This window comes from Castanea sativa, chromosome 4 (genome assembly GCF_040712315.1).
Source record: "Castanea sativa cultivar Marrone di Chiusa Pesio chromosome 4, ASM4071231v1".
Taxonomy (NCBI): Eukaryota; Viridiplantae; Streptophyta; class Magnoliopsida; order Fagales; family Fagaceae; genus Castanea; species Castanea sativa.
The window spans coordinates 6405502-6477590 of record NC_134016.1 but is presented as its reverse complement, the minus strand read 5'-3'; the positions used below and the strand labels follow the sequence as shown (position 1 = coordinate 6477590).

Sequence of the window (72089 nt, the reverse complement as noted above, 5' to 3'; positions counted from 1 at the left end):
GAATAGCTCTCTATCAAATTTCCCCTTGTCCCCATATTGCGTTTCCCTTTCTATTCTGCATTTATTTACTCTACGAATATTATTTGAGTAATATCTTAAACCAAGGCCAACTATACTTGGACTAATTAACACTAGGCTTAAAATTGGTTTGTGGGTTTGATTAAACCTTTTTTCTTTATATACAAGATAGAATTTCTACTCTAGCCTAATTTAAGTGTATATTGTGTGAAATTCCTTTCTGTAGACTTGAACTCCGGCCCTTACCCCCCACACTCCACAAGCATTTATACCTGTGGAGTGACTATCGCACCAAGAGTGTGCGGTTGCTCTAAGGGTATTTGCTAATAAACCATTTTATGAAAGTTTTGATACCACTTTGATAAAAAAATATAAAAAATTGTCAAAAAAAAAATTTCCATAAAAAATTTCTAAGAATATTTTCTAAATTAATGTTCTTAAGACATCTGTTAACTTTTCCCTTGATTTATTAGTAAAACCGGGATGAACTTAGTCTAAATAAATTAACATAGGTAACAAAATAAGAATGAAAACAACCAACACGAGAAGCAACAAAGGCAAGAAGTCATAGCACTCTACGCAGTTGCACCAATGTAGAGTTAGCTTCCTTCCACATTTATAGCAAAACATAGTACCGCATCTGCATCCAGAATCATAGAAACTACATTATGAAAAATAATTCTATATGTCTAACTGTGAAGAAAATATTGATCGAGTAAAGAGGAAAGAAAACAGGAACATAAACATGGTACTGTAAAAGTAAAATGAAATCTTTTGCGTAGATTATATCAAGTAAAATGCTTTATAGCCGAAGTGATAGAAAAGAAATCTAGTCTTTTAAATTTCTTTTTTCTAACAGGGTATGTCACGCGTCTCATTATACATTGAAATGTTTTATTTTTTTGGGAAACATACATTGAAATGTAAAAAGGAAAAAGAAAAGGAAAGATACTATATAAAAGATTGGCAAAAGTTTTTAGATTGGGTTTGCTATCAATGCATGTCGTACAAAAATACAATTCTCTTTCTTTTCTTTTTCTTCCCATTTTTGGTCTGGCCCAACCCATATTATAAATCTGTTAAAAGTAATTTCCATGCATCTTTCACAATTATCAAACAATTGGCCATAGGCCGAATGGAAATTGCTCTCTAATGGTAAAGTTGAAATTAATTTGGGGAATGTTTGTCTTTTTTTTTCTCTCTCTTTTTTTATTTTTTATTTTTTTATTATTATTTAAGTGAAATGAAAAGAATAGGGGTATTTGCGTCAGCCAGTTCATGCTAAATTAGATATGAAAGAGCCATGCTGTGGAATCAATAAGAATATGTTGGCACTTTTGAGGAAAAAAAAAAAAAAAAACTAAGAACGTTTCAGGAGAATCCCACGGAAATCTACAATGGAATGGGTTAAATTATTTGTTGGATTTTAACCAAAAACTTTAAATTAAATCATAAAAAATTCAATTGCAGCCAAAAATAAAATGGGCTGAATCAAAGATCAAAATTTAAAGGCTGCCAAAAACAGTTGTTTTCTTCTTGAAATTGAGGCAGGTCCTCTAATATATTTAAGATTTGAAAATCATATAGCCTTCCCCCCCCCCCCCCCCCCCAAAAAAAAGAAAAAAGAAAATCATATAATAAGGAATCGAAAATACAAGGTAAAAAAAATCCTGAAATTTTTAATTAGTCTGTGTTTTCAATTTTCAATCAAATGCTTTCGTAGTGTTGAGATTTAGAACTCACTAATCAGGTCACTTTTAAGATGAATTTCCTAAATGATTTTTTTTTTTTTTTTTGATAAACACTAAATGATTTGTTAATATGACAAAACTACACATAAAAAATATTTGTTAATATATAAGGGCAATGGGGGGAAACAAGAAAAAGCAATAGAAACTTTTAAACTTCGGAGTTTCTTGAAGATCATAGTTAAAAATGTCAAAATAAAACAAAAATATAAAAGTTGATCAAACCTGCATGACATATGTCTGCAGCCACTAATACGCTCCACATGATAGTCACAGGTGGGGCATTTGACCCATTTCTTTGACACTGCGAGCTCCTTAAAAATTTGATCATTTTCTTCTATTCTTTCGCAGTTGTTGCACTCTGGCCACTGCAAATTACATTGAAAACAATACAGCTGCTTGCATTTGGGACACTCTGATCTCTTAACAATTCCTCCACATTCATTAATCACCAACTCCAAACACTTCTTATTAGGACAATAACTTTTTTTATTGGGTTGAATAGCCAAATTGCAAAGAACATCACACCATTTCACAAAAAGAGATTTGGGTATGATTTGCTGGCAGGTGTGAGGGTCTAAAATCTGCTTACAAGTGAACCAATAAGGGCATCTTATCTCGGCAACATTGTCTTGAACCCTTGCAATGATGTGCTTGACAATACAATCTGTGCATATAGAATGAGCACACCTGTTCACGAACATCTCTTCTGATGACTTGAACTCTATGCATATCTCACATCTTTTCAGGTTGCTAGACTTCGACTCCATCCTCCACCAATCAGCAATTTAATCAATCACACTTAAAATTTCAAAGAGTAACTTTCTCTTGAACAAAACTCTCTTTGCTACCTAATTTTCTATCTTAATTTTTCTTTATTGTTCTCTTCTTTCGCATCTCAAATCCATGAAATCATTCTAATCTATTTTAAGGTCAAGGTTAAATTTGTAAAACAATAGGTCTAGTTTGTTAGCTAGAATTCTACCGAATGCTGATAGCCCTAAAGTTGATGCAAACTTCAAGCCTAACTATCTAACAGAGTTTTAAAATCTTTAATTTTCCTTTGAATAATTCTATTACCACACACTTTTAAACAAATTTTTCGACAATTGTCCTACACACTTTTTCATAACTGTCTTACGAATACAGACTGTAATTGACTATCTATCACTATGACATATAGGGTCTGTTCAATGTATTTTGGAGTCTAAGATGAAAATTTTAAAAAAATCTTTTCTTATTTTTAAATATTAATTAAATAATATTCATTAGCTTTTTATATCATTTTATTTCAAATCTATTTTTAATATGGGAGAGAGGTATATTATACACACTTAAATTGTAGGTAGAGTGTTCAATATTCAAAGAGTGTGTAATTTTTTTTTAAAGTAACTTTTATTAAATAAATTTTATTGGAACAGTACATTCCAGGGGCCTTAATTTATTTTATGGAAACAAAAAAGAAACCCTAATTATATTTTATTGGGTAATAGAGGGGGTCTTAGGCCATTATCTTAGTGACCTATAGTGTTACCTTGATAACATGAATGCGTTATTTTTTTTCACCACTTGCAATCTGCTGTGTAGATATACTCTTAAAAATATTTGTTAATATGGGGAAAGCAAGAAATAGAAAACATACATTTAGAGTTCTTTAAGATTTGTAAATATCTTTTAAATCCGTTTTGAGCTATTTTAAGTTGTGGTGGTGGGTCTTGATATCCTATCTTATTATCTTATGATTCTTATTTACTTTTATTTTAATCTATAGTGGGCTGATATGTCAACTGTATGAAAATATATATTGTTTTGGTCCGTAAAACAACTCACAACTTTTTAAGAATCTCCTTACACAGACGGGAGCCAGACAGGCTCGTTACTTGTTAGTAATATTAATCAATGGAGGTCTAAGCTCTTATCTTAATGAGGCAATTTCATTAATATAGTACTGCACAAAAATGAGAGGCAAAACATGTGCAAGAGTGTTAATTGAAAGCCTTCAAAAGGTTGGGCAAAATATGTGCAAGAGTGTTAATTGAAAGCCTTCAAAAGCTCCTTAACGTGTTGCCATAGCTGTGGGGTTTAAGGGTTATTCGCATATACATGGTACAATCGGAGAACAGACAAAGATAACATTTGAGAAAAGATTGGATAGATCCTTGGCAATTGAAGAGTTGGAAGATATGAATAAAAGCGCTTCCTTAACTCGAATAGTAGCCATAAGTTACCATAATATCAAAGCAGATCTCTGATTCCATTTCATCTATGATAAAAATAAAAATAAAAATTAGAGTTAAAATTCATTTAACATGAAAAAGGGATGCTAATTATGATGTTAATTTTGCCCAAAGTTTTATCGTTTTTATTTTGTGTGGTTTGGAATTGGCTCAGTAAAGAGAATTTGACAAACAGTAATAACAAGATAAGAAAAACAAGTAAAGAATTTCACATGAAAAGTGATATATCCATAATATTTTTATAACACTCACAACAAGTAGATAGTAAATTGTTACTGGTTTTAATTTGAATCCACCTCTTAAATTATTTTTTTGACCATCTGTAACGATACATAATAACTTACCACTTAAAATTTATTGTGAAAATATTATGAAAATATTGTGATTCTCAATTTACATTAAAGGTAAGTATTGGAAACAAAGAGGAAATGTTAAATTGGTCTTGTACTCTAGTGAAATAAAGTGTATATATGGAAGAGTTTTCAACCTTGTCTTCTTAGTATTTATATGTTGCTTCTGATGTTTTATTCCTTTAGAACATGTCACAATGTGAATGCATCAAGCATCAATACTTTGGTTTTATCCAGAAACTAAAAGACTCATTCTGTCATTCACCGTCAAACCAATGATAGTGCACCAATGGTGGCAGCACTTTACAGTTTTTTTTTTTTTTTTTTTTTTAAATTTTATTAAAGCTCTTACACGTGTCAATCTTATAATCTTGCTGACATGGAAATTTTAATTTTAGTGTAAATAGGTCATGCCCAATAATGCTAATATCCATTATATCATATATGGCTGAAACAAATATGCTCTTTATTTGCAAAAATTCATTTTATATTTAAGATTTTATTTTCTGGATTCAACCGTCCGACTAATGTCTTTAATCACATGACAATCTTTACACCTCAAATGGAGAGATGAATCATTTTCTAATTTTGCTAACTCTCCTTTTCTAATTAAACCCGTTTTTCTTTTTCACCATAACTTGTACAAGCATGAATGATCGATGAATGTAATATTTGAATTTCACACTTATCAAAACAAAACAAAAAAAAGTTAAGGAATTTCACCACTTGTGGCTGCAGTTTGCCGATCAACATGGTCAACGTTGCTTCAACTGATGCCAAGTCAAGATAGTTTCTATGATATGTAGATGGAGACGCACCTTATCCAATATATATATTAAAGAGTTAGATTTCTTCAAAATGGGCCGCTTACCCTTAAAAAAATTCTAAAATTTTGAGTTTTGTTTAGCATATATTTCTGTATTAGCCTTAAGATGAAGAAGTTCTTACTTCGTAGAGCTTTTACTTTAATGGTTCGTTTGGAATGAGGGAGAGGGAAGGGAGTAGAGTATCGTAGAGTAAATTTAGCACAAAATTAACTTATTTTTAGTCAATTTTACTCTACTCTCCTCCACTCCCTCTCCTTCCCCTTTCATTCAAACAGGCCATAAGATTGTTTTGTTTTGTTTATACACATTTGTGGATCCCACATCTTTGTAACAAGTTTTTCCCTTTCAAAAATCATCCGGCCTGATTTTATTATTATTATTTTTTGAATCTTTACAGGGTCTTCTGTTTGGGCTTAAAACAAAAACAAAAACTAATAGCCTAATGGAGGCTAGAGTTTCAAAACTAGATTATATATATGCTAAACCGTTTTGAAGAAATATTTTTTTAAAGTACCAGGTATTACATTTAGTGCGATTGAACTATAAGACCTGGATAACTTGAACCTTTAGATCACTTGACCAATATATAAATGCCTCAGAGTTCACAAAGGAGGACAAAGTCCACTTACACACTTGCGCTTCAATCATTTCAATATGCTATCATATTCATGGTACGTAAGGTTTAATTAGTATTTGATCTTTTCAAAAAAAAAAAAAAAGAAACTAAAAATGCACATGATAATTGGTCAAAGAAACGTTAATTGCCCTGAACAATGACAATGAACTGCTCCAATATAATTGGTTTTTTAAGATGGGCCGGCAGTAGTGGTTAAGGAATGGTTCTCGCATAATTATAGTACAAAATAGACATGTCCACTTGCGAGGAAATACTTAGGCTTATTCAGTGACTCCACTCTATAAATAGACATGTTCTGATATGCAATATTATTCACACCTCAACTAAGCATTCAGCAAAAACAACCAAGCACACAGCCTCAAATATGACGAAACTTTTTACTTGCCTTCTAACTGTGGCCCTATTGGCTTTGGCATCCTCTCTTGCCTCTGCTCATGACCCTAGTTCTTTGCAGGACTTTTGTGTTGCTGTCAACAATTCCAACTCTGCTGGTATGTACCTAGTCTATTATGGTTTTCTTGGAGACGTTCAAGCTATTTGGATTTAGTTTTCTCGGTTATGATTTCACATATTAATGAAAATTTCATGATATTGGGAATCTACATATTAATGGAATTATTCTTGGAGGTGATATTATATACATGGGATTTTTTTTTAAAACGTACATGCATGACATGTTTCAACAATTATTATTGAAGCCTCACATTCGTGGTATTAATAATCTTTTGTTTTGCAGTATTTGTGAATGGAAAGTTTTGCAAGGACCCGAAGCTTACTACGGCCGATGACTTTTTCTTACCCGGGCTTGACGTTCCCAGAAGCACCTCAAATCAAGTTGGGTCAAATGTAACTCTTATAAATGTGGACAAATTTCCTGGCCTCAACACTTTAGGGATAGCCTTGGCTCGTGTTGACTATGCACCGTATGGCCTAAATCCTCCCCACATTCACCCTCGTGCAACTGAGATTCAAACAGTCATAGAGGGTACTCTTTTAGTTGGCTTTGTTACATCCAATCCAGATAATCGTTTTATTACCAAAGTTCTAAACAAGGGTGATGTCTTTGTATTTCCAATGGGTCTCATTCACTTCCAGTTCAATATAGGAGAGACCAATGCCCTTGCATTTTCTAGTCTCAGTAGCCAAAATCCTGGGGTTATCACCATAGCAAATGCAACCTTTGGATCTAATCCTTCTATCAATCCTGATGTTCTTGCTAAGGCATTCCAACTCGACAAAAGCGTGGTTAATTATCTTCAACAAAAATTCTCAGTGCAATGATGAACCATTAGACGGTTCCAATAAAGTTTGGCATTTTCGATTGTTGTAATGTGAAAAGTAACAATTTTTAAATTTTTTTGAATAGAGGTGATATGATTTGAATTTATGATGTCTATTTTATAATTATTATTCTTTATTATCAAGTCAAAATACCAAATAGTGTTTACTGAGTAAATACACAACTAAACCTCAATTAGATCTTCTTGTGACTGTTAGTACTATATCACATATGTAGCATATTTTTCATTTGTTCCACATTGTATGTATTTTACACAAGTTGCATATTGTTCTTCCCGATCGATGGAATATAGGAAAATCAATTACTATTGATGGTTGCTATGGAATAAAGCGATATCTTGAGAAACTTTACATCACAAACTTTCCAATGACATTTTATGCTAACCCATACCTAGCAAGACATCTCCATGATCTGATAGAGAGAGAACTAACAAATCAAAATCTTAGATTATATGATTTTCTAAAACAAATGGAAAGTAAAAATCTCAAAACTTAAATTAGTGGTAAAGCCAGGAATTTATTTTTGGGAGGGTCGAACATAAAATTAGTCGACTAACTTTTCACTATAAAATCTAAAATAGTAATGTGCGTACAATTTAATAATCAATATAGAAGTTAAGTACTTTATAATTCAATACATGCTACAAAAAAAATGTATTCAATTAAAATTAAACAATTATGAGACAAAATTGACAAGAAGATTTAATATCTTTAATCAATTATGAAATGGACAAAGTATAATGACTAAGATAAAAAAAAAAATACTAATAATTTAAAGATTGCTAAGTAAAAGACAAACAATCATTTAAACTTCAATGAATAAAAAACATCTAATAAAATACAAGTACAACCAAATACATGTTTTATTATTTTATGTATAAATTAAATTAAATGATAAATAGTAGTATATTTTAATTAGGTACATTTATAAATTATAATGTTATATGACATATTGATTTTTTTAACAACAAATAAATATATGATAATAAAAGAAAAGAAAAGAAGAGTACCCTTTGTACCTAGAAAAAAGTGGGAATGCTTAAATATGCTTCACAATCAAAGGTCCTAGCAAAATGGTCAAATATCACAATTGGCCAAAATATGTAGCAATCTACTACTGTTTATGAATTATAAAGGGATATACCACTATTTTGGAACTCAAATTCGAGTTTGTCGTGTAACTTGAGTTCCGAAAATTCAAGTTCCATTAAAAATTGCCACCTTGGTAGGGGTGGCAATTCGTGTTCGCGTGTCGGGTTGGGATGTGAGTATTATGTTATATGAGTCAACCCGAACATGACATGTTTAGTAAACGGGTCAGGATTCCTTAACCCTAACACGACCTGTTTATTAAACAGGTAACCCGACACGACACGTTTAACTCGTTTAATTAGTAAGTCAAGTTAAGATCGACACAAATAACCTGTTTGATTATAACCCAAACAACCTGTTTAATTAAACTTAACCCGAATAACCTGCTATCAACTCCCATGTATCTAAATTTATAATTCAACCATAAATCAAGTAATAAAAATTCAAATAATAACAATAGCAAATAATTCTCTAACTCCTTCAAATTAAAATTACTAGTCCAAAAGATTCCAACCCCCATACAATCAAATTCAAATTCAATAATATGTCAATGTTCCATAATAAAAAGCCAAGATTATTACATGGCATCCAAGTGCCATCTCAAAAACTAAAAGACAAACCAAAATAATTACATGGCAGATCAATATTTCCATGATGGCAAAAAAATCCAAGTCCAACCATCCACGTGCCACATCAAAAAGTAAAAGACATCACTAATTAAGAAACTGGATTAGAAGAGATTGAGGGTCCCATTGAAGAGGTGTCTTCTATGTGCTCATCCTTATTGATATTCATGGTTATTATATCTTCAGTGAGCTCTTCCAACTCTGATTGTGCAAGTTCTACATCAAAAAATTTAATGAAACATTAAAAACTCATCAAAGCATTATAAATAAGAAATTTAGAAACTGTGGGTAATTAAGCAATTAAATCAATTAAGTAAATAATAGTAATTCACATAGTAGTAATTAGTAGTAATGAACTTGGATAAATGTGGATAAAAATACAATTGTACCTAGACAAATTTAAGTTTTAAAAAATAATACATATCAACTCTGCATTAAGCAGAACTTAAGCTGTGAGTTTTTAAAGCTAAAAAGAGCTTTACAAGGAAATACTGAAATTTGAAACTTTTAGAAAAGCTCCATAAAATTCAGAGTTCGTATTTTATAAATTAATAGCTATAAAACACTAATTTCACAGGTAAAGTTTTAGTTTCTACCCCAATGTCATAAAGAGAAAAGGAGAAGAAATTTCATGATCCTACATAGATATTGATAGCTAAGTTGGACAATGAAAGATAGGATAACACATCATAGATATTGTCTACTGTACCAAGTCTGCCAAATAACATCTATAAACTATTATATTTTGTCCATAGAGTAACGTTTTTGCCATTTAAAGTTGACATAATATGGGAAATCTGATATATATGAAATCTGACATATATATTATTTTCTTTTTAAAAAATCATCATAAAACTTATAACTCATTCAGCCAATATGTAAATAAAAAATACATTACCTATATCTGCATATAACCAATCTCTGCTACAAACTAATGCCTTCACAACATCAGGTTTAAGTGCACTCCTGAATTGATCAATGTCTCGTCCCCCAACACTAAAAGTGGATTCTGAAGCAACTGTAGAAATAGGAATGCTCAAAACATCACGAGCCATAGCAACAAGTTCTGGACACCGAAATTCATTTCCTTTCCAAAAAGCAAGAATGTCTAATTTTGCATTCCTATCTTCTCTTGGTTCATCCAAGTAGAGCTCCAATTGAGTTTTTTGTGCCTACCTACCCATATCCATACTATGAAAAGAATCAAATTCCTACATATAAAAACAGCATAATAGATATTAATTTAGGTAGAATGTAAATAACATAATATAAATAAACAAATAAGAAAAAAAACATACTTGCATCATAAACAAAGATCCCTCATTAGCATATTGTTCTTTAGTTTCTTGAGTAGCTTGACCAGCCATTTCAGAAGATATTGAAGGTGCAGAAACATTACTCACATATTCCCCAAACAAAGCAAATAATTTTTCACGAACCTTCACATATTGGAGTGAACTAGCATACCCATAAAGTTTCTGATAGCACCAATCAATAAAAGGCAGCTTATACCTAGGGTCCAAGACCACTGCTATGGCCAACACAACACTAAATTCTATCCAATACTTCTCAAATTTCACAAGCATTTGATCTGCCATTTTTCTCATATACTCATCCTCACTATCACTTTCTTTCTTCAAGGTAAAATAAACAATGAAAACTTGTGAAAAATATAAGTTAGCTGTGGGATATTTTGTGCCAGAAAAGACCAATGTTGCATCATGAAAAACAGCCAAAAACTTTTTAATTTTTTCTGCCTTTTCCCACTCACCACCAGTAGGACAGTGCTTAAAATTGTAATCAGTTAACTCTAGGTGTTGAAAAGCATGTCGATAAGAGAGAGCACTTTGAAGCATTAAAAATGTTGAATTCCATCTAGTAGGCACATCTTGCCTTAAACCTTTCTTACCATCCAAATCCATTTGCTTAACAGATTCATAAAAACTTTTTTTCCTCCCTTGTGAGCCTCTTACATACTTAATACTTTCACGAATTTTTTGAACAACAACATCAATTTCTTTCAAACCATCTTGTACAACCAAATTGAGAATATGAGCACAACAACAAAGATGAAAAAATTCACCATTACAAACAAGTGCTTTCTTATTTTTCAATTGAGTTCTAAGCATGTCAACAGAAATATCATTGGAAGAAGCATTGTCCAACGTCACACAAAAAATCTTATTCTCAATGCCCCACATAGATAGCAATTTATAGACTTTTTCAAACAAAGACACACCATTATGTGGCGGTGGCATAAAGCAAAAGTTCAACACTCTTTTCTGTAAGATCCAATTAGCATCAATAAAATGAGCTGTAACACACATATAACCATCAGTTGCTATAGAAGTCCACAAATCAGATGTCAAACAAACTCTACCAGGAATAGATGCCAACACAGATTTCATCCTTTCTTTTTCCCTCTTATACATCTTAACCATATCATTCTTAGTAGTATTTCTAGAGATATTAGGGACATCAACACACAAGTAGGAAAATACTGCCCATATACCAACATACTCAACAAACTTGAAAGGCAATTCATGCATTGTAATTGCAGCACATAACAACTCCCTAAATTTTGCAGGATCAAATTTAGGTGAACTTACAGACATTGCATTTTGGCCAAGTATAAGTTGCCCAACATCCGTTGTGTCTTTTCTTGGACATACCTTCAAATGCCGCTTTAAATTTCCAGTACCATATGCTCTGGAAGCAATATATTCCTTTCCACACTTCTTGCATTTGCATGTAGGCTTTTCTTCATCTTTTGTGGGAAGCATCTGAAAGAAACGCCAAACAGTTGAAGTCCTCCTCCTTTTCTTGTCTTCGTTGTTTGTCTTATTCTTAGACTTTGTCTTAGCCTTCTTTGGTGGAGGAAGTTCAGCCACTTCATCAAGTTCATCTTCCAAGTCAAGGTCTTCTCTTTCATACTCAATGTCAATAGGAATCAGCTCATCACTTTCCATCTAGACCAATTTAAAGAAAAATTCTTGATCAAAAATTTAGTAATTCTAAGATGACAGAAACAAATAAACTTGAAAAGAAATCATAAAGAACAACAAATAAATTTAAAATTAACAAAACAAACAAACAAATCTACTATAACATTATAGTGATTAACACAAAAAACAAATGGATCTTCAATTATTTTATTTTAAGATGATAGAAACAGAAAAAACTTGAAATTAAATCATAGAGCGAGACAAATTATTTTAAATCAACAAAAAATAAACATATCTACTTTTTTTTTATATCAGTAAAAAAGATCTCCTATTATGTACTAAAAATCAACAATATAGTGATTACTAGTATACTAAACAGTGAACAAGAGTGACAAATATTTTTCTGCACAGTGGTGTTTTATGCACATTATTATTTTTCTGCGGTGTAGTTTTTCTGTACATTAGTGTTTTTCTGCACAATGTTATTTTTCTGCAGTGTTTTTCTGCACACTGCACAGTATTATTTTTCTGCTGTGTTTGTTTTCTGCTGTATTTATTTTTCTGCTGTGTTTGTTTTCTACTGTATTTATTTTTCTGCAAAATAAATCTGGTTTTCCCCTATTTTTATGTTACATGTACTGTTTATCATATAGTATCTAATAAAATTTCTATCTTTTATCTCAAAAAAATAACAAAACAACCAACATGGTAGTGATTAACAAAATAAATGAGAGGATCTACAATTATTTTATTTTAAGATGATAGATACAAAGAAACTCGAAAAGAAATCATAGAGCAAGACCTAGTTATTTTAAAATCAACAAAAAATAAACATATCTACTTTTTTTTTTTATATCAGTAAAAAAGATCTCTTATTATGCACTAAAAATCAACAATATAGTGATTACTAGAATACTAAACAGTGAACAAGAGTGACAAATATTTTTCTGCACAGTGGTGTTTTCTGCACATTATTATTTTTCTGCGGTGTAGTTTTTCTGTACATTGGTGTTTTTCTGCACAATGTTATTTTTCTGCAATGTTTTTCTGCACACTGCACAGTATTATTTTTCTGCTGTGTTTGTTTTCTGCTGTATTTATTTTTCTGCTGTGTTTGTTTTCTGCTGTATTTATTTTTCTACAAAATAAATCTGGTTTTCCCCTATTTTTATGTTACATGTACAGTTTATCATATAGTATATAATAAAATTTCTATCTTTTATCTCAAAAAAATAACAAAACAACCAACATGATAGTGATTAACAAAATAAACGAGAGGATCTACGATTATTTTATTTTAAGATGATAGATACAAGGAAACTCGAAAAGAAATCATAGAGCAAGACCTAGTTATTTTAAAATCAACAAAAAGAATACAAACAAGTCTACTATTGGTACTAAACAATCAATCGTATTAAAATCCCTAAATCTAGGAAAAAGAAAAGCTTTTACTTTCATTCAAAAATACACCATTCAATTGTATTAAAATTTAATCTTTTTATGCTTCAAATTTGTTTGAATACCCTAAACAACAAAACTTTCATACAATTTATGCACCCAATTCATCTGAATATAATTCCAAGCATTTAATCATTCAAACACAAACCCAATCAACCCCAAAAACCCAATAATAACTAATCAAATTTAGCAATACCCAATCACTAACCACAAACACTGATAAATTTCATTACTGTTTCATAACCCAATATTTAAAATCCCTAAAAAGCTTGTAATCAATTAAAGCATATGCAAATCGAAGCCCATAAAAGCCCAAAATCAAAACCCTAACAAACACAATACACCTCCAATGAAAACGAAAATCAAAGTGCCACAACGAACACAAAAACGAAATGATTTTCAATCAAAATTGACTTACTTTAATCCAAAGATGTATGCTTCAAAATCGATTTGATCTTAGATCGCTGAACCGATCGGATTCGATTTGCAAAAATTTTCTCCTTTTCCCTAATCAGATTTTGGGAATGGAGTTAATTTTTTAGATTAACACAATAAACAACAAAATCTACAACTGAAAATTTCATAAGTAAGAAAACAAAACAAAGAAAAAATATATAAGATAAATACCTTCCTAGGGATTTGGTGGTTGAAAGCTGAAGCAAAAAAACTGGTGAAGCTGTGAAGTCGTGAAGGAGAATAGAGAGCAGAGAGGGTAACCACGATTTTGAGGGGAAGAGATATTAGAGGGGTTGGCTAAGGATTTGAGGGGAAGAAAGAGTAGAGTGTTGAGAGACATGAGGTGGCTAGGGTTTTGATTTTATAGTAGAGATTGTAAAATCTGTATCTGTAGGAGAGGCTGGAGTTTTGAGGAGAAGAAGGAGAGTCGCAGGAGACAGTAATGAATTTTGATGAAAACGAAGAGACACAAGGTTCAGCAGAGAGGTGTGAGGTCTGGTTTTGTGGAGGAGAAAAAATCATAGTTCATAGCTAAGCTTATATACCTAGGGTTTTAAGGGTAAAATTGTAAAATTACCTTTATAAGCTAATCGGGTCAAATGGGTTAAACGGGTTCAATAGGTTGAACACGAACACGACCCGTTTAATAAACGGGTTAGTCGTGTCAACCCGAATTTAACCCGAACCCGTTTAGCCTCAACCCATGACTTGTTTATAAACAGGTTAACCGTGTCGGGTTCGCGGGTCGTGTCGGATTTTGCCACCCCTACACCTTGGTAGGTTGAGGTGGATTATTATCATTTTAAAATGCTACCCAGAACTCGAGCTCTAGAAGTTCGAGTTCCCTGTTGATACAACTTGAGCTCTTCAAGCTAGCTAGAGTACGTACCATAAAAATAAATTAAAACACAAAAATGTTCGAGCTCTTCAAGCTAGTGATGCGAACCTCAATCGACACGCTTTGAGACCCAACAAAAGATTGGAATATTTAACCCAAGAAAGCTAAAAATCAGATTTATGATAGAAACCCTGACCTAACGTTTATAATCAAAACGTGAACCAAAGGTATAAGTTGACCTTGACCCAATAATTATAAAGAATCACGAACCAAAGGTATAAAGTTTGAACGCCACAAGGAAGAATCCTTGATAAGTTCACAGTTCTTGAAGAACCAAAAGAAGAGCAAAGCCTCACCTTTTCTGATTTTTATTCAATAATATTTTGAAAAACGTTTACAGACTTCAAGGCCTATTTAAAGACTCCACAAAACTTGACAGACAAGAAAATATATTTTAAAATAGCTCCTAATTGATACCTTACCATATCATGAATCAAGTTTGACCTAAAAAGCATTAAATGCACCTAAAAACAAGGAAAATACCTAAAAAACGTACTAAATAATAAAACCCTAAATAAAAGTTGATTTGGTCTGAAATTAGCATATCCAAAATGGGAAAAAATCTGTCTTAACTGATATAGCGCTGGAAAGTCAATCAGCCATTAATTCATGCCATAAATCATTCCCAATTAAGCCAGATCAGCCCTAAATAGCTTGAATTAAATTTATTACACTTTCATCTTCCTTTGGGCCAAGCTTGAAATGTCCTGCGTTAGAATCAGCACAAATCTCTTGAATCAGCCCATTAAGTGCTTCTTGGATCTTCTTGGATCTTGCTCTTGTAATAGGCCCAACTGGAACATGCAATGGATCCTTGAATGCTTGTTGATTCTTATCAGCTAGACAGCTAAATCAAAACACAGAAATGCATCTTTGGGAACAAAATAACATAGTGGAACTCAAAAACAATGACAAACGAAGTAGAAACACCATATCCACCTAACCATAGAATTATGACCAAAACGTTAAAAACAAGAAAAGTAACACAAAAAACAAAGACCCAGTACTACTTATAAAAAATAAAAATAAAATAAAAAAAGGAAGGGAAGGAAAGGAAAGCTGACGTTGTTGAGCAAGAAATTGGAGTTAGACATTTTTAAGCTAAATGTTGAAGAAAATATTGAAAAGGTTGAACAAGATCAACTTTTACAAGAAGTTAATGAATTTTTGTAAACTATTTACACAAGCTTGAATTCCAGGTGGCATTTTAAATTTAAAAAAGTCCAGCTCAACCACCATGGTGGCAATTTTTAATAGAACTCGAGTAACGTGTCAAACTCTTATTTGAGTTTAAGGAACTCGAGTTTCAAAATAGTGACAGATAGCTTAAATAGTTCCAAAACAGTAGTAGATTACTACATATTTTGGCCAATAGTGGTATTTGACCATTTTAGCCCAAAGGGGCTACATGGGTACAACAAACACAATTGCTTTTGTAGAAAAAATTTTAACCATACACGTGGGTGGTTGTCTTATGTCTAGTTTGCTACAATATTTATTCACTGTTCACATTGAATGGAAGTTTTGTTACACTTTACGTTGTAAATGACAGAACATAGAGTAAAGAAAAACAGAAAAAGAAGAAGGCAGAGTTGAGCTGTTGAGAGAACGAGAGTTGAAACGCCATGCCAGAGATAGAAGCAGTCAGACAAGAAAGTGAGAGAGAGACAAAGAGAGTGAGAGCGAGAGGGAGAAAGAGTCACCTGTGTAGAAAAATGTTTGCAATTATGTGGTGATGCAGCGCCTCCAACCTTCGATTTTAATTCTGTTTTGGGGCAAGTAAGCCCTAAAAGTATTAAAATGAAATTAAATTTTTTTCCCCATTTTATTTGTTAGATAATTGTTAAAATAGCTGTGCATCTCAAAATTATGAATGTCTAATTATTGTAATTTATATATATATTTATTTATCACTAATTAGATTCTATCTTAATTAAAGTTTTATGTAATTTTAGGCTTTCTTGTATATTATCCAGGTATGGAGGGCCAAAATGATAATTTTTCTTAAAATTTTCAAATTAGTCACGATAACTCCAAATATATAGCTAGCCCATTGTGGTTTAATGGCATACGTGAAGATCAATAGGATTCCTTGCACCTGGTTTGGCAATGGGTAGATAGATAAGGGAAATATGGATGAGTTTGAACTCTTTTTCACAATTAATAGCTTGGAAAATCTGACTTGCTTGAAAATTGAAACCTTAGGGTTATCATGCGAGACTCCCAACTCCAAAGTGCATTTCATAGATTGGTTTAAGCATAGAAGTTAGAGCTTTGATCTTTTCCTACGAGGTTGACAGTCGTGTAGCCCATTGTGGTTTAATGGCATACGTGAAGATCAATAGGATTCCTTGCACCTGGTTTGGCAATGGGTAGATAGATAAAAGGAAATATGGACGAGTTTGAACTCTTCTTCACAATTAATAGCTTTGAAAATCTGACTTGCTTGAAACTTGAAACCTTAGGGTTATCGTGCGAGACTCCCAACTCCAAAGTGCATTTCATAGATTGGTTTAAGCATAGAAGTTAGAGCTTTGATCTTTTCCTACGAGGTTGACAGTCGTGTAGCCCATTGTGGTTTAATGGCATACGTGAAGATCAATAGGATTCCTTGCACCTGGTTTGGCAATGGGTAGATAGATAAAAGGAAATATGGACGAGTTTGAACTCTTCTTCACAATTAATAGCTTGGAAAATCTGACTTGCTTGAAACTTGAAACCTTAGGGTTATCGTGCGAGACTCCCAACTCCAAAGTGCATTTCATAGATTGGTTTAAGCATAGAAGTTAGAGCTTTGATCTTTTCCTATAAGGTTGACAGTCGTGTCGACATTGATTAGGAGGGAGTTTTGTACGTTTTTTAGACTCCTTAAACACAATTAGATTAACCTAGTTAATTAGCCAAATGAATACTTAGTCAAATTAAACAGATCTAGATTAACACAAATATATCATATCATTGTAAAGTGCGGAAAATAAAGAACACAACAATATGATAACTCAGGAAAACCAAACTGGTAAAAAACCTGGAGATGATTTAATCTGGCTATTTTCAAGGTAAAACAAATCCATTATGAAAGAATTAAAGTTTACACAATAGCAACTTAGACCACTAATATCTTATTACTACCTCGAGTAGGAAATTTACTACTACGACCACGTGATAGCTCCGAGTCCACGAACTACTTCTTTCTTGGATTCCCAGCAAGCACAAACACTCTCACTTGTATATCTTTAAGCTCTTGAATCTGTAATTGAATTGATCACCAAGCTCTTGACATCAATTTAGATCTTGATAACCCTAAGTGTATGTGAAGGCAAACACCTCTAAATCTCACAAAAGATTCACACATACAGCATAAAGAGCAACCTCAAAATGTGGCTAGGGTTTTCCCTTTTATATTTGAGATAAAACATAAAACTTTACATGTCAAACCGAGCTTAGGCTGAGTTGGAAAATTCTGTAGAAAAACAATCTGCATGAGCTTCGATCGATCGAATCTAATTTTCGATCGATCGAGCCAGACAGATTTATACAGTAAATCCTGCAGTACACTTGATTCCAACTTTACACTTAAACATACTTTGAGCAAGTCTAAAACAAGACTAAACGTTTTGATTATGGTTTGCCAACATTACAAATTGAAATTCTAATACATTTAAACCTAAAGTCTTAGAACCCAACAAGTTTCAATCAATGTGATAGCCGCGATACAATCTCACAATGAAGAATTCTCCTTATTAGCTAGTAGCTAGGCAACATGATTCAAGATAGGGTCTCATTGGGGCATATGATAATAGATCATTTTAATAAAATATTGATATCACTTTTATGAGAAATATGAAAAACTATCAAATTTTTCAATTACTTTTTTCTCATAAAAAAATTATAAAAATATTTTCTAAACTAATTCTCTTAAAATATCCGTTAACTCTTCCATTCAAGATATTCAACATTTCTTGCATAAATTTTGCACCTGGGAAGTAAGGCCACATCCTTTCTAATTAAACATGCTCAAAATGTTGTATCATTTAGTAGCTAGGTAGAGGAGAGCCTACTTTGTTTTTACAGCACCGATTATTATTGGATCTATCCCTTATTTCCAATTATTGAAGGTTAAGCTTTCCTTAAATAAATTTAAAAAAAAAAAAAAAAAAAACTTCTTTTCTATATATAGTAAGATATAGAACCTACAAGTGAAAAGCATTAGAGCATTCTTATCAGGTGTGCCAAATGCCAAATATTTGGCATTTGGCACACCAAACACCAAAAAAACCCTCCCATGAGATGTTCCAAATGTTATAATTTTTTACACACATGAACAGTACCATTCCATTTTTGGAACAGTACGGATGAAAATGCTAAAAAAATTTTATTCATTTTCTCTCTTTTCCTTTATGACTGTTTTTTTCTCTATTTCTTTTTCTTCTTTCTTTCTCCGCCACTCCCTTCATCTTTGTCACACTCTCTTCCTTTCTTTCTTCTTCTTTCTTCTCCAGAATCTTCACCTCTCCCTTTTTCTTTTTCTTTTTTCTTTTTTTGTCTCTGTGCCTCTCTATCTCTCTCTCTTTTTTTTCTTTTTTCTTTTTTCTTTTTTCTTGTCACTCTCTCTCTCTTTCTTCTTTTTTCTCCACCTAAACTGTTGCCATTGACATCAGCCATCGCCGTGGAGTTCAGCCTCACCAATGAGGTCGACTGATTGGGTTGATTCATCTCCTCACTGTGCCACCGATCTCTCTCTAGCTAGCAACGGTTGTTCTTTTTCTTTTTTTCTTTTTACTATGATTTGATGGGTGGGTTTGGCAATGCGTGGGTTTAGATGGTGATGTGTGGGTTCAAATGGTGTTGGCTGGGTTCGGTTCCGACAGTGGTGTTCGAATGGGCGGATTGGTGGTGGGTGGATTAGGTTGTGGATTCCAATGGATGGGTGGACAGTGGGTGGGTTTTGGTGGGTTAGCTTGTGAGTTCCGATTGATGGTTGAAAGCTTCATGGCCGAAAACCTCAATGCTTGCACCACCACTGAGGTTCACCATCTCTCTGCTTCTATATTTTGTTTTCTCCTTCTATTTTATTTATTTTTTATTCTTGTCTCTAACCCATGGCCATGGAGGTGGTGGTGGTGGTGGGGCTTTCGATTCGGTGTTGGTGGGCTATAGGTTTGTTTTGAATTGTTTTTTGGGTTGTGGAGGATATCGTGGTTGTGTGGTGGTGGCTATTGGTTATTGGCAGCTATGTGGTGGTTGTGACAGTGATGTAGATTGTGTTTGATGAGTTGTAAATATTATTTTAGTGTATTGTATATATTATTTAATATATAGAATTGAAGAATAGAACATGTGATAAATGGTATATTGTAAAATGATGTGGTAAAATAATAAAGTAGGTTTTTTGATGTGTTAAAATGGCATAATTTTGCAACGCTTGGTGGGAATGCTTTTAGGGTCACATTTCCAATAATTTTAACCCTCCGAACAGTTAAGCAAAAGTTGCAGTAGTCTTAAATCTATGCAAATTTTATACTTGTGGAAATTATCATGAAGAGGCCTAAACTCATAGTAGGCTCATGTATATATGTACTTATATGACAAGCAAACTAATCATAATTTGACTTATAGTACAAGTATTATAACTGTAGGAGTAGTCTAGAATTAGTTACTAAAAGTATAATATATATATATATATATATATATATATATATATATATATATATATATCAACTTTTATTTAATATTTAAACTCGCCAATAAAATCTTTGCACATCATACAGTGGGGGCTTGAAGACTGAGGATGGAGTTTATGAGCCGAAGTATGTGGAAGCTCGAGAATCGAGAATGAAGCTCAAGAGTTGCAATGCAAGGTGACAAGGCCAGGGTCATGGGCCCGAAGAGGAGGGCTACTCAGGGAGCCGTAAAGGTAAGTCCAAAAGCACTATAAGGCCTACAAAAAGGGAACCAAAGGCCAAGAGGGGAATTTTCAAGTCTAGGGTAGCTTGTGGCCTCCACATTTAATTCCCTGCATCTGGCCTCCTGGCAGCATTTAATGGTGGGCAACAGCTTTATCAGCTGTATTGATAAGGAAGTGACCTGAATAGTACAAGTCACAGCTAAGCAAGTTCTTTCCACCACCTTCTTCAAACTATAGACAGTGACAAGTGTCGAGGGAGGAGTCTGGTTAGGTGAGAAATGGATGGTTGAGATGTGAGGAAGGGAGGAGTGTATATGCGAGAAAGAGAGATTGTAGAAGGACCAAGAAAAAATATTAGAAAAGGAGGAGTGAAACGTGAAGAACACTAGGAAAAAAGTGGGGTGAATAGTACCATTGGTGTTCTAGCTTTTCGACCCTCAGATTGGGCCATTTCTTTGTTGTGTTGTTCCTTCTTTACAAATTCTTTGTTTTGGGCCATAGATGAATTGATTCAACCACAGTTCTAAGTGGGTCGTGGGCTTTTAAGATTTTCTTGCCCTTACAATTGGCACCGTTTATAGGAATAACAAAGCCTGGTGGATCTATCCTAAGGGTCCATGGTGATGTGGGTCTGGACAGGGAGGAATTAGTTGGTTCCCAAAGGGAGAACCAATTTGTTAACATGGAGCGAAGGAGAGATAGGAGAGATAGGCAGCGCACCCCAAGTGTTGTGGTGGAGTCTTGCCACACTGAGGGTACAGAGCGAAGCCATTCAAAGACAAGAAGTCAAGTTTCTCATGATTAGGAGACACGCAAGTTGCAATTAGAGATAGATCATTTACACAAGAAGTTGAAACGTAGGGAACGTGATAGAAGACGTCCTTCTCCTTCATCAAGTGATGGCTTCAGGGATAGTGGGGATTTCTCATATCGTCACAGATCTAGAACCCTATCTAGTGAGTTATATTCTGCTTCATCTCGTAAGGATAGGTTGTGGACAAGTGGTAATAAGCATGGGAAGGGGTTTTCTCATCAGGGCATGGGACATGATGCAATGAGTAAAGCCCTACGGCAAATTGCTAAGTAGCCTTTTGTTAGGAGAATCAACAAGGCTAAGCTCCCTCGGCGTTTCTCTCAGCCAACATTCACCATTTATAATGGAAGGACTGACCTCATGGAACACGTTAGCCACTTTAACCAAAAAATGGTAGTTCACTCAGGTAACGAGGCTCTGATGTGTAAAGTTTTTTCCTTCCAGCCTTGGGCCGACAGCTATTCGTTAGTTTGATGCCTTGGAGGAGGGATCAATAGGATCTTTTGAGAAGCTGACGAGGGCATTTGGGGTTAGATTCATAACCTACAACAGAGTCCCTAAGCTAGGAGACTCGTGGCTATCCATAGCGATGAGGGAAAGAGAGACACTTAGGACCTATTCAGATAGGTATTGGAAAACTTATAATGAGATTGATGAGGACTTTAAGGATGTGGCCGTAAGAACCTTTAAGGTAGGGCTCCCTGTTGAGCATGAGTTAAGAAAGTTGTTGACAATGAAAACCACTTCAAACATGCGCCAGCTTATGGATCGCATAGATAAATATAAGCGGGTTGAAGAGGATCAAGTGCAGGGTAAAGGCAAAGCTAAAATGTTTCCATAAAGAAGAGATCCTTAGGGAGAAGGGTATTAGTGTAATCACCCCAGAAGGGATTTCCTTAACCAGATGTCATCCATAGGAGCTCAATTGGTCAACTCTTTGTTTAAAGAGCCGGTGTATCAAATATTGGAGAAAATACAGAATAAGCCCTACTTTAAGTGGCCCAATAAGATGGGTGGAGATGCATCTAAGAGAAATCAGAGCCTCTATTTCCAATACCACCAGAATAAGAGACACACCACGGAGGACTACAAGACCCTGCGTGATTACCTGAACTAGCTGGTTAGGGTTGGAAAACTCAACCAATTCTTACATTAACCTGTGGGACAGTTTGGGCATTTCGGAGCTAAGTTGCATAGTGGCAATGTTCCTCGTCCAGCATTGGGCACCATCAGCGTAATTTTTCCCAAGTCAAGAGGTGATCTTGGGGCATGTTCTAGGGTCATGTTCGTGGGTGGAGGCCTTAATGTAGAGGCAGTAGAGGCTAAAAGTCACGTTGCTAAAAAGGCTAAGGGGATGGCCATCCCTACCCTCAGTTTTTCTAAACAGGATAAAAAGGATACATGTCAGCCACATGACGATGCCTTGGTGGTCACTATCAGGATCGGTGGATATGATGTAAAGAGAGTCCTAGTTGATCAGGAAGTGGAGTAGAGATCATATACCCCGATTTGTATAACGGGTTCAATTTGAAGTCCGAGGACTTAGAAAGGTATGACTCACCATTGGTAGGTTTTGATGGAAAAGTGGTAGTTCCTCAAGGAATGATCAGGTTACCCGTTCGAGTTGGTGATGAAAAGGTGCAAGTCAGCTTTATCGTCGATAACGCTTATTCCCCTTACACAGCTATCCTGGCTAGACCATGGTTGCATGCAATGGGTGCAGTCTCGTCAACTTTACACTTAAAAGTTAAGTATCCTACTCAGGGGAGAGTAGGAGAATTACTCGGCAACCAGGCAATGGCTAGGTAGTGTTTGGTGTTTGCAATTACCTGACCTCCCATTGATCCTGGCTTAGAGGTAAGGGAAGAAACTCCATAGCAACTAAAAGGCCCTATAGAGGGATAAGAGGCAGGGGTAGGTAGTGAGTCTTCCAAGAACTTGGAGAGGGTGATAATAGAGAAGGACAAGGAAAAGTATTTTCAAGTGGGGTCTTAATTGTTAGATCTAGAAAAAGCAGAGTTGGTGAAGTTTCTAGAAGCCAACATTGATGTATTTGCTTGTAGCACTAATGATGTCCCAGGGATTAACCCGGGGTTTATTTGTCATAAGTTGAATGTTAATCCTGAAGCTGTGCCGCGTAAATAGCCTCATCGGCATTCATCTAAGGATCATACCGATGCCATGAGGGTGGAAATGAACAAGTTGAAGCAAGGGAGCTATTAAGGAAATCTTCTACCCCGAATGGTTGGCCAACATTGTGGTAGTTAAGAAGAAGAATGAGAAGTGGCAAGTCTGCGTAGACTTCACTGATCTGAATATCAGATACCCTTATCATTGCCCGATTAGGAGAAGACAGCTTTCCGTGCTCCTAATGGAAATTACCATTACCGAGTGATGCCTTTCGGCCTTGAGAATGCGAGATCCACATATTAGAGAATGGTAACAGGAATGTTTGAGTCACAAATAGGAAGAAATATGGAAGCTAACATTGATGATATGGTAGTAAAAAGCAAGCGTGTGGAGGATCACTTAACAGACTTAAGAGAGATATTCTTAGTTTTAAAGGTGCACAAGTTGTGCCTGAATGCCTCTAAGTGTTCTTTCAGGGTTAGCTCGAAAAAGTTCCTAGGCTATATGATAACGCACTAGGGGATTGAAGTAAATCCTGAGCAGAATTCTCCTCGTAACCCCAAAGAAGTGCAGAAACAAACTGGAATGACTACAACCTTGAATAAGTTCATTTGTCAATCCGCCGACAAGTGTCATCCCTTTTTCCAACTCCTTCATAACTGGAAAGATTTTCGGTGGATCGAGAAGTGCATAACAACCTTTGAGGACCTCAAACAATATTTATCCAACCCTCCCGTACTTTCTATGCCCGAGAAGGAGGAGATGTTGTATGCATACTTGGCAGTCATGAACTATGTTGTTAGTCTCGTCTTAATAAAAAATGAGGATGGAATTCAAAGACCTGTCTACTATGTTAGCAAATCTTTACAAGATGCTTTAATGCGCTATCTACCCTCAAAGATGGCAGTGTTGGCTATAGTGCATGCCATTAGGAAGCTCTGTCATTACTTTCAAGCCCACACTACAGTGGTGCTCACCTAGCTTCCTTTGCAAGCTCTTTTGAGGAAATCAGATTACACCGACAGGATTGCTAAATGGGGAACAAGGCTAGGAGCCTATGATGTCAAATACATGCCTCGAACCACTATAAAGGGGTAGATCCTTGCAGATTTTGTGGTTGACTTTACTGAGAGTAACATCAAGAAAGACGAAGAGGTTGCGGGGGTAATGTTCACTTCGGCCATCATTGTTCCCCCGTGGGAGGTTTACATGGACAGAGCATCCAATTGGAGAGGAGCAGGAGTGAGAATCGTATTGATTACTCCCAAGAAATTGATAGTGGAGAAATAATTGAGGTTAGGTTTCCTAGCCACCAATAATGAGGCCGAGTACGGGGCCCTTCTGGCAAGAGTAGCTATGGTCGGACAGTTAGGAAGAGAAGTAGTTGAGTTATACTCTGAATCTAGACTGGTCGTGGGTCAGGTCAATGGAGATTTTAAAGCTCGAGATGTGAGGATGCAGGGGTACCTCACTAAGTTGTAGTGCACCCGGACCTGGTTCAAGAGTTTTGTATTGAAGAAAATCCCTAGAGGACAAAATGCTCACGCTAATTCATTAGCAATGCTTGCTTCCTCTCTAGGATCAAAACTGCCTTGGATTGTCATAGTTAAGGATATGGTTAGCTCTAGTCTCACAAAGGAACCTGAGGTAAGGACGCATAGTATACAAATGGGGCTAAGCTGGATGGACCCCACAACAACTTTTTTAAAGTAGAGGTTGTTGCCCGAGGATAAGGTTGAAGCGAAAAAAGTGCGTAGAAGTGCTCCCACTATTGGTTGTCTGGAAAGTAGAAGTTGTACAAATGCTCCTATTCAGGACCATATTTACTATGTGTACATCTAGAGGTAGTAGAGCCTCTGTTGGAGGAGCTGCACAAGGGCATATATGGGAGTCATACAAGTGGCAGGTCATTAGCTCACAGGGCCTTAACCTAGGAGTACTAGTGGCCAAGCATGTAGAAAGTTTCCCAGGACTATGCGAAGAAATGTGACTATTGTCAAAGATATGTGCTGAACATCCATTAACCAGGGGGAGTCCTAAATCCACTGTCCAGCCCTTGGCCATTTGCTCAATAGGGCTTGGACATTGTCAGGCCTTTTCCCCGAGCTATTGGTAATCGAAGATGGCTCCTCGTCGGCACAAACTACTTTACTAAATGGGTGGAAGCTAAGCCACTTGCTAACATTAGAGATGTAGATGCTAAAAGATTTATCTGGAGAAATTTTGTCACCAGGTTTGGAGTTCCACATTCATTGATTTCGAATAATAGCCTTCAATTTGACAACAAAGCCTTGAGAAGATATTGCAGGGATCTAGGGATCAGGAATAGGTATTCTACACCTACCTATCCGCAAGGAAATGGTCAAGCCGAGGCCACCAACAAGGTGTTAGTGGCAGGATTGAAGAAAAGATTGGAAGATGCTAAAAGGAAATGGGTGGATGAGCTGCCTCATATGTTATGGACCTATCGTACCACACCACGTAAATCAATAGGGGAGACCCCTTTTTCAATGACTTATGGGGTAGAGGCTGTGATCCCCCTTGAGTTAGGATTCTCAACCTTGAAAACTAATCAATTCAATGTTGAGGAGAATAACCATTTGCTCCTCGATAGTCTAGATGTCACCTAGGAGAGAAGAGAGGTAGCCATAATGAAAATGACCTGTTATTAATAGAGACTTAAACAGGGATATTATAAGGGAGTGAAGTTAAGGCCATTGGCCCCAAGAGACCTGATATTAAGGAAAGTAGTGGGAACAGCAAAGAACCCAGCCTAGGGAAAACTAGGTCCTAACTAGGAAGGACTGTATAGGATCACGTCTATTGCTGGAGTTGAGGCTTATTATCTAGAAGATTTAGATGAAAATGTAATTCCTCGTCCATGGAATGTAAACAATCTACGGCGTTATTATTATTAATAATATAACTTCTTTGGCCACGTAAATTTTGATTACGTTCTATTTCTCTTGTTTATATGTGTATTGAAATAATCAATTCAAGAAAAATTCTAAGTGTTAAACAGAACCTATGTCTTATTTGGCTCCTCGGGCCACAAGCCTAGGGTAAATTAACATTGTGGCGAAAAATTCTGAGTGTTAAACAGAATCTATGTCTTGTTTGGCTCCTCAGACCACAAGCCTAGGGTAAATTAACATTATGGCAAAAAATTCTAAGTATTAAACAGAACCTATGTCTTGTTCGGCTCCTTGAGCCACAAGCCTAGGGCAAATTAACATTGTGGTGAAGAATTTTAAATGTTAAACAAACCTAGGTCTTGTTTGGCTCCTCGGGCCATAAGCTTAAGGTAAATTGATGGTGCGTGGAACATTCAGGGTATTAAGTAGTCTAACCTTGCTTTGAGTTTTCAGTTTTAGTTTATAATGAATATTGAAATTCTTTCTTAAGTTTACAAGTTGATATATTAATTGGGATGTAACTTCTTCCTGGTTAAGTAGATGGGCTACGAACATCCCACGAATGAGTTGTCGATTATTATAGTTGTACCGTTGAAAGAGATGGGTGCACGTGCAGGGTATAAAGAATGATAAGTAAAAAGAAAAACAAGGAAAGAAGAAGGAAATAAATTCTAAGTCCATTTCATTAAACTGACAGAAATTAGGTACAATGTGAAGGGCATCTGATACACTTGGACTTCATTACAAAAAATGGCCTTTCTTTCCTAAAGCTAGGGTGGTGCTAAGCAGAAGTATCTTTTCCCTTCCATCCCTTTTTCTCCTGCTCATTGTCTTTTTTTTCTTTTTGTGCTAAGTCACCTCTGTTACCTCCTGTGCTTCTACCTCCACCACGTCATCTAGAGGAGGTTGCTCTTGTTCTTTGCCTTTGAGGGGGAAACAAAGGGAGTGGATGCAGGTTGGTTCGAGGAGGAAGGGGTAGTAACGTAAGGATCTGTTAGGGGTTGTGGAAAAGAGGGAGCCAAACATAAGGTTAGGGGGTAATAAATCCTGTTAGGAGCACTAAGCTTAGAATCCTCGCTAACCCCAGCAGCACTTAAGGCTTGGCTCTATGCTTCCATGTAGAATGCCCGAGCGACATCCCTAAGCTGGGCTATAAGGCTTTCAAACGCCTTCATCATGCCCCCGTCATAGGCTACCTGCTCGACTTGGGACATCTTCACTTGCTTGGCCTCTAGCTGCTTTTTAGTTTGCTTCAATTCCACCACGGTGAGGGCCATTTTGTTTTTGGTTATTTTCTGAGCCTCCAAGGCATCAAATGCCTGTTTCTTGTAGATTTGGAGGGTGGACTTAACATTCTTATGGGCCTTTTCCACCTCGGTCAGCTGGGCAAGAGTCTCCTTGAACTTCTTGTTGGCTTCTGCGTAAGCCTTCTCAACAACAATTAATTTATTTTCAGCCTTTCTTGCCAAGTCCAAAGAGTGGTCTACCCATTCCTCGGCCATGAAAGTGGCTTGGCCGGACTACAAGAGAAATAATATAATAAGGACCAGTTAGGGTATCTATATTTTCATGTAATAGGCTAAGGGGGGTAGGTTCGTACCTTGTCTAAGTCTTGCTTCAGCGATAGGAAGACCTCACCCTTCCTAAAAGATCTCAGTTCTTCCATATCTTTTGGCAGGCACAGGGCCTTCTCTAGACACTTGGCCACTACCTGAGCTTCCTTTTTGGGGGTCCCTCAGATTGGCATCGTTAAGTACTAGGCTGCCACAACTAAGGGTAAAAACGGGCCTCTAGATAAAAGGCTTTTTTGACTAGTCTCCCCCAAGGTCTTTGGCAGGCCCTAAGGAAAAAGACCTTTCTTTTTTGCTGCCCCCTTCCGGTCCGAGCTTCTTTGGAGGGGGGTTGGCAAAAGGATTTGATGACCTCACCTTCCTTGGCACCTTCCACGCCCTTGCTTCCTTGGGCTCTCTTTCTTTTCTTGTCCATAGCTTCTGTGAACACAGCGTGGGTCATGGTAGGAGTGGGTAGTCGAGGCACCACCGCTATGGCTAGAATGTTACCCCCAGCGTGGGCATTGAGTAGGGCCATATGGTTGGGCTCTCTTTCTTCAAATCCCATACCTTCTGGGATGTTTATGGCCTCCTAATTAGTGCTTACTTAAGCGGTTGGTAGGCGTTCGTGGGAGGTACGAGGAGCTTCTTTGAGATGTTCTAATTAATAGAAAACCTCGAAGTCCCTCTCAGTAACTTCCTGGGGGGTAGGCTTGGGTGTGGGCTCCTTGGCCTTGTCGTCCGAGGGGATAGGGGGCCCGTGTGAGTAAAGAAGTCTGGCCGCTAGAGGAGTGAGGAGTTGAGCATCCTGAGTTCCTTCTAGAGGGGGTTCAGATAGCAAAAATCCAGGGACTGGAACATCAATCAAAGCCAATCGGGTGTACTTGGCTTTAATGATATTCTTTGGGCTCTGAAAAGCGCTTGATGGAGGGCTTGTACCCGAGGATAATGTGGGCGGCTCAAAGTTGACCATCCTTGTGTACAAAGATCTTTGACTTGAGAAGCCAGTTCAAGTCTTTGAAGTTCACTGAGTGCTAGGTTGGAGCGGTATGGTATTCGTCTACCATGCAAAACAATAGGGATCATGAGTAACGAACTATAATAAATAAACAAATAAAAATAAAAGTTTGACTTTTCATTTTAATAAGGTAAGGTAACATCCTACATACGCCTAGGGTCCTCGGAAATTCTACCAGGCTCCCCTTATTGGGTGGGACAGTGCAGTCTATCGTGCTAGTCTCCCGAGACTATTAGGTAGTCCTCGTCCATACCTTTGCTGGAGTCAGGTAGGCAAGAAACCAACCTAACTGAGGGGACTCTACATTTGATATAATATTTTGTTTTCTCCCCTTTTTGACGATTATACACCCAATTTACGTCGTGCCAAGTCAGGTTGGTCCCCACTTCCTATTCAACATGTCTACACACCCGAGAACCCTAAATATGTATGGGGAATATTGGGTGGGAGTTAGCCTATAATTTATTAAGAAATCTCTGGTGACCCTTTCCATGGGAAGTTCCATCCCGCCTTCAATGAAAGTGATCATAAGAATGACCACGGATTCAGGAGGTTTGTTTAAGACCAACCATTCACCGTATTGGCAGTGTCGGAGTTCAACATCATCTAGGATTCTATACTGTGCCCTAAAGACTGCCATAGCCTCGGGGGTATCCATTAACTTAGCATATCTACCCATGGAGTTTTGTGGGTGAAAAAATGACGAGTATACAAAAGCAAAAGTTAGGAAATGAACACACCTATAAGTAAAGAAAAAAGTTCTCCTCGGGAAGTTGCTTTAACTTAAATCGCCAGAATGTGTAAATGAACTTCAGCCAGCCCCAAGCCCTGTTTATATAGGGGTAAAAATGCGTGGTAACTTTCCCGCTCATAAATGAGGGAAAATAAGGACTATACGATCCTGATCAAGCCATCATTACAAACAATGGTCTTTCTTTCTTAAAGCTAATGTGGTGCTAACCAGAAGTATCTTTTCCCTTCCCTCCTTTCTTCTCCTGCTCATTGTCTTTCTTTTTCTTCTTGTGCTGGGTCATCTTTGTTACCTCCTATGCTTCTACCTCCATCGCATCATTTGGAGGAGGTTGCTCCTGTTCTTTGCATTTGGAAGGGGAAATAGAAGGAGTGGATGTAGGTTGGTCCAAGGAGGAAGGGGGAGCAACATTAGGATTTGTTGGGGGCTGTGGAAGAGGGGGAGCCAAACGTAAGGTTGGGGGCTAATAAATCTTGTCAGGAACTCTAAGCTTAGAATCCTCGCTAACCCTAGCAGCACTTATGGCCTAGCTCCATACTTCCATGCAGAAGGCCTGAGTGACATCTTTGAGTTGGGCTGTGAGGCTTTCAAACACCTTTGTCATACTTGCGTCATAGGCTGCCTGCTTGGCTTAGGACATCTTTGCCTCCTTGGCCTCCAGTTGCTTTTTAGTTTGCTTTAATTCCACCACGGTGAGGGCCATTTTGTTTTCGGCTATTTTTTGAGCCTCCAAGGCATCAGATGCCTGTTTCTCGTAGATCTAAAGGGTAGACTCAGCATTCTTGTGGGCCTTCTCCACCTCAGTCAGTTGGACAAGAGTCTCCTTGAACTTCTTGTTGGCTTTTGCGTGGGCCTTCTTAACAATGGCTAATTTATTTTCAACCTTTCTTGACAAGTCCAAAGAATGGTCTACCCATTCTTCGACCATGAAAGTGGCTTGGACGGACTACAAGAGAAATAATATAATAAGGACCAGTTAGGATATCTATATTTTCATGTAATAGGCTAAGGGGTAAGTTTGTACCTCGACTAAGTCTTGCTTCAAGGATAGGAAGACCTCGTGCTTCTTAAAAGACCTCAGTTCTTCCATATCTTTTGGCAGGTACATGGCCATCTCCAGACACTCGGCCGCCAGACCTGAGCTTCCTTTTTGGGGGTCCCTTAGGTTGGCATTGTCAAGTACTAGGCTGCCAGAACTGAGGGTAAAAACAAGCCTCTAGATGGAAGGCTTTTTTGACTGGTCTCCCCCAAGGTCTTTGGCAGGCCCTGAGGAAGAAGACCTCTTTTACTGCCCTTTCTCAGTCAGAGCTTCTTTGGAGGGGGGTTGGCAAGAGGATTCGATGACCTCCCCTTCCTCGGCACCTTTTGCACCCTTACTTCCAAGGGCTTTCTTTCTTTTCTTGTCTGCAGCTTCAGCGGACGAAGTGTGTGTCCTAGTAGGAGTAGGCAGTTGGGCACCACCGGTACGGTTGGAATGTTACCCTCAACGTGGGCATTGAGTAGGGCCATAAGGTTGGGCTCTCTTTCTTCAAATCCCATACCTTTTGGGATGTTTGTGGCCTCCTGATTAGTGCTTACTTGAGCGGTTGGTAGGCGCTAGCGTGAGGAACGAGGAGCTTCTACGAGTTTTTCTAATTGATAGAAGACCTCAAAGTCCTTGTCAGTAACTTCTTAGGGGGTAGGCTTGGGTGTGGGCTCCTTGGCCGCGTCGCTCGAGCGGATAAGGGGCTCGTGTGAGTAAAGAAGTTTGTCCACTAAAGGAGCGGGGAGCTGAGTGTCCTGAGTTCCTTCTAGAAGGCGTTCAGATAGTAGGAACCTAGGGACTGCAACGCTAATCAAAGCTAGTTGGGTGTCCTTGGCTTTAATGACATTCTTCGGGCTCTGAAAGCGCTTGGTGGAGGGCTTGTACCCAAGGATAATGTGGGCAGCTCGAAGTTGACCATCCTTGTGTACGGAGATCTCTGACTTGAGAAGCCGGTTCAAGTCTTTGAAGTTCACCGAGTGCTTGGTTGGAGCGGTATGGTATTCGTCTACCATGCAAAACAATAGGGATCATGAGTAATGAACTATAATAAAAATAAAAGTTTGACTTTTCATTTTAATAAGATAAGGTAACATCCTACATACGCTTAGGGTCCTCAGGAATTCTACCTGGCTCCCCTTCTTGGGTGGGACAATGCAGTCCATCGTGCTAGTCTCCTGAGACGATTAGGTAGTCCTCGTCCATACCTTTGCTGGAGTCAGGTAGGCAGGAAATCAACCTAACTGAGGGGACTCTACATTTGATATAATATTTTGTTTTCTCCCCTTTTTGACGATTATACACCCAGTTTACGTCGTGCCAAGTCAGGTTGGTCCCTATCTTCCTATTCAACATATCTACACACCCGAGAACCCTAAATATGTTTGGGGAATATTATGTGAAAGCTAGCCTATAATTTATTAAGAAATCCCTAGTGACCCTTACCATGGGAAGTTCCATCCTGCCTTCAATGAAAGCGATCATAGGAATGACCACGGATTCAGGAGGTTTGTTTAAGACCAAACATTCACCGTATTCGCAGTGTCGAAGTTCAACACTGTCTAGGATTCTATACTGTGCCCTAAAGACCGCCATAGCCTTGGGGGTATCCATTAACTTAGCGTATCTACCTATGGAGTTTTATGGTGTGAAAAAATGACGAGTACACAAAAGCAAAAGTTAGGAAATGAACACATCTATAAGTAAAGAAAAAAGCTCTCCTCGGGAGGTTGCTTCAACTTAAATCGCCAGAATATGTAAATGAACTTCAGTCAGCCTTAAGCCCTATTTATATAGGGGTAAAAATGCGTAGTAATTTTTCCACTTATAAATGAGGGAAAATAAGGACTGTACGATCCTGATCAAGTTGTCAGATGTGGAGAGACAAGCAGCTGCCTGACACCATAAATGAGGGATCATGGATTCCGAAGCATTAGGAGCGTTCTGGAAGCAAGTGAAAGGACGTTACCATGTGGGAATGCGTATGACACATGTATAGTTGGCTTGTGTAACTAAAACTTTGCTTTTATCTCAAAGTTAATCGCCCAAGTTTTAAGGGGTTGTTGTGGGGGCTTGAGGACCGATGATGGAGTTTATGAGCTGAAGTATGTGGAAGCCCAAGGACTAAGAATGAAGCTCAAGAGTCGCAATGCAGGGTGACAAGGCTAGGGTCATGGGCTTGAAGAGGAGGGTTGCTTTGGGAGCTGTAGAGGTGAGTCCAAAAGCACTCTAAGGCCTATAAAGAAGGAACCAAAGGGCAAGAGGGGAAGTTTCAAGTCTAGGGTAGCTTGTGGCCTCCTCATTTAATGCCTTGCATCTGGCCTCTTAGCCGCATTGAATGGTGGACAACAGCTTTATTAGCTGCATTGATGAAGAATTGACCTAAACAATGCATGTCACAGCTAAATAAGTTCTTTCCACCATCTTCTTCAAATTGTAGGAAGGGACAAGTGTCGAGGGAGGAGTTTGGTTAGGTGAGAAATAGATTGTTGAGATGGGAGGAAGGGAGGAGTATATATACAAGAAAGAGAGATTGCAGAAGGACCAAGAAAAAAAAAAATCAGAAAATGAGGAGTGAAATTGAGCATTGGGAGAAAAGTGGGTTGAGTAGTACCATTGGTGTTCTAGGTTTAACCTCCTCGAGAAATCTTGTAAGGGGAGATTGGTTCATCTAACATACGTTTTTTGCCTTTTTTCTTTCTGGTCCGACCCTCAAACTAGGCCATTTCTTTGTTATGTTGTTCTATCTCTACAAATTCTTTATTTTGGGCCATAAATGAATTGATTCAGCCACTGTTCTAAGTGGGTTGTGGGCTTTTAAGATTTTCTTGCCTTTACACATATTTTCTTTAAATAGGAGAATATGTAGTTCCATACAAAAATACAATTATAATAAATTACTATTAATAACTACCAAAATTATCAAATTTCATAGGTAGACAAGAGGAAAAAAAAGAAGAAGAAGAAATTTTATTACATTAAACTTCCCAATGCATTATACATATACATATGGCTTATTGATTAGTATACCTTATATTGGATTTATTGTAAAAATACAGTTCATATAAGTAATATAATAAAGATATAGTCACTAAAGGTTTTTCATTATAGACATTGCATGTCAAGACAAATCATGTTAATCCTCTTACTTTTGCTTCTCTCTTTTCTGTCTCACTCACATTCTCAACAAAAATTCTAACATGGTGCCAAAGCTAGATTAATTAGAACATTAATATTAAACCCTATCTACATATTGTTATTTCACACATCATGTACATTTTTTTTCTTTGAAGTCAAACCAATAATATCATGACATATAATTAGTTATAATAATTTATTTTGAATTTCAAATTATAATTAATCACTCATAGTCACTTGTGGTTAACCTTCGGTTTCAAGAATGCATATTATCCATTGAAATTTGATGTGGCTTCATATTTAGTGGTCCGATTGTTGCACTAAAAATGTCGTTTCGATTGTTAAGATTATAATTTATTTTTTAAAATTAATCTCTTATTTATCGAAAGGTCAAAATGACGATTTTTCCCTTTATTATGTTTTGCTTTTCTGTTGGGTTAAACTGGCGGTTGCAACAAAGGGGTGTCTACAAGCCCATGCAGTATTGTTCTCGGAACTCAAATTTCTATTGCTACGAGAATGAAGCATGCAAGAACAAGAGCAAGACAACCGCTGATTACTACCACAGTACCACCGAGGGTATTGCTTGACCAAGTCATTGGTAGTTTATGGCAACAACTCGTTCAAGAATCAACAGGTTCAATATTGTGAACAGGATTGTTGAAGGTACTTGGGATCGATAGGAAAAACAAATGGTGGGAAAGAAACAAAGACCTTGAGGATATCTTATTTACACTCAAAAAACCTGAACACGACCGAAGCCAAATGTCAATGGCCAGCTTGTCCTTCACTCTGTCAACCTTCAAGGCTCTATGCATCATTGGTGGACCTCACCATCATGTCTCAGGCAAGGCAAACACCGTGGCTCAGGTTAGAACTCGCAACCCCATTTCTCATTAAGAACCATTGGTTCTGAAACTAAATAACAACAATGAACTCTATCTCTCCTAGAGACCAAGTTATACAAGTGACCAAATAGACTAATGATCTCACCAGTGGCTTACTACTATGCCAAGGCCGTGCTAGACTTAGCCTTCAATCATTTCAAGTTTAAATATAGTAGATATCATTGTACGCAAGGTTTAATTATTAGTATTTGATCTTTTCAATTAATAAAACATGTGTATGATAATTGGTCAAAGAAACATTACCCTGAACAATGACTATGAAGTGCTTCAATTAAATTGGTTTTTTAACATGGGCTAGTAGTGGTGGTTAAGAAATGGTCCACGCATTACATAATAAATATCCTAACCGTTTAAATCTACCTAGTCTTATATGCTATTTGCGAGAAAATATATAGACCAATTCGGTGACTCCTCTCTATAAATAGACATGTTCTGATCTGCAATATCATTCACACCTCAACCAAGCATTCAGCAAAAATAAATCAAGCATACAGCCTCAAATATGACTAAACTTTTTACTTGCCTTCTAATTGTTGTGCTATTGGCTTTGGCATCCTCTCTTGCCTCTGCTCATGACCCTAGTCCATTGCAAGACTTTTGCGTTGCTGTTAACAATCCCAACTCTGCTGGTATGTACCTACTAGATTATGGTTTTCTTGGAGTCGTTTCAAGCTATTTGGATTGATTTTTCTCGTTTAGATTCTACACATTAATGAAAAATTTCTGATATTGGGAATCTAAAAAATTAATGGAATTATTTTTAGAAGCGATATATAATATCTACATAGGATTTAATTTTTTTTGTTTTTTGTTTTTAACGTACATGCACAACATGTTATCATCCTTCATCATTGAAGCCTCACATTTGTGATATTAACAATCTTTTCTTTTGCAGTATTTGTGAATGGAAAGTTTTGCAAGGACCCAAAGCTTACTACAGTTGATGACTTTATCTTCATGGGGCTTGATGCTCCTAGAAACACCCTTAATCAACTGGGGTCAAATGTCACTCTAGTAAACGTGGACATGTTTCCTGGCCTCAACACTCTAGGGATAGCCTTGGCTCGTGTTGACTATGCACCATATGGCCTAAATCCTCCCCATATTCACCCTCGTGCCACCGAGCTTTTGACAGTTATAGAGGGTACACTTCTAGTTGGCTTTGTCACATCCAACCCTGATAATCGGCTCTTCACCAAAGTTTTGAACAAGGGAGACATCTTTGTATTTCCAATGGGTCTCATCCACTTTCAGTTCAATATAGGAGAGACCAATGCCGTTGCATTTTCTAGTCTTGATAGCCAAAATCCTGGGCTTATCACAATCGCAAATGCAACTTTTGGATCTAATCCTCCTATCAATCCTTATGTTCTCGCCAAGGCATTCCAACTCGACAAAAGTGTGATTAATTATCTTCAACAAAAATTCTAGTGTAATGATGAAACATTACACAGTTCCAATAAAGTTTGGCATTTTTAATTGTTGTATTTGAAAGTAACAATTTATTTATTTTTTATATAGGTATTATGCTTTGAACTTGTAATTTTTGTTTTATAGTTATTATTTCCTATTGTCGGACCAAGATATCAATTAATTTTTGGTATAATTATTATCAAATAAAATCGTTGTTTATATGACGTCGGACAACGGAAGAATAAATACACAACTAAGCGTGGATTAGATATTGTTGTGACGTTTAGTATAATCACATATTTAGCATATTTTCCATTTGTACCGCAATTGTATATATTTTACATATGTTTCATATTCTTCTTAAATGGCCAATGGAATAAAGCAATATCAATTCCTATTAATAGTAGCCATATAATGATGGGATATTTTAGAAAATGTACGTCATAAACTTTCCAATAATTTTTTTTTTTAATTAAGTTAATGTTTAGAAGGACAAAAGGTGAGTTCGCAAAAGTAAAAGGAACTGAGCCAAACCCACTTTTTGTATCCAAGACTATATTGAGGATCCACTTTGCACACAAATTCACCACAAACCATGCAAGAGTGATCATAAAAGTCGTTACTTTCATAAAATTGAGTTGTTTATCTAGGTACTACAATAATTGTAGATCAAGATCATCTCTGTATTGTTAGATATCTCATGTGCGAGAATGACAGAAAATCAACTTAATTTGCAAGTTTTCCATGTTGAATTACCATACTTCCCAATTGACTACCTCTCCAACATCACCAAATTGTAAAAACGTTGGGACCTTTCGAAAGTAGAATACAAAAACATTCCCTTCTTCTTGCCATTTTTTTTTTCTTCTCTTATTTTGTTCTTCTCTATTTTGAAGCTTGGAGTAGAGTAATTGTTGTATATTTAATTTTTATTGGTGTCAAATTTTACATCACGTGTTCAATTTATTTTTCTTAACTTTGGTGTCAAGTGATCCATCATAATGCTTATCATTGAACTTGAAACGATCACCTTACTAATTTAAGTAAGACTAGTTCATCATCACTGCTGATGAATGTTTCTAATGATAAAAAATAATCAGTATTGGTTCGACACTATAGATTCAAAGCAGCTTTATTAGTTATTTTGAATATTGTTCTTTTTCTTTTGTGTTAAGGGAGGGTAATTTCCCTGCCATCTTTTGGCCCAATGGATAGTTATGTTCAATTGGACAGAACTGATTACTCTCTATAATCTTCCTAACTTGACGGCTCAGACTTTAGACAAAAAATGGTTATAGATCCTTTCTCCCTTTCTAATCTACTCTCCCTGTATTCTTTTTTTTTTTTTTTTTTTTTGAGAAGCTACTCTCCCTGTATTCAAATACATTGTATTAATTATTATTATTATTATTTTTAAGGGTAATTACATTCTACTATTTTGAGATTTGAAAAAAATGACATTCTACTTCAAACTTGAAGAGAAAAAAACACTTTTCCTTCTTAACATCTAGTTGAAAAAACTTTATTAAACTAATATTAAAAATGATGTGTACTAACATTCTATTTGTTTTATGACAAGAAAGTTCGTAAAATTATCTTATTTCGTAATTAAAAATTATTATTTTAAATTAAAGTGTATTTTAAAATATTAAGTGTGAATTTTGCTTATTATTTTTTCTTCTTTTTTCAACCAGTCATGGGGAGATTTGCTTTGCAAGTGTTTTGGTGGTTGATAAATTTTTCATTTTTTATTCTAAATTTACCAATTATATTTTTACCTAACCATAGTTAAACTTTTATTAAGAAATTCTTATAAAAATTTACGCTCCGTTTGTTTCAGCAATGATATTTTTTAGAAAATGGGTTATTTTCTAAAAAGCATTTTCTATAAAACTATCTCATTTTCTAATGTTTGGTAGCAACTTTAAATGAGTTGAAAAACAACCTCATAACTTCCCTTATTTAGCTTGCTGTGAGATAGAGTTGTTTTCCAAAAAAATTTAATGGAAAACAATCTCCAAAAATAAGTCATACTTTTTATGTTGACCAAAGATAGTTTTCCTTTGACTCATCTTTTTTTATGCTACCAAACACTGGAAAACAAGGAAAACTATCTTTACACAAGGTTTTCCATTTAAACAAACGGAGCGTAAATATTTATAACTTTTAAGGTGGAGTGTCATTCTTCTGAATCTTAAAGAGATAATAGTGTAATTATCTATTATTTTTTTTAAAGGAGTGAGGCTTAGGTCCAGTGCATATAGGGTAATAGACCCGTTAAAATAGTGATATATATTCAAAAGTGGACATGTGTTATTATCTCAACGGGTCCAGTACAACAGGACCCTTCCACTTTTTTTTTTTTTTTTTAACCTTATGCTTGAACTAGATAGATCCGGATTCGACCCGGTATATCCGGGTCTGGAAACACCGAAAACACCAAAAATTCTGAAAGGCACCAATCAGTGGAAGAAAAGTGCGATCCCAATATCTAATCTTTCTTTCTTTCTTTCTTCTGCTTCATCTTCTCCTCTTATCTATCGATTTTATAGAACCACTCTGCTTTGTACTGATTTGACCAAATAAAAATGGCCACGAAACTGCAGATATTTACAGGACTAACCCTGGCCTCAACCCCTGCCTCTACATTGCAGCCCTCTTCTTCTTCTTCTTCTTCTTCTTCTTCAAGCTCTCACAGTCTATGTATGGTCAGGAAGCCACTCACGACCTCGTTTTTTGGCCGTGGAGGTATGTGCCTTTTGCTTCTTCTACTCCATGGATTATTGGGTATCTCTTAAATTTTTCTTATAGGCTTCAAATCCTTGTTTCTTTATCTGGGTTTCAATTTACACTCTGTTTGGTTGCATAGAAAAAGAAAAGAAAAGAAAAGAATATTGAGTTCGTTTAATCCGAATAGTAGTAGTAGACTTCGTAAAGTTGAAATTTTTTTTTTTTTTTTATAATGGGTCTTATTCAAAATTTTATAGTACTACTATCTCAATTCATTTTCTGAGCAATGTGATGCAGTGTCTGGGTTTCAATTTACACTCTGTTAGGTTGCGTAGCAAAGAAAAGAAAAGCGTATTGAACTCGTTTAATCCGAATTGTAGTAGTGGACTTCGTGAAGTTTGAAATTTTGATTTTTCTTTTTCCTTTTTTTAATGGGTCTTATTCAAAATTTTATAGTACTATCTCAATGAATTAGCTGAACTATGTGATGTAGTATCTGGGTTTCAATTTACACTCTGTATGGTTGCTTAGAAACGAAGAGAAATGAATATTGAACTCGTTTAATCCAAATGGTAGCAGTAGAAATGAAGTAGTAAAGTTGAAATTTTGATTTTTCCTTTTTTAATGAGTCTTATTCAAAATCTTATAGTACTATCTCAATTCATTTGCTGTGCAATGTGATACAGTATCTGGGTTTCAAATTACACGCTGTTTTGTTGCTTAGAAAAGAAAAGAAAAGCATATGGAACTTATTTAATCTGAATGGTAGTTGTAGACTTAGTAAAGTTTGAAATTTTCATTTTTCTTTTTCCTTTTTTTAATGGGTCTTATTCAAAACTTTATAGTGCCATCTCAATGCATTTTCTGAGCAACTTGATACAGTATCTGGGTTTCAAATTACACTCTGTTTGGTTGCTTAGAGTAGAATTGATTATTGAACTCGTGTAATCTGAATGGTAGAAGTAGACTTAGTGAAGTTTGAAATTTTGATTTTTGATTTTCTTTTTAGCCCTTTTCATGAGTTGGAAGTTTGTAGTTGGAATAGGATTTCTCATGGTGGATAGTTGGCTGGAGTTTTATTTTTCAAAAATTTTATTTATATGTGTATCATGAATTTGAGGCACTGACATTACACAGTTATGAAATTTACGTAAGCTTAATACTTTGATTGGCTGCCTAGCCAAATAAATTCTAAGGCCTCTCTCTTGCTCTCCCCCCCATATGAAATTTCAAGTTGTATCACCTGTTTAAACTCATATGGGAAATATTCATTTTGCTCACAGTAAAAGTTGTGGGGTTAAGAATTGCTGCTTCCAACCAAGCTCGTTGTAGGCAACGTGGAGGTTCTCTTGGTGCTGGTATGAACCTTTTTGACCGGTTTGCTAGGGTTGTTAAGGTGAGATATCAGCAATTGTTCACATGCATTTATGTAATATTTATTGTGGTCTGCTTACCATGATGGCTCCTAACTGCTATTTGTTGTATAAAACATATAATATAATATAGTTTTTTCTTTTTTGCAGTCTTATGCAAATGCATTAATAAGTTCATTTGAAGATCCAGAGAAAATTTTAGAGCAAACAGTGCTTGAAATGAATGAAGATTTGACAAAGATGCGTCAGGCTACAGCACAAGTAAAGCATCAGTATCTTGCGCATTTCTAAAATCTCCTTTCTGTCAGTTTATTCTCCTGGATCTTCCAAATTTTTTTAATTTGTTTAGTCTGAAGTTTCTTTTTCATTCTTTCACTCTTTTTTGTTTTTCTATTTTATAAGAAGGCAAACTAGATACTGTATTATAATGCTCATTTGGGTGGTATCAAACTCTTGATAGACTTGGATATCTTATAATTCTCTGCTCTCTGCATGGCCAGTGTATAACATTGAGATTTTTATCCCTCTCTCTCATTCTTCATGTGTAAAATTGGTGTGTTTTTTTGGGGTGAAGGTTTTGGCATCTCAAAAGCAGTTAGAAAACAAGTACAAGGCTGCGCAACAAGCTTCTGAAGATTGGTAATTTATTAGTGGAGTTTTTACCTTACTTATAAAATAAAATAAAATATAAAAAGAAGAAAGAAAGAGTGGAGTTATTAACTTGGTTTCCTTAGTATAGTGGTAAATACATTATAATCTGTTGATGTAAATTCAATATAGGTATCATAACTAATAAAGAAAATTAATATAGGTATCGTAGAGCACAATTAGCTCTTCAGAAAGGAGAAGAAGATCTTGCACGCGAAGCTCTAAAGAGGCGTAAATCTTATGCTGTAAGTTTCATCTTTAGAGGTGTTTTTAAGCTAGATGTTCAGATTTGTCATTTTGGATTTATAATGAGCATTCTAACATAATTTTGAAAGAAAAATGCTAGCAAGTGATCAATAATGATCCTTTAATCTTTTCTTTTTGTTAATATTTATGACTTCTCCCAGACCCTGCAAAAGTGGGAGCTTTTTGTATTGGGTACGATCTTTTTATCAATTTTATGATAAATAGTGCAATTTTTTTTTATGCACTGTGCATACATTGATTGCATAGATCAAGCCTACATATTATAAGACCACATCTGCAGGTGAAGCTCCTTGACCTTACAAAAAATGGAAAAAAAAAAAAAAAAACTTTGGGTTTACAATAGAAGATGATAATTTGAATCCCTTTCCTGGAATGTGTGTCATCAAATTAACTTGTATTCGGATGGGTTTGGCAAATTAGAAACCAAGATTTACATATTATAGATCAACAAAATATTAAGATGAATTTGATCTTTTCTTGCTTTTCATGATTCTTACATCTACCTCCATTGCCTGGCAGCAAAGATATCTTAGAAAGGGTTATGAATAGAAGAATTTTGGACAAAATATAGCCACTAGGCTGAGGAACTGGCTATGTAGTTTAGCTTTTATTTATCTACTGCTATCATGTATATCAGGATAAGCTGCTTACACAAAAAAATTAAATATTTTTGAATTGACTGTTTTTTGCTGATGCAAGAGGGTGTGACTAAAAAGGTGGAGATATGTAGGCATGCCTTGGAAGCTGGACCTTAGTAAGGCAACATTTTGAAGGATTTGATGTACACAATGATGATTATTTTTAAATCTTTTTGCAGGATAATGCTAATGCTTTGAAATCTCAACTTGATCAACAGAAAAGTGTTGTTGAGAATCTTGTCTCTAACACACGGGTATGTAGATATATCTTTTCTCATGCTTCATTCACGTCTATTTGTGGTTATTTTGATTGAAACTTATGTTTGAAATACTGTTGTTTATTAGTTGTCTGCATCCCTGCAAAGGAGCCATGTTTTGGTTTGATGTATAAAAATTTGAATTAAAAGGACACATCTTAGTAATATAATTGGCAAAACAGAGCAAGTTGTTATTTAGAATGCTTTTAATCAGTTTTTGTTTGACAAAGTTTGTATTACTCGATCTAGGTATTGTCAGAATTTTATTTATAAAAAGGAAAAAAGAAACCAGCTATTACGAGGGCCACAGAATTGTGGGAGAGAAGTTGTGATTGTCTTGTTATAGATTTCAGTTACATACTTGTATTTTGAACTTTAAATGAAGACAAGAAGCTAGGCAGAAAGCTGAGGCAATGACTTGTTTCTATATTCTATCAAAAACTAACTGAAATGCTAATTATAATGAGATCAATTTTGTTTGGTGTACAGAGACTGACATATTAACTTAGCCATATGCTGGTTGTATTTGCAATCATTTTTTATTTCATAACTAGCAGAATGTTATTGAGTGTTATGAGTATACATCAAGGAATTTGTTAAACTTCATTCTATAATTTCATTGTGTAGCTTTTGGAGAGTAAGATACAGGAAGCTAGATCGAAGAAAGATACTCTGAAAGCACGTGCTCAGTCTGCAAAGTTTGTCTTCCATCACCTTTTCCCATCATTATGTTCCTTGCTGATCTCTTGGTTCCTTAATGTTGTTGGTAATGGCCACTTTGGTGTTCAGGACTTCAAGTAAAGTGAGTGAGATGTTGGGGAATGTCAATACAAGTAATGCTCTTTCAGCTTTCGAAAAGATGGAAGAGAAAGGTGAGACTTTTAGACTGTTAGAATCCTCCTTAAATCCATGTATTAGCCATTTTGAATAAAAAAAAAATTACAATCTTGGTTTTTCTGCATTTGACCTCTCCTCCTCCCCAGGTCACTACTTGGGTCTTATTTTAATTAACTATTTGTCCATTGGGTCTTATTTTAGACCTCTTTAGCAAGTAAGGTCATTTGTATTATCTTTAATTTCCTAGTGTCAAAGTTTTTTTTCTAATCAAATAAATTGGCTTTGGCCTAAGTCAATTAGGGTTTAGTCCTTGTAGTCTATAGAAGTCACTATTGTACTCCATAGGGGAGAAGTTTATGATTGATTTATAAAATTTCTATTAGAATTTTTTCCAATGACTTTGTGGTGGTGTTGATTCTAGGCAACCATAGTTGCGGATTCTTAGGGTGTGTTTGGTCACTGTTTTTTCCCCTTATTTTTTGTTTTCAAAAACAATTTTCTATTTTTGAAACTAAAAAACTTTTTTGGTAACTTAAAATGGATAGAAAACAAAAACTGTTCTTAAAACTCAATTTGTGAAGGAAACTGAAAACATGCAAAAGACTATTTTCAGTTTCTAGCTTTCAAAAGTCAAAGAAAACACACATTTGATTTAATGAATCTGTCTCATTTAATGAGTTAGCAATAAAGTTCAAATCCTAATAATAACATATTTTAGTATTTTCTTTTTCTTCAAAAACTTTTTTTTTTTTTTTAATTTCTACTAACCAAAAATGTTTTTGATTTCAAAAATTCAAGAAAATTGTTTTTCTTTATATTCCCAAAAACAAGTTTTTAAAAATAAAAAATAAAAACTGATACCAAACATAACTTTAGGTTTTCTATCCTGCTTGGTACTTAAACCGAACAACTTGGTGCAGATTTCTGGATTTATTTTATTTTACTTTTGTTTTCCCTCAAATTTCTCTAGAGAATTTCATCTTGCATGAGAGAGAGAGAGAGAGAGCACTTTCCAGTCTTTGAAAGGGGAGAAAATGAAAATTTTTATTTTATTTTTGATTGAATTCAAGTGTACTAAAATAAGCTCACTATGCTATATGTTTGCTCCTGGTGACATTCCATGAGTACATGCTTTGGTTGGCTAAAGTTTTAAACGCAAAGATTCAAAATATATTCATCATTGTGTCCTGTAAAGTCAAATGGAACCCCTTCAGCCACATCTGAAAACACTGGTTACAATAGTACTTGATAATATTGCTTTTTCTGAACTAAAATATGTAGGTCACTATTTGCATAACATCTTATTCTGCAGTCCCTGAAGAATGAATCTGGATGTATCATACTGATTGCATTTTTTTTTCCTATTTAATTTTGTTTGTTGTGTTTAAGTTAATTTAATTTGATTTAATTTATTTTTTTTCATCTTGATAGTGTTGGCAATGGAATCCCAAGCAGAAGCTATTGGTCAATTAACTACTGATGATCTTGAAGGAAAGGTAGTAATCGTTTCCCATTCTTTTTTCTCCCATTCCATATCTTGTGAATTTAGATAGATCCCTGCAACTGTTGTGTCTATTCTGGGATTAAGTTGATGAGCAAAGCTCAGTACACCGGAAATTTGTTTGGATGTATATGCTAAATTTAAGTGGATGTTTGTTATAATCTGAATCTGAAGTTTAAAGTGTTTTTTCAAGTAAATAATACAGATGCTGATCATTTTGGAGTTTTTTTTTTTTTTTGATAAGTAATATAAAAATTTGATTAAAAAAACACAGTCCTGTACATAGAAAATCTACTAAAGGGGCAAAAACATCAAGAAACCAAATTATAATGATTAAGCAAAATAGGAAGGAAATAAATAAATTATTCCCTCAAAACTTCTATTATTCCGTTCCCGCTAGATACACTACATCAAACAGTGTGGCACGCCACAATCCTCCACATAGCTATATTGCGATGTTGCCTGAAATTGCATGACCAAAAATCCAACAAATCCACTACCCTTTGCGGCATCATCTAACAAATACCAAACAAGCAAAAGACCATACTCCACATCTCATATGCTATAGGACAATGAAGGAGGAGATGATCTACAGATTCTCCACACCTTTTGCACATATAATACCACTCAAGAACAACAAAATGTCTCTTCTAAAGATTGTCCGTAGTTAGAATCTTGCCTAAAGTAGCAGTCCAAGAGAAAAAAGCTACCCGAGGAGGAACCTTCGATTGCCACACCATTTTCCACAGGAAAGAAACGACAGTAGAAGGGGATAGAGAATGATAATACCCACTCACCTCGAAACCTTGACCGCTGGCTGGCTTCTAACAAAGTTTGTTAGAACCAACACCCCTCACCTTTGTGGAATAGATCAAAACCATAAACAAATCTAAGATTGTGACTCTTGATCATTCACTGAACGACGAGATTATAAGTCCCAAAATATTCTCTCATTTGTGTAACGCATAACCTTAGAGACCGAAGCATCCCTTGTCCTACTAATATTATATAAATTCGGAAACGCCTCCTTAAGAGGACGATCCCTACACCACACATCATCGCAAAACTTTACTCAAGTACCATTACCCACATCATATTGAAGGAACTTGGAAAAATTCAACCAGCCACATCTAATGAACTTCCACATACAAACACCATATGCCCCAGACACAGATTTTGTACACCAACCACCCCACTCATTCCCATACTTCGCCTCAATGACCCTTCTCCAAAGGGCATCATTCTCCAAACCATAACGCCACAACCATTTGCCTAATAAGGTAGAATTAAACCTTCTCAAACACTGAATGCCTAACCCTCCATTCTTCACTGGCCTACATACCTTAGATTTCCTAGACTCTTGCAATTTTTGTATTTGATTTCTTGACCCCTTGTACACTCTTTGTGTACTAGGGTGTTCCTTTTTGATATCAATAAAACTTAATACTTATATAAAAAAAAAAAAATCTCTTTGTAATTTCTCCATCCGCTTAGCCACCTTAGCTAGAATAGGGAGAAGAGAAAGAAAATAAGTAGGGAAGCTAGAAAGAGTACTCTTAATAAGGGTAACCTTACCCCCCTTAGATAAATACAACCTCTTCCATCTGGTTAGCCTTCGCTTCATTTTCTCCAAAATAGGATTCCAAATTGTCTTATCTTTAAGGTAGCACGCAATGGAATGCCTAAATATTTTAGCGGAAGAGTAGACTCCCTACAACCCAAAATCTCCACTAACTCATGTAGATTATGGACATCCCCAACTGGAACCAATTTAGACTTTCCTAGATTAATTTTTAACCCTTACACCTCCTCAAATATGGAGAGAATCCCACGCAGAGTTGTTATATAATTGATGTCTGCATCACAGAAAATAAGGGTATCATCCGCAAACAACAAATGAGACGCTGTCATCAAGGAACCAATTGCATTCCCAATTGTGAAGCCCAAAAACTGTCCTGCTGCAATAGCTGCAACCAACATACGGCTCAAGGCCTTCATGACAATATCAAAGAGAAAAGGGGATAAAGGATCACCTTGCCAAAGTCCTCTAGAACTCCCAAAAAAATCAGATGGGGAACCATTGATCAAAATGGAGAATTTTACAGTTGATATACAACACCTAATCCACCTTTTCCACTTTTTAGAAAATCCACATTGTTGTAACAAAAACATGAGAAACTCCCACTTCACATGGTTGTACGCTTTCTCAATATCCAGTTTGCACAACACCCTTAGAACCCCTGCCTTCAATCTACTGTCTAAACACTCAGAAGCAATAAGGACATAATCTAAAATCTGTTGACCTTTCGCAAAGGCATTCTGGGAATCTAAAATAAGACCGTGTGCCACCCTTCAAATTCGATTGGCTAACACCTTAGCAATAATCTTGTACAACCCTCCCGCCAAACTAATAGGTCGAAAGTCCTTGACGTCCATAGCATCATTTTTCTTAGGAATGAGTGCAAGAAAAGTAGCATTAAGGCTCTTTTCAAACACAACATGGGCATGAAAATTATGAAACACATTCATAATATCTGTTTTCACAATGCTCCAACAAGACTGAAAAAATGCCATTGTAAAACCATCCAGACCTGCTTTTTATCACCATTGAAATCATGGACCACTCCAAATATTTCATCCTCATCAAAAGATCTATTTGACCAAGTAGCATCTTCTACAGAAATTCTAGAAAAAAACAACCTCATCCAAAAGAGGTCTGTGGACCTCATTCTCCGAGTATAACTGCCTATGAAAATGAGTAATGCACTCCTCAATGATCCCCTGATATGTAGATAACTCCCCATCCACCATAAGCCTATCGATAGTATTACATTTCTGTGGAAATTTTCAATATGATGAAAAAGTTTTGTGTTCCTGTCTCTCTCTTTAAGAAAGAGAGCCCTAGGTTTCTGCCTCCATTAGATTTCTTCCAAAAAAGTTGTTTTTTCTAACTCTCCACGAATATGTTCCTTTTCCATACTTTCCTCCGTTGTAAGAACACAATCATCCTTAATAACCTCCAACACATTAAAATCCTTCCACAAATTCTTCACCCTAAGTCCTACATTACTGAACCCCTTCACATTCCATCTCTTCAAATCCAATCTCAACATCTTCAGCTTGTTTGCCAAAGTATAACTGGGAGTTCCATGGAAATGATAGGACTCCCACCATGAACACACCCTTTCCACAAAGCCCTCATCCTTTAACCACATGTTCTCAAATCTAAAAGGTTTTTTGCCTCCTTGTAAATTCCCGCCCTTAAGTAGGATTGGAAAATGATCTGATAGCAACCTAGATAGTCGGCATTGACAAACAAATGGAAATTTCTCCTGCCAATCCGTTGACAAAAGAAACTTGTCCAATCTAGATCTTGAAGCAACCTCTCTAGAATTAGATCAAGTGAAATTCCCCCCAACCAGAGGCAAATCAACAAGGCTTTGCTCTGAAATAAAAGCTGAAAACCGATACATAGCTGTAGTGAATTTTGCAGAACCAGAATGTTCAGAAGGAAACCGCACCACATTAAAATCACCTCCCACACACCAAGGCACATCCCATTAACTACATAAGCCAGATAACTCCTCCCATAAGAAATGGTGTTCATTGCATTTAATCTTTTGTGTCACTTTCAATGTATCTTACATGATAAATTTTGCTGCATGATGAAGTGATTCTCCAATATCTTTGACATATTATTTTGTTTGAGCTAAGATGCATTTGTGTTACTGAAATTCCTTACCGTAGGACACATATCTAACAAGCCATGCTATTGTGTAGTATGTCATAGTTGCTATTAGAATAATGGTTAAGTGATTAAATTCATCATTTCCTATCAATTTAAGCTTTGGAGATTAGTGGTAATTTATCATGGTATGGTATTAAAGTAGGTAGTCTTGAGTTCAAACCTTGTTTGTATTCTACCTCTCCTTTAAAGTTAATTTTTTCACGTGTTGCACCCTCCTTATTGAGGGGAAGTCTTGGCCACACATGAGAGGGAGTGTTTGAAATTTTTTTATTCACACCAATTTCTATCAACTTAAATATTAGGGACAAGTGATAATTTATCAGTTGCAATGCCATTATAAATGGTATGTGGGAATGAGTTTGAATCACAGACACATACTATCAACAATCATGCCCTACTGGGCTTGAGGACTGCCTGAGTTCATTATGTATCTCCATAACTAGGTTGTGGGAGAAGATGGCTCTCGAGAGGTATGGTAGTCTGTTATTGATATGTTTGTTAGGGAGGTGAATATGATGTCATCGAGCTTGGACTAATTGAGAGGTATGTTGTATGTGACTGACTGGTCAATACATTCATGTACCAGTGATGTGAATGCCCAGTGGAGAGCAGCATTTATTTGCAGTCCATATGATAAAAAATTCTGCCATGGTCTGGTCCTTCTCAGAGTTCTTAGACCTTCCTCAGCTGAATTCTCTTGAATTCTAAATCAGCCCTATTTTGCAATTATTCATCCTTGGACAATTTTCAGTAGATAGTGAGTGGGTTTTGATAAATGTCATCTCCGATACACACACAGACACATGGCTGTCTTAGATGTTCTGACATAGCCACTAGTGTGCAAGGACACTTACATGTATGTTGGTAAAATCAATCATTGTTAACTTATGGATTGCAAAAGCAAGCCTCAGAAAGTAGACAAGAACTTTAACACTATCCACGTCACATTTATGGCTCTCTTTTCCTTTCTATTGCTTATGAATAACATGATTGAGATATGTTTATTCTCCTAAAAAGAAGAAAAAATGGGGCAGTATTAGAAGAGAAAGTAGGGAGAAAAGAGAGAACAATTAAGAAGGATATGGATAGCCCTGACATAAATCATTGTCAAAGTTAGTGTTACAATTACTTTTTATTTTGAAAGTATGATAGGGTTAATTTGGTATCTGGTATGAAGAAGATTAAGAGAAACTGTTTGAAAAGTCAACTCTAGTTGTTTTATACATTAGCATTGATGAGTTGGAAAGTTGGCTTCTCCCCACTCCCTTCTTATTTATGGATTTTATCGTAGGAAAAAACATGATTGTTAACAAGGTAACTAGTGACATGCCCGGAATAAGACTGAGTACTGTAGATGGATCATTTAATTGACCACAGTTAGTGGGGGATTGAGGCTTAATTTGTTGAGTTTATCTTAATACACTTGAGTAAATTATGTTTTAAATATCTAAAATCATAATGGTTTTAATTGTGAGACTGGTTTATCTCACAAATTTACCTGTTGAATTTTTTTTCCCATCTGATTATCTCAAATCAATCATCTGACATTCAGTTGATTGTAGTGCATAATGACCTTACTGATTTAATCCAAGCTATTGATTTGTCAGACAATATAATATGGTTTTAACTGTGTTGATGGTTCCTTCTCAGAAAATATACATCTAATTTTGTTATCCATGGTGCAGTTTGCATTGCTAGAAGGCGCATCAGTTGATGATGATCTAGCAAACCTGAAAAAGGAAATATCTGGTGGCTCAAAGGTATGCTTTATACCGTTATACTTCCTATCATAGGGAAAGAACAGTGTTGGTAAAAGTCTAAGGCCAAGCGCAAAGACCTCTTGGAGCCTAGGTGCGAAGAAGGTCACATTTAGAAAAAATAAAAAATAAAAAAAAAATTTGAAAAAATTTATTAATGGGCTATACAACAATCAAGTGATCAAATAATCATATAAATTGAAATAAAACATTTTATATACTTCATATAGCATTTATAATATAAGCCCTCCTTTTGTAAATTTACCACAAATATTGCAATTTTGAAAAATACAAGCCTTGCTTTTTTAAATGTGCTCTGCTTTAGAGGCAAAAAGCGCTTGAGCCATGGCGCTTCACGCATTGTGTGCTTCTTCTAACACTGGGAAAGTTTGTAAGCATCTTTTGCTAAAATAAAAAAATTTTCTGCTTGTTTGGGTTTAAAATTATATGGGTTGCAATTGTTTCCTTTTCCTTCATTTTTCAAGGCAAGCAAACAGGCAGTATGTAGAAAGGTGGGAAAGAAAAGTTTTGACAGGGCTGAAAGCTTCTAATTTTCTTTTTATTGTTTTTTTCATTTTCCTGTCTATTGCTAGGACACTGGTGGAAGAGAGAAAAAATTCAGTATCTATTTTAAAAATATTTGGTTAAATATTTCTTTTATATTTTCCGGCTTCTAAACCACCATGGACTGCCTTGTTTTCCTTCTTTTCACAACAGAAAGGAGAGCTTCCACCAGGAAGAACTGTCAGTACCAGCTCAAACAAGGCATATCCATTCCGAGATTCTGAAATTGAAATGGAGCTTAATGAACTAAGGCAAAGGGCAAAGGATTTTTAGACTTAAAAATTTTTTTTTGTCTTTTTTCCCCCCTAGACTTTCTTCTTTCAAGCTCAGGATTGGTTTCATTTTGCAGTCAGACTTAACGTTGTACAGCCAAAAGGCCAAACAGATGAACATTGTATAGCTAAAAGGCCACGCTTAAATCAATTATAGTGCTGTTTGGAGGGATATGTAATGAACAAAGCTGCATGATTATGTATGATAACACAATTTTTCATGTTCCAAGTATATGATTACAATTAAACTCTGGGGTACCGCTGCCTATTAATTTATATTTACAATGATTCTTAAAGAGTTCTTCTATAGGTACCAAAAGTTTGATCAAATCTTTCATTTTCTCATGTATTTATCTCACTTGAGCTCACCACAACACAAATGAAAATTAGAGTTAGTGAAAAATTCGTTAGTTTTTTCTGTCTAGAGACTTAATTTTTAAAATTTTCTTTGATTATTCGTACAAGTTATACAAACAAGGGTACACACTGAAGAATGTGGGAGTCTACTTTGGACACTATTGGATTGCACTTTGTGAAAATGGGTCCTGCAACTAATTGAGTTAATATCTATTATAAAGTGAAGTGAGAATGGCTGCACAGGATGGGTTCTTTACTTCTTTTTTGCCTGGTTTGTTACATGTCTATAATTAATTGAGACTGCCTTTGGGTCATCAAATACTAATCTTTGAAGTAATATTTAACATTGTTGAAAACTTCAAATTCAATTTGAGTTGGTGAAGGTCTCAGCCTCTCAGCTACTTTTAGAGGCAAAATCTTCTGTCAAAGTGAAGACTATCAAATCTGTTCTAGCCAAGGATGATGAAGTATCCTTGCTACATCAGTGCTTTTGACCCTTCTGAATGGTTTGAAAGTCCCAAAACTGAAGTGCACTATGATCATTAGCAAAACTCAGGTGTCATCTGGGTTGCTTCCTTTAATATAATTTTCTCCTTTTTTAGCAAGGTCCATTCAAAAGCAAGAACAAGATGAGCAAGTCAATTCGTACACACTGAAGAATGTGGGAGTCTACTTTGGCCACTATTGGATTGGACTTTGTGAAAATGGGTCCTGCAACTAATTGAGTTAATATCTATTATAAAGTCAAGTGAGAATGTCTGCACAGGATGGGTTCTTTACTTCTTTTTTTCCTGGCTTGTTACATGTCTATAATTGGTTGAGACTGCCTTTGGGTCATCAAATACTAATCTTTGAAGTAATATTTAACATTGTTGAAAACTTCAAATTCAATTTGAGTTGGTGAAGGTCTCAACCTCTCAGCTACTTTTAGAGGCAAAATCTTCTGTCAAAGTGAAGACTATTAAATCTGTTCTAGCCAAGGATGATGAAGTATCCTTGCTACATCAGTGTTTTTGACCCTTCTGAATGGTTTGAAAGTCCCAAAACTGAAGTGCACTATGATCATTAGCAAAACTCAGGTGTCATCTGGGTTGCTTCCTTTAATATAATTTTCTCATTTTTTAGCAAGGTCCATTCAAAAGCAAGAACAAGATGAGCAAGTCAATTCAAAATTTCCAACCTTTGGACTTTATTAACATGTCACCCTAAATCAAATTTTAGTTTTATACTCTTGTGATGCCTTCTTTGGCTTTGCATTTTTAAATTTATCTTCTACAAAGTGCCTTAAGATAGTCTTTATGGGTTATCAAATTCTCATATTTTGGGAAAGTTCTTAGTATTTAATTTGATAGTTAATGTATTACTTAGGCTTCAAGTGTCTAGATATTTTATGTATTAATTTTAAGAAAAATAAATCGTATACACATACGTGAAGAGTCATTTGACTTTTTTTGCCGTCTCCCCAAACATGGGATTATTGTAATTTGTATTCTGGACGTAAAGAATAGTACATATGGAGCAAAGTAAGAATGTAAGATGCTTAAAAATCCAACTAGCTAAGAATTTATTTCTCAAAAAACATCTCCATTCTAAAGCAAACTACAAGAGTAAAGATTAAGGGTCTGTTTAAATACTGCTTATTTTGTTAAAATTAAAAATTTATTGCTGAAAGTACTGTAGATAAATGTAAAAGTTAGTTAAAATAGTATAACAAGACTAATGAATAGTATCAAAAAATGCATTAGAGCTCATAAATAGTAGCAAAAAAAAGTTGAATAGTAAAAAAAATTTAATTTTTTATTGGTATCTAAACACACACTAAGTCAATTCAAAATTTCTGAACTTGGACTGAATTAAAATGTCACCCACATCAAATTTCAGTTCTACACTGTCACCCACTTTGAAGTAGATCCATGACCAATTGTGCCCTGCACCACTATTGACTTCATATTATGAACAAGGCGGCCTACAAAAATAAACATTTAAACTTTTAGCCGTTGACACATTCATGCACGGGAGCCCATGTATATTTGCTTTACCCAAAAAAACCTAAAAAAGTCCCTCCTCATAATTATTTTAGCTCTAATAAATGCATGACTTATTCAAAAGTCCCTCGTCAGCAGGTAGCTCTAAAAAATCACACCAAACTCAAAAACCTTTTTTTTTGTGGAGAAGAAGTCAGTTAGTTAACTCAAAAACCTAGTCCAAAGACATGGGGTACAAACTACAAACTCTGGCCTATAAATACCTTCACATAATTTATACTTTGTCACACATCCACAACCACAAGAACTTGGCACAAAGCTCATAGTAAAGAATACAAAAACAGTACAAACCCTTTTTCTAGTCTCCTTTACATATTTTGTCCAAAAAAGCAAGATGAATTTTAGAAAGACAAGCACCCTTCTGATCATCTTTGTTATTTGTGTAGCTATATTGAGCCATGCTGGGGTTGAAGCAACCAGGGTGTTATTTGAGGATTTTGGCAATGCTAATCAACTCGAAACACAATCTCATATCTATGTGAAGGCCAAGGACATCATGGCCTATTGGCTCCAAAGGTTGCCATCTGGACCTAGCCCTGGTGGTGAGGGTCATTAATTCATTCAAGTTGTGAAACAGAAAAGTTTTATACAAACGTACGCATCCAAGGAAAACAATATGCACATAATTTGGGGTTGGTTTTATTTATTTATTTTTTTTAATTCTTGTGCTTGCTTGAGATGTACTGTAGCTTTCGCTATGTAGAAGCAAACTATACAATGTAAATGAAAACAAATAAAATTCTTTCGTCCAGTCAAATTCCTAAGCCATTGGTGTACTATTATTAGTTTATAATTCTTGAGATTTGTAGCAACTTGGTAAACTAGGGGTGAAATGGTAACTTTCTAGGTACTTGTGTTATGAAAAAATGGCAATTATGGAGTGCAGAATAATATGTCGACAAAGGTGTTGTATTCAACCACAAAATATTGGTTTGAAACAGAAGCACTATATCATTCTTGATTGTATCTAGCATCACAATCCAAAAAATTGATAAAATTATCAAACATGAGACAAATCAACATAATTCGATATAAACTTAAACTCTGAATTCTCATTGATTTTGGGTTCAAAATGCCCCAATTGATGTAGCTCTTTAAGAGTCAAATATATGGTAATAAAAGATTAGGTTAGGTAACACAGTATCCTCTAGTAATACTATTATTAAACTCTAAACAACACAATTTGAAACAAGATACACTTGAGTTTTTTATATAGTTGCTCTATGTCTTGGATAAATGCTAATATTCCTCTAATTGTATCTGAAAGTGTAGGACACTTAAAATATAAGATACACCTTAGTAAATGAAGTGGATATAGAAAAATGAGAAAACCATATTTCTAGTTTTCTACCATGACAATCAGAAGGTCTTTATTTTATTTTTTATTACAATCAGAAGGTTAGTTATAAATGATGTATGATGCAAGAAAGGAAAGTAACAAAGTACAAAACTTTATAATGGTTGTGCTACCACTAAGAATGCGTATTGAATATCATTAGTAATCATGTGCATTCAGAAATTTTACACTATGCCCAATAAATCATGATGTATTAAATCGAAAAATATGTTAATGTCATTCTGGGGCCACATATTATCTGGTTGGTATGAATAACCTTGCCAATCATAATTGTAATATGGGGAGCTCATATCATTCTCATCTGCTAATCAAAATTAAAATTCGGAATGTATAATATAAGATTCTTTACTAACAAATCTTCAATAAAGGATTATTCTCCAAAAGACAACATACAAGTTCTTAGAAGAAAGTCATTAAAGGGTGTGTGTCCGTGTAGAATTTTATAACAATTACTCTCTCTCTCTCTCTCTCTCTCTCTCTCTCTCTCATAAATAACGTGGAACTTAGTATTTAAAAAATAATGAAAACCAGCTTGAAAGTAATTCAAAAATCCTAACAGATAAATTTTAAATAGAAAGCATTCCAAAATAATCACAAATAATTCCATGAGTTCAATTGTCTCATTTAGTAAAATTTAACTATAAAATTAAGTGAGACCAAATTTTCATTACGATATTTAAATGAAACTTTCCCTCTCATGTTGTTGATGAGCATTATAATTTACATAATTTTCTAAAATATCTTTGGTAGGGATATAGAAATGAGAAATATTTTCTTCCCAAAAAGCCAATATATATATATATATATATATATATATATATATATATATATATATATATATATAAATAGACAAAACTTAGAGAAAGTTCAATCAGAATTTAAAATTAGAATCCAATTAGCTCAGCTAGTAAAGTCTCTGATAGTTGTATAAGAGATATGGGGTTCAATCCCTGCCTACACCAAAAATTGATTGGTGTCTTGGTCTGATAATAAAAAACTAATATCAAGAGTGGACGCCATAGGTTGAAACTCTCTCTCAAAAAAAAAAAAAAAGGTTTGAATTCAGTAGAATAAACAAAGTTGATCAAATTGAAATAATTCTTTGAATGATTGCTGAAGTAAGTCCAAAAGTTACATATATATATATATATATATATATATATATGATAAGTTTAGAAAATGTGACTTTTGGTGGAAATAAGAATTTATAAATTAAATGGCTTTTCTTTTGTAAAATAATAATGTCCTTTGATTACTCGGTATGAGCTAATAAAATAATGATTATTTGAATAGTTGAATATTTTGAGCCAAAATTATTTTTAAAAAATGAGATCATTTTCAAGTTCTATTATAAGTTTTAAATTTTTGTAAAGCAAAATCCTAATTCACGATTAATTTAAAATGTCTATGTTTCAATTGAAGTTCTTCCTAATATATGAAAACAATTGAACTATTTTATGCAAGTTCAAACATGGGAAAAAATAACTAAAGTATATGGTACATAATTTTTGTAGTGATGGTATTGATCCTCGGTCTAACTGCCCATCAATGATGAGCCTCTTATCTTTTGCACTCTTTTCTATGCAAGTGTTTGTTGTCTATCATTTACATTGTTTCCATTTGAGGGGCAGTGACTCTTTTTGCGGTCTAAATAAAATGAATTGGGTCTCCCCTAGTCAAATGATTGAAATAAGGAATAATGCATTCTTTAAAATTATTCTTAAAACATTTTAACTTAAGTAAGTATTGTTTAAGAATTAAACTTTTAGATGAATGAGCATTTTTTAGGTTAATTGGCTTCCAGCCAGCATGCAACAGTTACAAATAATATTCCCTTGTCTCTTTTAAAAGATAAACCATGCAACGAAATATTTTTGTCGTTACTTTTGTCACTCATGTAGTCTTGTTTATAATAACGTTTTAAACTTTTAATCATAATTAAAATCTTTGGACCCTTATTAGGGAGGTGATAACCTTGGGGAAACTCCAATCCAGACATAAATATAATGGATTGATATCTTCTTCTTCTTTTTTTCCTTTGTAAATTGACCCCAGTTAAATTAACTTATTATTCAAGTTGATTAATTAGTCCAAATTACATTCAAAACCAATTAATGCATAATCAAATCACCTAACTAAATTAAGTGTAATGAAAAAAAAGTTTGACATGTTGATTTGATCACAATGGGGAAAACCCTCGTAGGCAAAATCTTGTCGGATGAATCTTAGGTTACCAAGCCTGAAAAATCCACTAATAAGAAGTGTTGATAATAATTAATTACTATCTCCCTTCATTTAGAGGGATCATCTACCCACCTACATCCTGAAAATAAGTCATTTGCTTTTTGAGAACGATTGTAGGTACAAAATACATGACAGAAAATTTCACAACTATTAACACGACAAATTAAGAATCAGTAAAAATTTGTCAATTTAACAGTTTTGAAAAATAATGTTGCAATTTTTTTTGTGTTTATATCATTCATCTTTGATTTCCCCACCGCTCTCCCAATCCTATTATTGTGTTGAGCTACATATAGAACAAAGAAAAATGCTTTAAAAACCAACAACTAGATTTTTTCTCAAAAATACATCTCCATTGAAAAGCAAAGAGCAAGACTAGCAATGGAGTCGATACAAATTTTATGAAGTTTGGACTGAATTAACTGTCACCCATATTAAATTTCAGTTCTAAAATGTCAGCCTCTTTGGACTGAATGACCAATAGTGCCCTGCACCAATATTATATTGACTTAATATCATGAACAAGGCGAACTACAAAAATAAACATTCAAACTTTTAGCCGTTGACACATTCATACACGGGAGTGGGAAGTCCGTGTATATATCCACTTTACCAAGCAAAACCAAAGTCCCTCGATACTTATTTCAGCCTTATCGTGCATGACTCTTTCAGAATTATTCCCTCGTCAACACGTAGCTCTAGAATCTGTTCGGTTAGAGGAGTGGAAAAGTGGAAGGATGAAAAATTGTGGGAGGATAGAAAGTATTTAGTTTTCTCTATTGTGTGTTCAGTTGGAGGGGTGGAAAAGTGGGAGGGTGGAAAACTCTTTTGTTTAGTTGGAGAGAAAAATAGGAGGATGAAAAATGTAATTTATATAAATTGACTATTATACCTTATTACATAGGTGGGAGGGTAATAGGTGGTCATGAATGAGTTGGTGGGAAGGGGGCATTTTTGTAAAAGTGTTACTCTAGCATTTTTCTCCCCATATTTTCCTCCCAATTTGAGAGAAAAAAAAAATGTGGGTCCAGAGAGAAAACTTTTTTCCGAGTTTACCATCCTTCCTATTTTCCTTCTCCAACTGAATAGCGGAAAACAATATTTTTTACCTTATTTTTTTCTTTCTATTTTCCATCCTCACTATTTTCACCCCAAACAAACACACCCTAAAAAAGCCCATCGAAAATCCCCAAGTCCAAAGAGAAGGGTACAAGCTCTAGCATATATATACCTTCACATCATTCATACTTCGTCACACATCCACAACCACAACAAGAAGCACTTAGATAAAAGCTCTTAGTAAAGAATACAAAACCTTTTTCTAGTCTCCTACACATATTTTGACCAAAAAAACAAGATTAATATCAGAAATAGAAGCACCCTTTTGATCATCTTTTTTATTTGTGTGGCTACATTGAACCATGCCATAGTTGAAGCAACTAGAGTGCTATTTGAAGATTTTGGGAATGCTAATCACTTGGAGACACAGTCTCTTATATATGTGAAGGCCAAGGACATCATGGCCTATTGGCTCCAAAGATTACCATCTGGACCTAGCTCTGGTGGTGAGGGTCACTAGTTCATTCAAGTTGTGAAAACAAGTCTATATTGTTCTCGTGTTTTGTTTTTTTGTTTTTTTTTTTTTTTAATTCTTTTTCTTGATGGAGATGTACTTAGCTCATATGAGCATAGTAAACATTGTAAATGAAAATAAATAAAATGAAAATTCATTACTATGACTAATAGTTTATAATTCTAGACTTTTGAACCTTATTCTTAATTTCTTTCATTTTTTTAATAATTTTTTTGCATGCACGGACATGTGTGCCTATGTATAATGGCATGCTATAGATTCTTTAGTATATGGCACTCAGTCGTTGTTGACGTGGCTTAAAATTCTCATGAGGCATTCACTATTGCCGACTAGAAGAAATTCAAAATATATACACTTGGATTCTGTAACAGTGCAACACGAAACCCTTGGATATAAATTTTTGCACAGTTTGCCGAATTAGCATATTATATACATGCTGCTATGCTGAAATTGTTTTAGGTGTGAGAGAGTACAGCAACTTTGCTTCAAATACAATAGGCTTTTCCATGAGAAAGAAGCAAAGGTGTTTTTGTGTTTTGGGTCTCTTGTGGGAGTGCTATATTGTGTTAATTGTTGTAATCTCATTGTTTTTACTTTTTCGTGATCATATTTATATCAATTTTTTTTTCTCTTTTCTTTAATATTAATTTGTCTAAAATAGATTATTTCACAACAATTATAAATGGATGTGGTAGGAAGAAGGAAAAAAAATTATCATATATCCGTTATATATAACCACACACTCATATGTACGAGGGTGGATTCTGTAGGTATGAGATCACCTGTTTGTGTGTTTCACCTTTGTGTGAAAGGGTGGTTATATATGCCAAATTCAACATATATTTTATCGTGAAGAAGCATCAGAAATAAATAAATAATTAAATATCAAAACAAAAAACCATAGAAAGCACTTGAGCCTAAATGTTATAAACCGAGGAACATAGAAGCAGAGTAAACACCACTACAACAAATTTGACTTTTTTTCAAGGGTTAAAATCCTTGAAAAAGGTATTAAAAAATCTCTAGAAAAATTATTTTAACTTTTAAGAGTTTGACCATTGATAATTTTCGAAATTTATTCCATTGAAAAATAAATTTTGAATGCCTTTGTGGCTTTCAAAACAAGTAATCTATCTTATTTTAAGCATCAAAAAACCCTTGAATAACCTTATTTACCAAAGTTAAAAGATTTACATGTACAATCCTTGATTAATAAAGTTATTTAAGGGTCTCGTAACCCTCAAAATAAGATTTTCTTTATAAAGAAAAAAACCGCAATCATGCACAAAAACACCATACTACAGCCAAATATATCAAAAGTCCAATGTAAACAAACCAAAAAAAAGAGATGATCTTACTGATTCGACTTCAGAGACTAAGGAACTTTACTGACATCCTTTAAAATAGACACATCAATCCCTCAATTACAGCAAATGATTCTATTTAAAATAAAGTTCTTTCCTGACCCATTGTACATCATCCGGGCCTTGATATCCTCCTTTTCTATATCACCCATTCACGAATTATAGCATTTTTTGGTTCCAATTTTGATACACAGAAGCCCACCAAGCTAGTATACATATGGCTGCTCTGAAGCTCTTGCCTTTTAGGTGAGAGATGCCTCATTTTACTACCTCCTCTTACTTGTGTTTGACGTAAAATACCAGACAAAGCTTCAGGACTTCCTCTGGGTGTTGTCAATGGGCTGGGCTGGCCAGTTTTTACTTGGCCCATGACCTATTGGGCCCAGCCTTCCTATAAAGGAAAACTCTTGCCCATTTTAAGAATATTCGTATTAGCTCTTGTCAAACTTTTGTAAATTTTAGCATAAGTATGCATTGGGATGAGCTGAATTTTTCAGCTTACCTTCACTTTTAGCTTATTTTTACTATATTCATGAGTCTCACTGTACTATTCAGCTTATTTTTTAATATTTTTTTTCTACACTTTCAACAAAAAGTTTTCAGTTTTAACTAAATAATCTATTCTAAATTGACACTAAGATCTACTTTTTTTTACTTTTCAAAAACACTTACATTATATTATCTATTCTTTATTTAAATAATCAATTTTCATTTTTTGTTAATTATTAACTTCACAAAGTGAGAGATAGAGAGAAAGAGAGAGAGGAATTTGATGAGACGAGCTAAGAGAAAAAAAAAATGGTATAGAAAGTGTTTGTTTGTTTAGACCCTCTTAAAACATATTATTTAACCTAATATATTAGCTAAGTGATTACTTAGGTTAATTATGAGATCTAGGTTAAGCAGTGAAAGATCATATCATCAACAGTAGCAAAAAAGTAAATAACACATAAATATGATCACTCAGAAAAACCAATGAAACGAACTGTTTCAAGGTAAAAACTTGGGGAGGATTTGACCTAGCTATCCTCAAGGTAAAAAAATCTACTAATAGAGAATTGGAGTTTTTACAAAAGATTTAACTTACTGATACGACTACGTGCAAGCTCCAAATCCACAGACTCTTCTTTCTTAGATTTGCAGTACACAAGTTCCCATGCTTTTGACTTTGAAATCCCACTTAAAAATTCCAGATCACCAGTTGTTGATCTTGAAGTAGCAACTGGATTCCACTAGCACTTAATTGTAGATCTTGTTTTGGTAGATACTTATAGAGTTAGAAGGTACAAAACTTCTTAGATCTCACAGGAGTAACTCACAAGTCTTCCAAGAGTCTTTAAAATTTAGTTAGGGTTTACCTTTTATACTTAGGAGTGTTGGACTGAAACTCTATACTTTTTTGCGAGCTTGGGTCGGATTTACAATTCTGTAGAAACTGCTTTATTGCGATTTTCAATCAATCGAGCCTATTCTTCAATTGGTCGAGCTTCACTGAATTTCAATTCTTTTTTTTGCAGCTTAAATGTTCTTGAGACTTGACTTGTTTTTGTTCTCGGTTTGCCAACATAAACAAAATAGGACTCTAAACATTTAATTCTAAATCTTTAGAATCTAACAGAAAGTTACAATAATCATGTATATTTACACAGTTATTATAGCAACTTTGCAAATTTACTCTTTTTTAGCTTGATATGATGTAGGTTATTTTAGAGTTTGAATCTATAAATTTGAAACATTTTTCTATCATACGTATTCCAAATGCAAATGCTCAAAGACAAATAAGTAATAATATATTAGTTAACCAAAGAGGCATTCTTTTATTTGGGAGCATTAGACCATTACCTAAGCGCCTACAAGGTTGAGGCGGCACTGTAGGTAATATCCTAGAAATGAGTCATTTGACTTTTTCCCCTATTGTCTTGACTATTGAGGACATAAACAACGGTGCATATTAAACAAAGCAAAATGCTTAAAAATCCAACACGCAACTAGGTGTTTTCTTAAAACACATCCATTCAAAAACGAGGATCAAAGAGCATGACTACATTGACTAGCGATGAAGTCCATTCAACTTTTTTGAACATTGGACTGAATTAACAATAAAGTCTCCCATATCAAATTTCAGCTCTGACTTCATATTGATTTTGGGTTTAAAATGCCCCGATCGACATAGCTCTTAAGATTCAAATATACGATAATATGAATTTAGGTAACACAATATCCTCAAAGTAATATTATTATTAAACTTTAAATAGCACAATTTGAAACAAGATACGCTTGAGTTTTTCATTTGGCGCCTCGATCTATGTCTTGTACAAATGCTAATATTCCTCCAATTGTATCTGAAACCATAGAATACATAAAATATAATATACACCACAAAAAATGAAGTGGTTATAGAAAAATGTAGAAGAACGTGTTACTGAATAGGATTAGTAATCATGTAATCACGTGCATTTAGAAATTTTACACTATTCAATATGGAAATGAAAAATATCTTTGGTAGGAATATGGAAATGAAAAATATTTTGCTTACAAAAAGCTAATAATAAGAATATCAGAATTCATTTATTTCTAAAAGAAAGTGAATTATGAAACTAAGGGCATTGTAGAAGCACACACGGATTATGTTATCTACTTAATTATTAGTCTGTCTTTGAGCCCAACTTAAACAATTATAGGCTAGGCTTTTTATATAGAATTTTGGTTCCTGGTTTTTAAAATTAAGTTAAAATTTCCTTCTCACACTTACTACAAAGTGAGTAATATTATAATCTATTTCTACTGTTTATGACAGGTTTAACCTAATTGACTTTATTTATGAAAATGTATTAGTTGCATGCATCGGTATATTATTTTTACACCAGGAGGGAGAGAAGGAGAAGGGTTTATAAAATTATTTACCATTTCAAAATTGGGGCTTACGGATGGATGTCATATATGAGTGACAACTCAATTTTTTTCATATGTTCTTCAAAAAATTGAAGTAAACAATCTCGTACATCAAACCTCATATCTATATACTTTGAACGCATTCTGATGCAGCCATTGCAGCCTTCAAAAACATGTGGTCAGGCTCCGATTCTTTTGCACAATGTGAAAAACTCTCAATAACACATAGTAAGCTCTCTTCAGGGTCCACTTCTATCAATTTCTTACATTTTTCAAAAATTTCTTCAATGCAAATAGAAAATGGTTTTTGTACATTATCAAGTTTGAAGTGATGAGGGAGCAAGATTGGAGGCAAAGGGGGATGGAAAGTGTTAGAGGCTAGATCATTAGATTGAACTTTAACAAGAATAAGGATAGTCAAATCCATCATCAATATGATAAATTTCCTAGTCATCATCCCTACTCCCAGTGGTAGAGCCAGGAATTTAGGTCAGGAGTGGCAAGATTAAAAGATAAAATTAAAAGTAAAGAACTAATCTAAAAAAATTAATCAATATTAATAACAAAAAAAAAAAGCAACTATATGCTAATGTAATTGTCATATAGAATCTAACATAAAATGTAAACTTTAATTTAGTTTTTCACACCTAGCTTAATTTACTCAATTGCCTTCGATGATTTTTCATATTTTGAAACTGCTGCATGATTTTTTCATACTCAATAGTCTTAAATATATCTTTCTAAACAATCATTCATTTATTGATTTTACATTTGATTGCCTAGTCGATTTTTAATTATGTTCATTGTTGAAAAAGCTCTTTCAATAATAGTTGTTACAACTGGTAAGATTAATGCCAAGGTCACTAATGAGTAAACTAATAGATATGAAACATCTTTTTTTCATTTCTACCATCTTTTCAGCAAGCTGTCCAATTCTTTTAAATGCTGAATGCTTTTAAAAACTTAACAAAAACTCTAATGTACAAATCGAAAGAGACTGGTATCAAAAGAATTTTTTTTTTTTAAAATTTAATGTGAGGTATTCTTTACTCCTTTATATTGTATATATATTTTTATAGAGTCCTATTAGTATTAGTATTAGGTTGTATAATTCCTTTTTCGTTTGGCAGTAGGATCCTCTTTTCTTTTCTTCTTCTTCTTTTTTTTTTTAATCATTATTAGGTCAGCCCCATTCCCCTATGATTCTTATTTTCTTATGGCAGTAGGATTTGCGTTTTGTGTACAACTACAACCTAATGTCTTTTGTGTCAGGGGGCATGTGTGATATATGTACCATATTAGTACTAAAAAAATTTGAAAGTTCAGAGGGGCACCTAACCCCCCCCCTTGCTCCCCCCCCCCTCCCCTCGCCCCCTGCTATTTCACTTGAGGTTTTTTTTTCCCCAAAACAAATTTAGAAGTAATGTGTATGACTTAAACTGTTAGGCCTTATATATACTTCAATTGATTATAATTGTTTAAAATAGAGAATACAATTTGTAAATTGGTTTACTTTCACTCAAAAGTTACTATGATTTTTTAGCGGAGTTGTGATATGTTTTTGTGTTAGAACTCATTTCCCTCTCTATTGTGTGTGTTTGTTTGTTTTTAAGAAAAAAAAGATATATATATATATATATATATATATATATATATATATATGTATATATGAAGTATGTGCTATTTAATAATATTAAATATTAGATTTTAGGATCATTTTTATGTTTATTGGCTTCCAGTTTAACATTGCCTTTTGCATAGGGTATAAGTTATAATAAATTTTTTTTAGGTGCACATTTTTCTTTTTTCCAAAGCCAAGAATACTGGAGTTTGTTTTGATACCGCTTATTGCTGAAAACTGAAAACACTGTAGTAAAATAATTTTTAAATGTATGAATAGGGCCGTGAGACCCAGTTTTAAAGTTTTTTTTTTTTTTTTTTTTCTGAAAAAATAAATGCGGGTCTTGTGAACAGTGACAGGATCTACTGAGTGTGCAATTATTTATAAATAAATATTTGAAAAGACTTGATTCAATAGTAAAAATAAATCGCATCAAAGAATCCATTTTAAAGGTTTCAAAAGAATATATTGAATCTTAAAGCATGATAAAAAGGTCATATTAGTGTCTATGGAATTCAAATAATTTATCTACTCGTCATTTCAATTGAAGTTCTTCCTAAAATATGAAAAAAATTGAACTATTTTATGCAAGTTCAAATCAATTGGAAAAGATAGCTAAAGCATATGGTACATAATTTTTGTAGTGATGGTACATATTTAGCCCCGGTCCAACTGCCCCATCAATGATGAGTCTCTTATCTCGTGCACTCTTGTCTATGCAAGTGTTTGCACTCTCTCCACCGGACACAATCACAATTCCTTTACCACCAAGGCACCAACACCAATCTTCACGGATGCCACCAAGAGGAGATTGCCAACATCATCAATGACCACCCACAAGGGCGGACCCATAGGGGGACAAGGAGGCCAGGGCCCGGCCCAAAAAAAAAAAAAATTGTTGTATGACTTTCCAAATCGCAAATACATATTGTTTTCTATATTAAAAAAAAAATTCATGTGAAAATACGGGCCACTGCGACCCGATCCGATCTGCAACCTGATTGATCCGAGCCCATTTTTAACCCGCTTAAAATGACCTGTTTTTGACTCACACCGTGTTTGACCCGTCCCGAACCTGGCCCAACCTGCCTATTTTGCCATGGCTAATAAAAAATGGTACATATTAAACGGAGCAAAATGCTTAAAATTCCAACACGCAACTAGGTGTTTTCTTAAAACACATCCATTCAAAATCATGGAGCAAAGAACATGACTAACGATGTAGTCCATCCAATTTTTCTCAGCCTTGGACTGAATTAACAATTAAGGGTCACCCATATCAAATTTTAGCTCTACAATGAAGTAAAATGACCAATATTTCTCTGCACCAATATTGACTTCTTGGCTCATGTCAATAACAAGGCCGTTAAAATAAAACAGTATATTCAAACTTTTAGTAGTTGACAATTCATACATGGGAGCACATGTTTCCAATTTACCAAGCAAAACCAAAGAACTTAACGTGCATGACCCTTTCAAAATTCCCTCGTCAACACGTAGCTCTAAAAAGCCCATCAAAACCCACAGGGTGCAGACTCTGGCGCCTATATATACCTTCACATAATTCATAGTTTGTCACACACATCCACAAGCATTTAGCTAAAAGCTCTTTTCAAAGAATACAAAACCTTTTTCTAGTCCCCACACCGCTTATTTTGACCCAAAAAACCAAGATGAATTTCAGAAATACAAGCACCCTTTTGATCATTTTTGTTATCTGTGTAGCTATTTTAAGCCATGGTGGTGTTGAAGCAACAAGGGTGTTATCTGAGGATTTTGGCAACGCTAATAGCCTCCAGACAGATTCCCCTATTTATGTGAAGGCAAAGGACATCATGGCGTATTGGCTTCAAAGGTTGCCATCGGGACCTAGTGATGGCGGTGAAGGTCACTAGTTCATTCAAGTTGTGAAATAGAAAAGTCTTAAGACAGATTTACCCCAAAAAAAAAAAGATACATACATTGTTTTGGTGTTTCCTTGATACTTTTATTTTTTATTCTTTTTCTTGGTCCAGTGCACTGTAGCTTTTGCTAAAATAGCAAGAAGAATAAGAAAAAATGTAAATGAAAAATAAAATTTATTTATTCAATCAAGTTCATTTATTCAATCAAATTCATTTGTCCTCGCATCCACAGGCATGTATATACTAATATACACAAATAATTTCAACTTCGAAATTGCATGCTACAAATTCAGTACTATACGGTACTCAGTTAGAAATGAACGCGTTAAAGAAGGCAAAGGAAACAATAAACAATAAATATGATTTATCCAAAATGATCAGAGAAAAGAGATCAATATTATTGTTTTCCTCTTAACTTATTTTTTTAATTTTTTTTTAGAGAGTTTCATAATTTATGGCATTTGTTCTTGATAATAGCTCTTTATCATTAGACCAAGACACCATAAGCGGACCTAAGATTTCAAGCTAAAGGGGCTGAAGTATAAGAAGAAAAAAAAAATCCAAATAGGTATCCATATATTACTAACAAATTATCAACCAAGATCAATACACAAAATCATTATTTTTTTAATATATTAAGATGTAATCATTTACCAATATAAAAAAAATACAAAATAATATTGTTTCTTAAGAGCATCAATTGTTGAAAAATATATATATATATATATATATATATATATTTTTCACAAATCAAAACTTACTTTTGCTACTTTAATATAACATTTAAAATATCTCGTACAATATTTGGTTTTCTAAATACTAAATATTTACCATTTAGAATATCTAATAATTGTACTCTAATACTAGGCTGACTGAGATTTTTTATTGTTTATTTTAAAATTTTGTTTTTGTTTAGTTTTTCAGTTCGGCTAGACTAATTGAAAGGAGGAAGTCTAAGTTTTTGGAAGAGTGAAGCACAACTTTAGAAATAAAAAAATATATATAATCATTAATATTTTTTTTTTTCTTTGGAATAGGGGACCCAAATTTTTTTTTTCCTCTTTTCTCTTTGGGCTTGGGGGGGGGGGGGGGGGCGCCCTTGGCCCCCCTGTGAGTCCGTCCCTGCAAGACACCAATCAATTTTTGGTGTAAAAGAAAATTGAATCTCAGATATCTTATTTAATTACAAGAGACTTTATCAATTGAGCTAATTAACTGAAACCCACAACTATTTTTTTTCTCGGAAGTGTTGCAATAATATTTGTTTTGTTAACCACCCAGGTCCCATATATATATATATATATATATATATATATATATATATATATATATATATATATATATATATATATATATATATATACTTCTTTTTCTAATAGGTTTACACAATCTCTGTACCATGAATCATGTCTCTAATGGATTAAACCTTTGGTGAGGAAAATATAGGGGAAATTACACTTTACTACCCTAAACTATACACCAGATTACACCTTGCACTCTAAACTATTCGAATGCACACTTTGCATCTTAAACTATCACACTTATCACACTTTAAACCCTGCCGTTTAGTTAACGATTAATTTAAACATAATTTAGACTCATGTGCAAGTCACATGACAGCTACATTAATCAAAAGACCAAATTGCCCCTTATTAACTATCCCTCATTGTTACACATCTTCTTCCCTAGTCTCTTTGTCTCTTGCTTCGCTCCCCTAGTCCAAGACTCTTGCTTTCATCAACTTCAGAGATGAACTTCGCATCAACCAAAAAAGGTAGTAATGTTTACAAGTAAAAAAACGAATTAACACCGCAAGGGTAAAGTCATTTAATACTACTTTCTTCACTGTACAATAACCATAGCTCCTTCCAAGTTCTAACAACTCCAAATGCAGAGTTTAATAACAAACAAAAAGCCTAACTTCCATTTAATTTTTTGCAAACATCCACTTTCTCTAAATTTTAGCTCTCCTTTTGAATTTTTTGTCTTCTGTGTTTAAAAAAAAAACGAAAAACTTGATTAATTTCCCAAAGAACAAGGAAAATACCAAAGAATTCAAGACTGGGTTTTCTTGAGCATATTCTAAAAGCACTTTATTTCCTTTCCCTATTAATTCTTACGAACACAAATGCCTCTCCACACCATGAATTTCTATTTTCTTCCTTAAACAATCCTATTAAACCCAATTTTTCATTGAAAACTTTTTTGGGTATTTTCCCTTATATAGAGGCAAACAGACAGTGGTGGCTCTAGGATTATTTTTTAAGGTGGTCAATAAGAAACATAAATTATACAAAGTTTAAAATAAAAAAGAACTTGAATATATCGACTTCACAAACAATAAAAACTGAAATACATAAAGTATTACAATTGCTTTCTATGATATTTCATATTTTGAAATCGTTACATGATTTCTTCATTATCAATCCTATGGGCTACATCTTTTTAAATATACATAATTAAGTAAGCATTCATCAATAAATCTCCCATTTAATTAATTTATTTCAAATTTGTTAAGATCTAAATGGGCTTTTTCTATGGTTTGAGATTAGCAAATTTTTACTTATGTTGTTGGACTTATTAATTTTTTTTTTCCAAATTTTAAATCAAATTGGTTTGTTATTGAGTTTTTTTTTTTTTTTTTTTTTTTTTTTTTTATTTTAAATGTTAGGATATTGTTAAGAGGATCGTATTCAAACTAATTTTACCTAAGCTTAAAAAAAAATTTGGGATCAAGGTGTTCAAAATTTTATTTTAAGAGGGTCAAAACAATATTATATATATATATATATATATATATATATATATAATAGTCTTTTTTTGGCCAGGTAGGGGCCTCATTTGAACCCCCTAGGCTCCAAGTGGAGCCGCCCATGCAAACAGAGCTTTAACAAGCAAAGGATGTTCTGGTCTTTATACAATGTGTCACTAAAGAAAAATTATGTGCAAGTTATGTACTATTAATTTCTATTTAACTTAAATATAAAAGTAATACCGGGGTGCAAAGTGTGAAGTTGAATAGTTAAGGGTGCAAAATGTAATCTAATGTATAGTTTAGGTTGTTAAAATGTAATTTCCTTGAAAATATACGGTAATTGATATAAAGACTAAAACACCATTGATATCATGAGTAAATTCTTCGTATCATGACTGTACTCAACAGGTCAATCTCTTTAATTTTCTAGTACTTAAACCATGCAACGAGATCTTTTTGTTATGACATTTGTAGATCATCACTCCTTTTAGTAATAAGCCATGCAATGAGATCTATGATTTCCAAATAAAAACTCTCAAAACAACCTCTCTCTATTTTATTTTTTAAAATTTTTTATTATTATTTATATCTCTCTAAAGACCCTTTCGAAGGGGCGTCAATTGGCGGTGTCCACAAAAATATGTACATTCCAACTAAATTTACCATTCTCAATCCATTTGTATTTAAATATCAAATATTTTTCTCTAACAAAAATGGAATAACTTGTTACATAAATTTTACAACTAATTGTTAACTGTTATCTTCAATTGGCGGACTGTTGGTAATGTGGTGGACTACTTAGTACCCATTTGTATTTGATACTTGTATTTATATAAATGAAATCAACTAAAAATATAAGACGTCACATTGATCAACTAAATGAAATCAACTAATTCTTCACCACTTATCAAATTTAATCCCATATCAAATTTCAGCTTTGACGTCACATTGATTTTGGGTTTAAATGCCCCAATCGACATAGCTCTTAAGACTCAAATATACGATAATATGAATTTAGGTAACACAATATCCACAAGTAATATTATTAATTATTAAACTTTAAATAGCACAATTTGAAACAAGATACGCTAGAGTTTTTCATTTGGCGCCTCTATGTCTTGGACGAATGCTAATATTCCTCCAATTGTACTGAAACCATAGAACACATAAAATATAATATACACTGTGGGGGGCAAAAAGATCCTGATGGGAACGTGGGCCTTTTGGGCCGTGTTAAGGAAGGCCGACCTGACCTTGGGTTTGGACGTTGTTAGTGCTATGGGTCGGCCCATAAGCCGAGGATACGAGGATCCAGCCGAGGGTGAACTTACCCTCGGACGAGCACCTGAGAACTCGGGATTTCATAATAAAGGTTAGGGGATGACACAGTTAAGGCCAATGGTTAAAAGGGGTGAACCCTAGAACGCCCCAGAAGCACCGGTGTTGAAGAAATGTCAAAGATAAAGGCTGCTGCCTCCACATTAAAGACCCTGCACCTACCACCCTGGCCGCATTTATGGAGAAGTGACACCTGAACAGTGGAAGAGAAATTTCTGGTTACTATTCAAAGGCATTTAAAAAAGAAATATCTAAACTAAGGGGGAGGTGAGGCAACACGTGTACTAAGCATTCAAAAGAGTAGTATATAAAGAGCAATTTAAGACAGAAAGAGGGAGAGGACTTTTGTAACCTAAAAAGAAAGATAAAGACTAAGAAGGGAATATAATATAAGAACAGCTCTCGGCTTACGTCCGAGGAGGCTAATTTGCAATATTCCTTATTGTTTCCAAGTATCCGAAATCCTTTGTTTGTCATTTAATCCCCACATACTTCTAACCTGGGTTTCAAGCCCACACTCTACAAATTCATATTGTTTAAGGCTCATTGGGCCTGGGCCCTTAACTGTTCTTGGGGCCAGGTGCAATTGTGCACTTACATACACCACAAAAAATGAAGTGGTTATAGAAAAATGTAGAAGAACATGTTACTACCTACGATGACAACAATCAGAATTTTAGTTATAAATGATGTATGATTCCCGAAAGGAAAGAAACAAATTACAAAACTTTATAATCGTTGTGCTACCACTAAAGAATGCGTACTGAATAGGATTAGTAATCATATGTAATCACATGCATTTAGAAATTTTACACTATTCAATATGGAAATGAAAATGAAAAATATTTTGCTTACAAAAAGCCAATTATAAGAATATCATAATTCATTTATTTCTAAAAGAAAGTGAATTATGAAACTAAGGGCATTGTAGAAGCACACACGGATTATGTTATCTACTTAATTATTAGTCTGTCTTTGAGCCCAACTTAAACAATTATAGGCTAGACTTTTTATATAGAATTTTGGTTCCTTGTTTTTAAAATTAAGTTAAAATTTCCTTCTCACGCCTTACTACAAAGTGAGTAATGTTATAATCTAATTCTAATGTTTATGATAGGTTTAACCTAATTGACTTTATCCATGAAAATATATTAGTTGCATGCATCGGTATATTATTATTACTACCAGGAGAGAGAGAAGGGGAAGGGTTTATAAAATTATTTACCATTTCAAAATTGGAGCTTACGCATGGATGTCATATATGAGTGACAACTCAATTTTTTTTCATATGTTCTTCATAAAATTGAAGTAAACAATCTCGTACATCAAACCTCATATCTATATACTTTTGAACGCATTCTGATGCAGCCATTGCAGCCTTCAAAAACATGTGGTCAGGCTCCGATTCTTTTGCACAATGTGAAAAAATCTCAATAACACGTAGTACGCTCTCTTCAGGGTCTACATCTATCAATTTCTTACATTTTCCAACATTTTCTTCAATGCAAATAGAAAGTGGTTTTTTACATTATCAAGTTTGAAGCAAGGAAGTTAATACCGTACCGGAGGCTCTACCGGTTTGGCCACCAGTACGATATATTTCGGATATTAGTCAATACCGGTGTATCGTTTCGGGTTCACTACTATTTTTTCCAATATAAAATAAAAGTGTACCGGTACCGGTGCACTGGCTGGTACGGTATATACCGGCCGGTACGGCCGGTATCAACTATCCTAGTTTGAAGTGATGAGGGAGCAAGATTGGTAGCAAAGGGTGATGGAAAATGAGCTGTTACTAATCCAAAAGTTATATATATATATATATGTGTGTGTGTGTGTGTGTGTGTGTGTGTGGGTTTAGAAATTGGGACT

The 72089-nt window shown here is 34.7% G+C and overlaps 4 protein-coding genes across 4 annotated transcripts; all 4 read left to right on the top strand.

The window, feature by feature from the left end:
- The first annotated feature begins 6146 nt into the window (after positions 1-6146).
- On the top strand, positions 6147-7394 carry LOC142632294 (germin-like protein subfamily 1 member 11). The gene is made up of 2 exons (XM_075806731.1): positions 6147-6308; positions 6554-7394. The coding sequence occupies exons 1-2, from the start codon at positions 6182-6184 to the stop codon at positions 7096-7098; spliced, it is 672 nt and encodes a 223-aa protein (XP_075662846.1). The 5' UTR covers positions 6147-6181; the 3' UTR covers positions 7099-7394.
- A 14505-nt stretch (positions 7395-21899) lies between these two features.
- On the top strand, positions 21900-22802 carry LOC142632364 (uncharacterized). The gene is made up of 2 exons (XM_075806790.1): positions 21900-22115; positions 22479-22802. The coding sequence occupies exons 1-2, from the start codon at positions 21900-21902 to the stop codon at positions 22800-22802; spliced, it is 540 nt and encodes a 179-aa protein (XP_075662905.1).
- Positions 22803-35166: 12364 nt separating this feature from the next.
- On the top strand, positions 35167-36319 carry LOC142633107 (germin-like protein subfamily 1 member 7). The gene is made up of 2 exons (XM_075807379.1): positions 35167-35370; positions 35637-36319. Exons 1-2 carry the CDS (start codon positions 35244-35246, stop codon positions 36170-36172), a joined length of 663 nt encoding a protein of 220 aa, XP_075663494.1. The 5' UTR covers positions 35167-35243; the 3' UTR covers positions 36173-36319.
- A 2281-nt stretch (positions 36320-38600) lies between these two features.
- On the top strand, positions 38601-50995 carry LOC142631640 (membrane-associated protein VIPP1, chloroplastic). Its single transcript, XM_075805856.1, has 11 exons — positions 38601-38902; positions 40168-40280; positions 40408-40518; positions 40832-40896; positions 41069-41150; positions 41990-42064; positions 42695-42765; positions 42857-42939; positions 44336-44400; positions 49839-49913; positions 50628-50995. The coding sequence occupies exons 1-11, from the start codon at positions 38743-38745 to the stop codon at positions 50745-50747; spliced, it is 1020 nt and encodes a 339-aa protein (XP_075661971.1). The 5' UTR covers positions 38601-38742; the 3' UTR covers positions 50748-50995.
- The last annotated feature ends 21094 nt before the right edge of the window (positions 50996-72089 follow it).

Coding starts and splice junctions, on each gene's coding strand:
- LOC142632294 (XM_075806731.1), top strand. CDS start 6,182: ATGACGAAACTTTTTACTTGCCTTCTAACTGTGGCCCTATTGGCTTTG. Junction 6,309..6,553: donor CAACAATTCCAACTCTGCTG/GTATGTACCTAG, acceptor TTTGTTTTGCAG/TATTTGTGAATGGAAAGTTT.
- LOC142632364 (XM_075806790.1), top strand. CDS start 21,900: ATGAGGGAAAGAGAGACACTTAGGACCTATTCAGATAGGTATTGGAAA. Junction 22,116..22,478: donor AGCGGGTTGAAGAGGATCAA/GTGCAGGGTAAA, acceptor CCTGTGGGACAG/TTTGGGCATTTCGGAGCTAA.
- LOC142633107 (XM_075807379.1), top strand. CDS start 35,244: ATGACTAAACTTTTTACTTGCCTTCTAATTGTTGTGCTATTGGCTTTG. Junction 35,371..35,636: donor TAACAATCCCAACTCTGCTG/GTATGTACCTAC, acceptor TTTCTTTTGCAG/TATTTGTGAATGGAAAGTTT.
- LOC142631640 (XM_075805856.1), top strand. CDS start 38,743: ATGGCCACGAAACTGCAGATATTTACAGGACTAACCCTGGCCTCAACC. Junction 40,281..40,407: donor GGTTTGCTAGGGTTGTTAAG/GTGAGATATCAG, acceptor TCTTTTTTGCAG/TCTTATGCAAATGCATTAAT. Junction 42,766..42,856: donor GCACGTGCTCAGTCTGCAAA/GTTTGTCTTCCA, acceptor TTTGGTGTTCAG/GACTTCAAGTAAAGTGAGTG.